Genomic DNA, 72089 nt, shown 5'->3' on the forward strand with positions numbered 1-72089 from the left:
AGAAAGTTCTTTTCTGTTTGAATTTCTTTCCAGTCTGACCACAGTGCTCTCTGCTGACACCTCTGTCCATGTCAGGAATTGTCCAGAGCAGGAGAGGTTTGCTATGGGGATTTGCTCCTGCTCTGGACAGTTCCTAAAAGGGACAGAGGTGTCAGCAGAGATCACTGTGGTCAGACTGGAAAGAAATACACAACATCCTCTGTAGTATACAGCAACTGATAAGTACTGGAAGGATTAAGATTTTTATATAGAAGTAATTTACAAATCTATATAACTTTGCGGCACCAGTTGATTTAAAAAAAAAAAAAAATTGCCCATAGACTTGCATTGAGGGGGCGGAGTGTGATGTCATGAGGGGGCGGGGCTTTGACGTCACCAGCACCCGACACCAGCTCCAGCGTTCAGAACAGTTTGTTCCAAACGCTAAGCAGTGGAGTACCCCTTTAAGGGGTTAAGACCTCATAGCAGCCTATTGATAGTTTATGCAACGGCCTAGCATTGATCATTGCTTCTACAGATGGCACGGAGGAAGGCAATACAACCGTTTTAAACTTATCCACAAGTAAATCTATACCACATCATATGGTATGTAACTAATACCCTTATATGTGATAAATATATACATATACATGTGTATACCATTTTGTGGGGTACAGAAATTTTTTTACACCATCATGTAGGGGGCAAAGCGTAGTCAGAAGTGACATACATACATAGTGAGATACTTTTGACTATGTTGACATAATGGAAGTCTTCGGATAGACCACATCACACTGTATGTTTAGGCACAATTTAAAGGGGTACTCCGGTGAAAAACTTTTTTTTTTTTTTTTTTATCAACTGGTGCCAGAAAGTTAAACAGATTTGTAAATTACTTCTATTAAAAAATCTTAATCCTTCCTGTACTTATTAGCTGCTGAATACTACAGTGGAAATTCTTTTCTGTTTGAAACACAGAGCTGTCTGCTGACATCATGAGCACAGTGCTCTCTGCTGACATCTCTGTCCATTTTAGGAACTGTCCAGAGTAAAAGGAAATCCCCATAGCAAACATATGCTGCTCTGGACAGTTTCTAAAATAGACAGAGATGTCAGCAGAGAGCACTGTGCTCATGATGTCAGCAGAGAGCTCTGTGTTTCAAAAAGAAAATAATTTCCGCTGTAGTATTCAGCAGCTAATAAGTACAGGAAGGATTAAGATTTTTTAATAGACGTCATTTACAAATCTGTTTAACTTTCTGGCACCAGTTGATTTAAAAAATAAATAAATAAAAGTTTTTCACCGGAGTACCTCTTTAACCCCTTAAGGTTTTTTCCTCCTTACCTTTTAAAAATCATAACCCTTTCAATTTTCCACCTAAAAATCCATATTATGGCTTATTTTTTGCGTCGCCAATTCTACTTTGCAGTGACATTAGTCATTTTACCCAAAAATGCACGGCGAAACGGAAAAAAAATTATTGTGCGACAAAATCGAAGAAAAAACACGATTTTGTAATTTTGGGGGCTTCCGTTTCTACGCAGTGCATATTTTGGTAAAAATGACACCTTATCATAATTCTGTAGGTCTATACGGTTAAAATGATACCCTACATATATAGGTTTAATTTTGTCGCACTTCTGGAAAAAATCATAACTACATGCAGGAAAATTTATACGTTTAAAAATGTCATTTTTGACCCCTATAACTTTTTTATTTTTCCATATACAGGGCGGTATGAGGGCTCATTTTTTGCACCGTAATCTGAAGTTTTTATTGGTATGATTTTTGTTTTGATCGGACTTTTTGATCACTTTTTATTCATTTTTTAATGGTATAAAAAGTGACCAAAAATGCGCTTTTTTTGACTTTGGAATTTTTTTGCGCGTACGCAATTGACCGTGCGGTTTAATTAATTATATATTTTTGTAGTTCGGACATTTACGCACGCGGCGATACCACATATGTTTATTTATTTTTTTTTTACACTTTTATTTTTTTTATGGGAAAAAAGGGGGGTGATTCAAACTTTTATTAGGGAAGGGGTTAAATTACCTTTATTGACTATTTTTTTTTTAAAATTTTTTTGCAGTGTTATAGGTCCCATAGGGACCTATAACACTGCACACACTGATCTTTTACACAGATCACAGGCGTGTATTAACACGCCTGTGATCAGTGTTATCGGCGCTTGACTGCCCCTGCCTGGATCTCAGTCATTCGCCGATCGGACACTGAGGAGGCAGGTAAGGTCCCTCCCGGTGTCCTGTAAGCTGTTCGGGACGCCGCGATTTCACCGCGGTGGTCCCGAACAGCCCGACTGAGCAGCCGAGTCACTTTCACTTTCACTTTAGAAGCGGCGGTCAGCTTTGACCGCCGCTTCTAAAGGGTTAATACCGCACATCGCCGCGATCGGCGATGTGTGGTATTAGCCGCGGGTCCCGGCCGTTGATGAGCGCTGGGACCGACGCGATATGATGCGGGATCGCGGCGCGATCCCGCTTCATATCGCGGGAGCCGGCGCAGGACGTAAATATACGTCCTGCGTCGTTAAGGGGTTAAACTCATCTCCCAGCATATTGCTATGTATAGATGTGAAGGAGCCCGCTCACGTTTGTCGCATGTATGTACATGTGATGTACAAAATATGTATACATATGTGTGTAACTGTCACAGCGAGCGCTCCAGCCTCCACCTCCGGACCGGAGTGCCCGCTGCCTGTGTTTCCCCTTCTGGGGTCCCGGCGTCTCCCGGTCAAACACACTGACCGGGAGCGCGGGTCTCAGCCTGGCAGGGACGCGGCTAGCGTGGCGGCTGGTCCCCGCTCACGCGCCGCGTCCCCGTTAAGCTTACCTGCTCCCCGTGCGGCGTCCCTGGTTCCTGGTTCCCGGCACGCTCGGCCCCGCTTTCTAGGGCGCGCGCGCGCCGGCTTCAGTAGATTTAAAGGGCCAGCACACCAGTAATTGGTGCGCTGGTTCCACACCTCCCTTGTCAATTCCCAATAAAAGACACCTGCCCCTTCCTGCCCTTGCCGGATCTTTGTGCCTTGTGCCTCTGAGAAAGCATTCCCTACAGTGTTATTGCCTAACCAGTTGCCGAACCCTTGCTACCGTATACTCGCCTGTGAACCCTTGCCGCCTGCCCTGACCTCTGCTACGTCCTACTACGCTCTTGCCTGCTCCCTGTGTACCACGCCATATCAGCCACCAGAGAGGTCGAGTTGCTATTGGAGGATACGACCTGGTGGTTACCGCCGCAGCAAGTCCATCCCGCCTTGCGGCGGGCTCTGGTGAAAACCAGTAACCACTTAGAACCGGTCCTCTGGTACAACCCGCAATCCACTTCCAGTCCTGCCGGTATGTGACAGTAACGCTAATGCATATTTGTAATATGTTTGTAGAAGTACACCAAAGAGAAATAATACTAGCCCAGAATAAGAGTCACCATATATAGGCGAATCAGACAAATCTTTATTGAGAAAATTTCATACATAAAAACATATATTTAAAAGAAGATGGCACAAGAAGATAACGCCATGGAAGGCATATAAGTGGGAAGGAAGTAACTAGTACTCTAAATCAATAACAGAGCAGGTCACTCATGCTGGAGTATACCAGAGAGGTGATGGCGTGGGCCGTAACAGGGGAACGGAGTCTAAGGGGTTACTGGTATTCACCAGAGCCCGCCGCAAAGCGGGATGGACTTGCTGCGGCAGGTAACCCCCAGGTCGTTCCTCCCAGTAGCGACTCAACCTCTCTGGCGGCTGAGATGGCGCGGTACAAAAGGACAAGGCAAGGCAAGGTCAGACGTAGCAGAAAGGTCAGGGCAGGCGGCAAGGTTCGTAGTCAGGGGCAACAGCAGAGATTCTGGAAACACAGGCAAGGACACACTGGAATGCTTTCACTAGGCACTAGGCAACAAGATCCGGCAGGATGTTTTAAAGGGAAACAGTGATTGGACTAGATTGGGCCAGGCACCAATTAGTGGTGCACTGGCCCTTTAAATTTCAGAGAGCCGGCGCGCGCGCGCCCTAGAGAGCGGGACCGCGCGCGCCGGGCAGGGACAGAGGAAGGACGGAGCGGGTGAGAAGGGACATGGGATGCGATCCGTGAACGGGCACGTCCCGTCCCACGGGTCGCATCCCCTCCGGTGACAGGGTAGCAGCGCTCTCGGTCAGCAGCGCCGATCGGAGCGCTGCAAGCAGAGTAATGCCGCGAGCGCTCCGGGGGAGCAGCGGGACTCGGAGCGCTCGGCGTTACAGTACCCCCCCCCCTTGGGTCTCCCCTTCTTTTTGGAACCCAGAAATCTACGAATGAGTTCCTTGTCAAGGATATTGACCTCGGGTTCCCAGGACCTCTCTTCGGGGCCACAATTCGCCCAATCAACGAGAAAAAATCTTTTACCTCGGATAACCCTGGAGGCGAGGATCTCTTTCACAGAGAAGATATCAGAGGATCCAGAGACAGGAGCAGGAAGAATGACTTTGGGAGAATAGCGGTTAAGAACAACAGGTTTGAGTAGAGAGACATGGAAGGAGTTAGGAATACGGAGAGAGGGGGGCAGATGAAGTTGGTAAGAGACAGGGTTGATTTGTTTTTTGACTTTGAAAGGCCCTAAAAATCGGGGGCCCAACTTGTAACTGGGTACACGGAATTGAATATACTTAGCAGAAAGCCATACCTTGTCACCAGGGGAAAATACCGGAGGAACCCTTCTCTTTTTATCAGCATGCGCCTTCATTCGAGATGAGGCCAGTAGAAGCGACTTTTGAGTCTCACGCCAAATGGAAGAAAAGTCTTGCGTCAATTCATCAACGGCAGGAACCCCAGAGGAAGTGGGGATAGGGAGGGGGGGAAGCGGGTGACGGCCGTACACCACAAAAAATGGGGATTTGGAAGAAGACTCAGAGTTTTTAAAATTGTACGAAAATTCAGCCCAGGGCAAGAGGTCCACCCAATCGTCTTGGCGAGAGGAGACAAAATGTCGCAGGTGGTCACCAAGTATCTGATTTACTCTTTCCACTTGACCGTTGGATTGAGGGTGGTAAGCAGAAGAAAAATTTAGTTTGATTTTTAATTGACTGCAGAGTGCCCTCCAAAATTTAGAAACAAACTGGACGCCTCTGTCTGAGACGATGTGCGTGGGAAGCCCTTGGAAACAAAAAATATGAAGAAAAAATTGTTTCGCCAATTGAGGCGCAGAAGGAAGACCCGGCAGAGGAACAAAATGAGCCATTTTAGAAAAACGATCAACGACCACCCAGATGACTGTATTATTGCGGGAAGGTAGCAGATCGGTGATGAAGTCCATACCAATATGGGACCATGGCTGTTCAGGTGCAGGTAAAGGAAGGAGGAGACCTGCCGGCTTCTGGCGTGGAGTCTTGTCACGGGCACAGGTAGTACAAGCCCGAACCAAATCAGTCACATCCTTCTGCAAGGTGGGCCACCAATAGTGTTTGGAAATCAACTGCTCCAACTTCTTGACACCAGCATGTCCGGCCAAAAGAGAAGAATGACCCCATTTAAGAATTTTGTGGCGAAGGCGTGGAGGTACAAAGGTCTTCCCTGGAGCAACTTGCACAAGAGTGGTAGGAGCGGAGGAGATGAGACACTCAGGAGGTATGATGTGCTGTGGAGGGGCTTCAGATTCGGAAACATCGGTGGAACGTGATAGTGCGTCAGCTCTAACGTTCTTGTCAGCTGGACGAAAATGAATTTCAAAATTGAAGCGGGCAAAAAACAATGTCCATCTAGCTTGGCGAGGATTTCATCGCTGGGCAGTCTGGAGATACGATAAATTTTTATGGTCCGAGTAAATGATGATGGGATGCAGGGACCCTTCTAAAAGATGTCTCCACTCTTCGAGTGCCAATTTAATAGCTAAAAGCTCACGATCTCCAATCGAATAATTTTTTTTCTGCAGGAGAAAAGGTCTTGGAGAAAAAGCCACACGTGCGATTTTTCCCAGTAGTGGTCTTTTGAGTTAAAATGGCACCGGCACCAACAGAAGAAGCATCTACTTCAAGGATAAAAGGCTTTGAGGGGTCAGGCCTGGACAGGACAGGTGCAGAATCGAAGGCAGCCTTGAGCAGATTAAAGGACTCCTCCGCCATAGATGGCCAGGACCTCGGGTTCGCGTCTTTTTTGGTCAATGCTACAATAGGTGCAACGATGGTGGAGAAGTGGGGAATAAATTGACGATAGTAATTAGCGAACCCGAGGAAGCGTTTGATAGCTCGCAATCCAGAGGGGCGTGGCCAATCCAGAACCGCAGAGAGTTTGACAGGATCCATTTGAAGGCCTTGGCTGGACACAATGTAACCCAAGAATGGTAGACTACTGTGTTCAAATAGACACTTTTCAATCTTAGCGTAAAGGTGATTTTTGCGTAGGCGCTGTAACACCTGACGGACATGGAAGCGATGTTCCTCAGGGTTAGAAGAAAAAATAAGAATGTCATCCAGGTAGACCACTACACAAGTATATAGCAAGTCATGAAAAATCTCATTGACATAGTCCTGGAAAACTGCTGGGGCGTTGCAAAGGCCGAAAGGCATGACAAGATACTCAAAATGTCCGTCACGGGTGTTGAATGCAGTTTTCCACTCGTCTCCTTCACGTATACGGATAAGATTATAAGCCCCTCTTAGATCGAGTTTGGTAAAAATTTTCGCTCCCCGCAGACGGTCAAACAATTCAGAGATAAGGGGGAGTGGGTAATGGTTCTTAACGGTAATTTTATTTAAACCGCGGTAATCGATGCATGGGCGTAAGGTTCCATCTTTCTTAGCAACGAAGAAGAATCCTGCTCCAGCAGGAGACGAAGATTTTCTGATAAATCCTTTTTTTAGATTTTCTTGAATATACTCGGACATGGCTTGGGTCTCTGGGGCAGAGAGCGGATAAATCCTGCCACGCGGTGGAGAAGTACCAGGAAGCAAGTCAATAGGGCAGTCAAAGGGTCTGTGTGGGGGTAAGACCTCTGCTTGCTTTTTACAAAAAACATCGGAAAAGTCCTGGTAGGCCTTAGGCAGGCCTGGCAGAGAAGAAGCGATGGTTACTTGACTGATGGGTAAGGTCTTAAGGTATCGCTGGTGACAGGTAGGACCCCAACTTCTAATGTCCCCAGAAGACCAGTCGAGAGAAGGAGAGTGGAGCTGGAGCCAAGGCAAGCCTAGTAAAACTTGAGAAGTACAGTTGGGAAGCACAAAAAATTCAATCTCCTCATGATGGAGGACACCTACGTTCATGCGCAAGGGCACTGTGCGATAGCACACGGTACAGTCCAGATTCTGTCCGCTGACAGAAGAAATGAAGAGAGGCTTGTCGAGACGGGTCACAGGGATGTTGAATCTGTTGACTAATGAGGCCTCAATGAAGTTACCTGTTGAACCTGAGTCCAGAAAGGCCACGGCAGAAAAGACAGATTTAACAGGCAAAGAAATCCGTACAGGAATAGTGAGCGTGGAGAGGTAGAATCCACACCCAGTAACGCCTGTCCCACGTTCACTAGGTGCGTGCGTCTTCCCAGACGCGGAGGACGAATAGGACAGTCCTTCAGGAAATGCTCGGAGCTCACACAGTAAAGGCAAAGGTTCTCATTCCTGCGGCGAGTCCTCTCAAATTGGGTCAGGCGAGACCGATCCACTTGCATAGCCTCCTCGGCGGAAGGCACAATCACAGGTTGCAGCGGATGCTGGAAGAGAGGTGTTGGGCGGGGAAACCGCCTGGTGTGAACGAGATCCTTTTCTTGGCGTAGCTCCTGTCGCCTTTCTGAAAAACGCATATCAATGCGGGTGGCCAAATGGATTAGTTCAGACAGGGTTGAGGGTATCTCTCGTGCGGCCAGAACATCTTTGATGTGGCTGGATAAACCCATCTTGAAGGTCGCGCAGAAAGCCTCATTATTCCAGGCTAATTGTGAGGCAAGAGTCCGGAACTCAATGGCGTAATCGCCCACTGTAGAGTTTCCTTGAACAAGATTCAACAAGGCCGTCTCGGCAGAAGAAACCCGGGCTGGTTCCTCAAAAACAGAGCGTATTTCTGAGAAGAAGGTTTGGACTGAAGCGGTGGCAGGATTGTTGCGGTCCCAAAGCGGAGTGGCCCAAGACAACGCCTTTCCAGAGAATAAGCTGACCACGAATGCCACCTTAGACCGTTCCGTGGGAAACTGGTCAGCCAATAGCTCCAAGTGCAGAGAACATTGGGTCAGGAAGCCACGGCACAACTTAGAGTCCCCATCAAACTTATCCGGAAGAGAAAGACGGACTCTGGTGCTGGAAGCGGCAGCTTGCAGTTGAGGAACTGGCGGAGAAGATGGCTGTAGAGGCAGAAGTTGCTGAACCATTGCAGTCAGTTGTGACAACTGATGTCCTTGTTGGACTACTTGTTGAGACTGTTGGGCCACAACGGAGGAAAGGTCTCCAAGGCTAGGTAGCGGCACCTCAGCGGAATCCATGGCCGGATCTACTGTCAGGATCCGGGTTGGCGGAGGGTGAGGACACTGGAAGTGGATCCTCTGTACCAGAGAGGTGACGGCGTGGGCTGTACCAGGGGAACGGAGTCTAAGGGGTTACTGGTATTCACCAGAGCCCGCTGCAAAGCGGGATGGACTTGCTGCGGCAGGTAACCCCCAGGTCGTTCATCCCAGTAGCGACTCAACCTCTCTGGCGGCTGAGGTGGCGCGGTACAAAAGGACAAGGCAAGGCAAGGTCAGATGTAGCAGAAAGGTCAGGGCAGGCGGCAAGGTTCGTAGTCAGGGGCAACAGCAGAGATTCTGGAAACACAGGCAAGGACACACTGGAACGCTTTCACTAGGCACTAGGTAACAAGATCCAGCAGGGACAGGAAGGGGAAGTGATGTTTTCTATTGGCTAAACAGTGATTGGACTAGATTGGGCCAGGCACCAATTAGTGGTGCACTGGCCCTTTAAATTTCAGAGAGCCGGCGCGCGCGCGCCCTAGAGAGCGGGGCCGCGCGCGCCGGGCAGGGACAGAGGAAGGACGGAGCGGGTGAGAAGGGACATGGGATGCGATCCGTGAACGGGCACGTCCCGTCCCGCGGATCGCATCCCCTCCGGTGACAGGGTAGCAGCGCTCTCGGTCAGCAGCGCCGACCGGAGCGCTGCAAGCAGAGTAACGCCGCGAGCGCTCCGGGGAAGCAGCGGGACCCGGAGCGCTCGGCGTTACAACAAGGTAAACAGTATAGTAAGCCAGTATCAAGTAGTATGATGAACCTTACCCAAGTATATGCCGAACCCCTACATATGTTTTGCTCCTTTGAGCTTCCTCAGGGGGCGTCGACGCCCCCTGAGGAAGCTCAACTGAGCGAAACATATGTAATGGTTCCACATATACTTAGGTAAGGTAAGGCTCATCATACTACTTGATACTGGCTTACTTGGCATGGTGTTATCTTCTTTTAAATATATTTTTTTATGTATGTAATTCTCTCAATAAAGATTTGTCTGATTTGCCTATATTTGGTGACTCTTATTCTGGGCTAGTATTATTTGTATATTTGGTGTACTATCTTTTATTATAATATTAGTCGATTTACTTACCTTCTAGTAGCTAGTGCCTACAGGATGCATTTGGGAGTATGTTTGTAGAAGTATATAGATAAATAAATACATTCACTGTACACATAAATAACACCGATCCACATTCTTTTTCTGCTGAATGTCTTCTGCATTCTTTATATATTCCATACCAGGTCACCGCACAGTTCTGGTATAAGAACTGTGACCAGTGTATGTATGTATATCTTTTTTTTCTAGCTCATTACATTCTGCTCTCATTTAGCAATTTTGTGGAATCGCTGATTTATTCAACATGAGTAGTATAGAAGATAAGCTGCGCTTCAGGGATCAATGAGAACTACGTTTGGTCGATGATAATTTAAAGGGGTACTTCGGAGGAAATAACATGTTTTCAAATCAAATGGCACCAAAAAGTTATACAAATTTGTAAATTACTTCTATTGAAATATCTTAATCCTTCCAATAATTATCAGCTGCTGAAGTTGAGTTGTTCTTTTCTGTCTGGCAACAGTGCTCTGCGCTGGCATCTCTGCTTGTCTCGGGAACTGCACAGAGTAGAAGAGGTTTGCTATGGGGATTTGCTTCTACCCTGGACAGTTCCTGAGACAGGTGTCATCAGAGAGTGTGGTGGATTAAACTCATCGTTCTTGTAACTATCTCACTCCCGGCCAAATCCGTATACAGAATGTATATACCGAAGCATAGAGAAATAAATCAGACAGAGCCATTGTGCTTTAGCGTTCCCTGTGTGCTGTCCACTGGCTTTATTTCAAATCGTTCAAGCTTATATCACCTTTGTCATTAACATAAGTTCCCACCCCCTGCTAGGGGATATTCTAGCATTTAGGGAGTGAGCAAATATGAGGAATGTGCCTTGTCCTCATGGCACTCCACTTCCTGTAACTGTTTCACAAGTCTCTTTTGTTCAGTCTTCACACGATGGAGGGGGCCAAGATGGTGGGGGCCAAGAAACCAGAAGGAGCAGAGGGGCAAAACAGATGGGGAAGGGGCCTCCTAAATGAATCATTTTTTTTACATGGAAGGAAACCATAGAAACATCTATTACAAGCCCCCCTAAAAAATTATCATTCTACCTTTCCCTAATTTCCATCATCCTAACTCATCTGCCCCAATGTGTTTTCTCGAACGTTTCACTGTACTTTAGACGACCCATGGCTTATCCATGGACCCCCTTAGCCTCAGACTTTACACAGATGGAGTCAGATGCTGTCCCTATGGGTCACTGGTGTTATAGATGGCATTGAAGCTCTGTAAGGGGGTATAGGCTTCATCTGTAATCTCAAAGTCCCCATTTGTCATCACTGGCGTGGCATTCTGGTCGGTCGTCTCACACTTCTTCTTTAGGCAAGGCAAAATACAACACACAACAAAGCAAGATTATTAGAATTATAAGTATGGTTATGTTACTAGTCCTATATTGGCTGAGATATATGCGCAACAAGTCTCCCAAACATCTTGTATACCCCCCTTTTTCCTTTTACACCATACATCATATCTAATGTCGTACCATTTTGGAATATTATAGCGGATGTGACTGTTAGTTGCTCGGTCTTACCTTAAAGAGCATTTACAAAGAAATTTATTAATCTTAGTTGGTTATAATAGATATAATTAATTTTACTCATGGAAATCTGGGATATTATTGACTCAACCAAGGCTTATTACTTGACCTATAGCTATAAAACTCATCTGGGCCCCCCTTGGGACTCCTTTAACATCAATATACACAAAGGGATCAAAACTCCCAGCAGGGGCTGCACGTTTACCTCTAAAGTGTGGTTTAGATTTCTTTGTAGGTTCGGTAATGGAAGTGTGTATGGACAGACGTGTCTTGACTAATGTGTATTCCCCAGTTTAATTCCTTTCTAATTTAACTCTAAACTTCATATCCCCAAGTATACCATACTTTACGATAGTTACCATTTACTCATCCCGCTAGCTAGGTCTATCCTTTCTATAATCTTACTCCAGGTATTCCTTTCCTTTATAAAATTATTACTCACTGAAATACTTGTTGCACACCGCTATTTGTACATGTTCACCTACTGATTCTCCTCATATAACGTCACCTCCTAACAATCCGTTGTTATTATCTTTACCTTTGGAACAACCATGGTTGTGCACAGACATAGATTTAACAATTATCAGAGATACATCTACACGGGATCATCATATGTAATCTTCTCTTTCCTCACTTATTTCCTGCATAGGTTTTGAAGAAATGGGTGACAATTACAGAATCTGAACTAGTAAAAATTTTACAAAAGGTTCTTAATTGTATACTTTACTGTATATATGGTTAGGGATCAGTACAATTAGACTAGGAGATACTGATATTGACCTACCCCAGGCAGTTAGATGAAGTCTACTCATAGTCTCTGAAACAGGTAAGACGTTTATGGAGCGTGTTGGTCAGGTACCTTTATGTCAGATGTAAATGATGACGTCTGTACAAACCTTCTTTCTGCATTGTTGAATCCTGAGGCAACCCAATGTACTGACATTACTATGCACATAGCTCCCCTCTGCTTAGTGTATGGGGTCATATATGTTACCATGGGGTACAAGACTGCTGGCACATACATTTTCTTACCAACTCTTTCCAGATGCCGTCTTTGCCCTGTACCACCTCTTTCTTCTTCCGTTGGTCTCTCTCAGCATGCATTGCTGGTTCCTGCAAGAGACCTAACCAGAAAATTCCACATTGCCCATCCACCTGTACACTTTGTACCATCATTGTGGGGGAACAGGAGCGCTGCAGCCTTGGCAGCCTCCTTCACCATTCAGTCCCCTTGACTTCTGGGGCTGTTTCCTTCATGTGTCTCTGATCTTTATGATGGCCACTCTCTCTGGCAGCTCTCGGACTTTGAATACTTGAATTACAAACTACAGATTGGTTCCCTCAGGGATTCAAGAACACTCTTACGTCAATAGGCCCATACATGTGGGCGATAATTAAAGTGTACCCGTACTCATTGTGTCATACCTTTAGATATCTTACACATCTCAGTGAATACCATCAACTCTACTTCTCTAACCACCAGCTCAGATCGAGTGGTTTATTGCAGTAGAACTTCATTCTGCGTGTGGTCACCATATATCCTGTCTTATGTATTACATCTTTACATTACTTAGAACAAACTTACATTTATGACTCAGCATTAACCATGGATTCTCCGATATCCTATCATGGCTCTTGAATTTTATTTTATTTTTATTTTTTTAAATGTTATAAGTTCAAGACCATCAGCATCTTCATATTACACTAAATATTATTATAAAGTTATCCACTTAAAATTGATGTTATTCAAATAAATATAATGTAGAATGTATAGGTATATCACATTGTGTATGCAGGTACTATAACACATTCAAATTTAAACAGTAGATTTGTAGTTCCTTCAATTTAGTTTGACTGTGTTTCATTAGACCAAGGCTGTTCTGTCAATCTTCCTATAAGCCCGCCTTTCTCCTCCCACTCCTCTATGTCACTGGTCACCACCCCTTTGAGTCTAGCTTTTTGTCTTTCTTTCAGTTTGTTCATTCCTCAAAAATTCTTGAGCAATCAGTGCCTACATGGAGACATACCATATACATGTAACATGTAACAATACCAACATTTACAAATACTCAACATACAACACACACAGACAGGGCCCACATTCTCACCAAAAATAAAATGTAAAAGAATAAAAATATATACAGAGCTCTTTCAAAAATTGGGGGGAAAAATCATCTTCAATGCGCATTATTTATAATCAATAAACCATTAGCTGATTTTAAATGCTTAAAGTAATATTCATTAATTAAACAGTGATCACTTTTTCATTTATTTTATGTTTTATTTTATTCTCCTTGGCCAAACTTCTCTCGATACATACTATAATATAATCAGACAGTTAATTGCATTTCCTTATAAATTATTTGTTTTTTCTTTCTTTTTTTTTTTTTTATCCCTCTTGCACTCCTGCGAAAACAAACTTATTAAGAGATTAATAAAATATCATCAAATAGGTTCATTATGACATAAACATGTACATACACAGTTTCACCTAAATCCATTCACTGGTCATACTCCGTGTATTCCTAATTTATCATATATGTTTCACTTGACTAGGTGTGTTAAAATGGCTACAGGGGAGTGGAGGTGAGAACTAATTGTATGAACTAAAATGGCTGCTGGGGGAGGAACTTCACTTCTGGGAGTGGTAACATGGCTGCCCCCATAGGAGTAAGCATGTGGCAGAGACTAGTAGCCTAGAAGGAGAGAGAGAGGAAAAGGGAGAAAGAGAAAGAAACATGGAATAAAGAAAGGTAAAATCTGGGTTATGATCTTAAGGTGTCACTCCATAAGGGATTCTTAGCTCCATAATATTATACACACAGTTCCATTTTCACACTCCCTCCCCCCCTGCTTAATACAAAGACTCTCTTAATTGAAAATATGATAATTCTCACCATCCTATCACCAGTTTATAAACAAATTTATGTCTGTATATCGGTGTTAACTTCAATACCTAAGTATTTGCATCATACTTTCAGCCAACACCTTATGCCTATCTATTCACCTCACATTCTTTTGCCTATCTATATTCATTCAGAGAACTACAACATAACTAAGTCAAATCACAATTGTTCTCAAGAATCACACTGTTATATAAAACTGTATATTACACTGACATATATACTAAACCTTCTTGGTTCCTATCAACCATCAATATATTTCAAACTTGCAACTGCCTTAATATCTATAATTTATCAATTCCATTTTGAACTCACCACATGCTGTCAATCAAAACTCCATTATCTTTCTATACAACTCTGTGTAATTCCCTTCCCCCACTTCCACTCCATATGCAATTATATCAATGAGATCAGATTACTTCTGCACATTCCAAAACCCTGCAGTTCTCTTCAGCCCCCTCTGTCTCCTCCAAACAGCCCACAAACCCTAGGGTGCCCCCAGCTGTTGCCAACTAAAACCCTCTCAAAAACCTTGTTGTATTTTTAGGAGATATCTTTAAAACACTAATACATTAGATCTAGTATTAGAAGGGAAGTTATTTCCCCCTCTTCGTCTGAATTAGCTAATTTAACAATAATCCATGGACACAGTAAGACAAGACAAGACACATATCACATATTAAATCAGTTATAATGGAACAAGTTCCAGAAGTCTGCTATTGCCGGGAAAATCCCTTGTACCCCCAGTCCTAGATAAGCTCTAATTATGACGTTATACCAGGCAACCAGCACCATATCCGTCCTAGATCACTTATTTATTTATGACTCTGTCCTAAACATTCTGATGATGCCTTAACATCCCAATGCTTATTTATGACAACGTACTCCGCAACTCAACTCCCCAATGAACAGTCCCAATTCCACTTATTCACTCACACACACTTCATACACACTCGGGCAGTAAGATAGATACATTATGATATCTTATACATGGGTAATTGGCTGGACGAGAATGTATCTGTCTTTTTCTGTTAGGTCACATGTAAGTCAGCTAGATCAGCATGACAAAACAAAGGGGAGACATGGGTGTTTTTGGCTAGGTACAAGTATGTCCTACCGTACACCAGGAGTTGATCAAATCCAATCTGCGTCCATCTTTCAACCGTCTGGTCTGGGTATTGCGACCTGCACATGAAGCCTATAGTCCAGGCCCCACGCTAAATGGGCGCAATCTGTGGTGGATTAAACTCATCGCTTTTGTAACTATCTCACTCACGGACAAATCCGTATACAGAATGTATATACCGAAGCATAGAGAAATAATTCAGACAGAGCCATTGTGGGAGATTTATCAAAACCTGTGCAAAGGAAAAGTTGCCCAGTTGCCCATAGCAACCAATCAGCTCGCTTCTTTCATTTTTAACAAGGCCTCTGCAAAAGGAAAGAAGCAATTGGATTGGTTGCTATGGGCAACTGGGCAACTATTCCTCTGCACAGGTTTTGATAAATATCCCCCATTGTGCTTTTTGTCATTAACATAAGTTCCCACCCCCTGCTAGGGGATGTTCTAGCATTTGGGGAGTGTGCAAATATCATGAGGGATATGCCTTGTCCTCATGGCACTCCACTTCCTGTAACTCTTCACACGATGGTGGGGGCCAAGATGGTGGGGGCTAAGATACCGGAAGGAGCAGAGGGGGAGAACAGATGGGGAAGGGGACTCCTAAATGAATCATTTTTTTACATGGAAGGAAACTATAGAAACATCTATTACAAGAGCACTTAGATAGAAAAAGAACAACTCAACTTCAGCGGCTCATAAGTACTGAAAGGATTTAATAGACATAATTTACAAATCTGTTTAACTTTCTGGAGCTAGTTGATATATATATATAAGTTTTTCCCTGGATAACCTCTTTAAGATTTTTTAATTAAAGTTGTTTACAAATCTTCAATACAATTCTGGTACCAATTGATTTGAAAACATTTTTTTTTCATCTGAAATACCCCTTGGTGAACAAAAAACATGTATACATTTCAGCATTAGCTTCCTTACCATGATGACACTGGGCAGGTGAAACAAGTTGGGGAGATTACTGTGTTAATATTAAATGGAAGGCACAAGTGCTGCCTATATACAGTAATATAATAATATCTGGGTGGACGGCAGCCATCTAATCATCAAACTAAAATGACTGTTTGCCCAAAGTTTTCGACTATAATAATATACAGTACAGACCAAAGTTTGGACAAACCTTCTCATTCAGAGTTTTCTTTATTTTCATGACTATGAAAATTGTAGATTCACACTGAAGGCATCAAAACTATGAATTAACACATGTGGAATTATAGACATAACAAAAAAGTGTGAAACAACTGAAAATATGTCATATTCTAGGTTCTTCAAAATAGCCACCTTTTGCTTTGATTACTGCTTTGCACACTCTTGGCATTCTCTTGCTGAGATTCAAGAGGTAGCCGTGTAAGGGCTATTTGACCAAGAAGGAGAGTGATGGGGTGCTGCGCCAGATGACCTGGCCATCACAGTCACCTGACCTGAACCCAATCGAGATGGTTTGGAGTGAGCTGGACCGCAGAGTGAAGGTAAAAAGGGCCAACAAGTGCTAAGCATCTCTGAGAACTCCTTCAAGACTGTTGGAAGACCATTTCAGGTGACTACCTCTTGAAGCTCAACAAGAGAATGCCAAGAGTGTGCAAAGCAGTAATCAAAGCAAAAGGTGGCTAGAACCTAGAATATGACAGATTTTCAGTTGTTTCACACTTTTTAGTTATGTCTATAATTCCACATGTGTTAATTCATAGTTTTGATGCCTTCAGTGTGAATCTACAATTTTCATAGTCATGAAAATAAAGAAAACTCTGAATGAGAAGGTGTCCAAACTTCGGTCTGTACTGTACGTTAATGTCTTTCTCTTCAAAAATACGTATTGTGCTGGTTAGTACTGTGGAGCTGCAGTGTGCTGTATTGCCATCTGCACAGATTTACACTGTCTATGTGGTATGGTTGTTTTTTGCTGTGTGCAGCTGCTGCCCCTAGATGCCCCTGTTACATTAGCCGTATAAAAGGAACAGGAAGAGGAGGGCAGATTGTGGTAGAAACCACATGAATTGTTTGGAGATTTTACTGTTCTAGGAAAATAAAGATAGTGATGTGCTCATCTGTAGTAGATATTATTTTTAGTCCTGAATATGAAGTATACCATGTAAAATATCTCCTAAAATAAAGTGTTTTATAAAAACTGCTTTGATAAGAAAAACACAAGACACAAAAAATAACAAAAAATAAAGCAATTGACAGGAGAAAGCATATAAAATGAAAAACACTGTTAGGATATGTATACTGGGCTCTGTGTTCAGTATGAAACCAAGGACAAAATCTGATCAAACTGTGAGGAATTACATATAGGACTTACCTGTCTTTACCGTATCTATGGTCAAATGACGTTTATCAGATAAAAATAGTGTCTTTGAGTCCCCCGTCTGAGCAGTCTAAGGGGCGCAATACTTTCCCTAAAGAACTTGGCATCCCAGCTTCAACAGTCTGAAATGGTATCAAGAAAGTTTACTACTCAAGGAACAGAAGAGAACTTTCCTGTAAGCCATGGAAAGTTGGTTTAAATGAGGAAACCTCATAGAACATCCAGAGAACTTCAGGCTGAGCTCGAGCGATCCAGAGCAATGGACCTGTACCAAATGACTGCAGGTATGTAACAGTTCGAAGAGGGTATTACCAATATGATCTGCACCTCTCAGAAATCAAAGTTACAGTCATGGCCGTAAATTTTGCTATACACATGTTTATTCCCTTTGTGTGTATTGGAACTAAACCAAAAAAGGGAAGAACAAAAGCCTTTGTCCACAGTGTGTAACATTATCAAGAAGTATTCAACCCATGGAACTGTAGCTAATCTCCTTGGGCGTGGACGAAAGAGAAAAATTGATGAAAGGTGTCAATGCAGGATAGTCCGTATGATGGATAAGCAGCCCCAAACAAGTTCCACAAAGGGAATCCCGCAATCCTTTTCTGTGAGAAATACTTCATGACTGTATGTATAAAAATTTCAAGCCTTGTGGATTACTGCTGCATCCAACCTCTGACGGGGTATACCCCAAATATACCAACTCCGGTTCGATCACATTACACAACACATTCGAAATAAAACATATTTCAGCCACAACCTAGACCATGGGCCACACAACAAACCACAGCAGATACCAGGGCTCACTGGGAATAAAAGACCTGATGATGGGGGATGCGTGTGTGTTTGGGGGGGATGTGGTGGGGGGGGAGTCCGGTATGGAAACATGGGAGTTATGCTAATGGGGCCTGTTATGGAAAGAGGGGGGACATGTTGATGGGGAGGATGGATAGGGGTGAATGTAGAAAGATGGGGATGAGCACAAAGGGGGCTTATGACTGGGTGGCACAAGGGGACCTGTGTGGGGGGGGGGGCACAAAGAGGGCTTATGACTGGGAGGCACAAGAGGACATAGAAAGTACTATTAAAGGGGTACGCCACTGGTCAGCATTCGGAACATTTAGTTCAGAATACTGTGTGCGCGCTGCAGGGGTCAGCCATGACCCCTCATGATGTCACGCCACGCCCCCTCAATGCAAGTCTATGGGAGTGGCCCCCTCCCATAGACTTGCATTGAGGAAGCGTGGCGTGACATCACGAGGGGGCATGGTCAACCCTCCGCGGCACGCACACACCATTCGGAAGTAAATGTTCCAAATGCTGGCCAATGGAGTGCCCCTTTAACCTGTGGGGCTTTATTACCATTTGGCTAATTGGGCATTATAAGTGGCAAACATCTAAGACTGGTGCTGGAAATGTGCGGAGCCTAAGGTGTTTATTTAGCATGTTCTGTGGAGACAAGTCATGGTTGGAAGAATTCATCATGGTTGTCTGGGCTGGATGAATAGTCTAATGACTAGTGAAGTCTTTGCTTGTGAGTCACTGGATTTCACTAAAATCACAGTCATGGGGGGTGGGAGAGAGAAGACTTGCCCTGGGGACCGTGGGACTGTAGTTGCACCCTTGGCCTAACATGACTTGTGGCTCACTAGGTTGGGGTGCAGAATTTATGGAGTATCCCTTTTAGGGTGTAGATATTTTACATTAGAGGCATATATGCCTAATACCCCCTAACTATATAATACGACTTCCATTATTAAAATTAGGTTCACACCCATCTGACAATTCCTTGAATTTTCAGGCAAATTATATCTCAGGAACAGAAGGGCTTATCAAGAAACCGTAAAAAGGTGTGTAATCAGGGCTCGCTAAGAAGTTTAATTTAACTGTAGAAATATTTATCTGGAATACCACTTTAAATACTCTCCATCCAGTCGGGCTTTGGGCATGAAGTGTCTTGGAAATCATACATTTAAAAAAATTTTTATTAAATACAATTAAAGTTACATTTAAATCTATTAATTCAGTGTATAAAAAGTTTTTAAAAAAAATATTATCCTAATTTACTAAAATAGGAAATTAGAAAATGTTTTAGATAATACTGAGTAATTGCATTTGTTGTGTTAATAACATAGAAAACAGACAAACCTTTTGCTAGGATATTTGTCATTATGCCGCTTATAAAAACGTATATCCCCCACAGACCCCGGATATAGCCGGCAATTAATCATAAGACTTTTCAGAAACAACCTGTAATGTGAACACGTCTGACCTAACAACAGAAGGGAAAAGAGGTGATCGCCATCCAGCTCCGTCCAAATCGATATAAAGCCAATCTCCTAATTGTCTACGGGGTCTTAAGGAACTGACTGAACTCTTACTACTAGTCGCCCTAAAACAATAATATCTCAGGCAAAAACCAATTAGGTCCCAGTATGTTTCCTAATATTGGAGCTGTCACTGTAAAGGTGATCGATAGCTCCCGCTCCTCCAGACACAGCGTCTCATAGGTTCTCATCTACCTGATATTTCTGGAGCCGGAGAATTTGATGACCCTACAACACCTCCAGACCAGTCTATTATGTGCAGTATTTAGGAGGTTTAAAGGAGTTCTCTGTGACTTCATAAATACAGTTATGATTTATTTTGTATTTTTTATTTATTAAAATCACTTTATCCAATTCTTGGTATTTTTCGAATTATAGAAAAATCATAGCTTTATGCCTGTGCTTAAAGGGGTACTCCGGTGGGAAACTTTTTTTTTTTTAAATCAACTGGTGCCAGAAATGTAAACAGATTTGTAAATTACTTCTATTAAAAAATCTTAATCCTTCCAATACTTATTAGCTGCTGAATACTACAGAGGAAATTAATTCCCTTTTGGAACACAGAGCTCTCTGCCGACAACACAAGCACAGTGCTCTCTGCTGACACCTCTGTCCATTTTAAGAACTGTCCAGAGTAGGAGAAAATCCCCATAGCCAACATATGCTGCTCTGGACAGTTCCTAAAATGAGAAACAAAAAACCTTGGGGGTGCACCTCAGACTCTTGAAAAAGCCGGGTCCCACCGGCGAAACGTTGATTTAGAGGAGAACAGATTTTAGCTCAATCCCGGCAGCAATATATGGATGGACCACGGAGCTCTGAGATGCTAAGTCAGTAGACGACATTGAAGCAGAGCACTGCATACAGAGCCCCCTGGTCAGATACATCCAAGCATAAATATGCCATAAAACTAAAATAAATGAACACGGGATTGTAATTTTAATCTCACACTGCCACCTAGTGGGCAATTTTGAGCACGTTAATACAGATTATTATTTGAACAATTAAAAGTTAAGTTTTAGACTAGAGAGGGTCTTTATTCAGGGTTTATCCTGAGGGGAGTTGCATCCCCAAGGTTTTTTGTTTCTGAATTAAGTGCCCGTAGACCCTTTAGGAGGTATTTTGGTTATACAGTTCCTAAAATGGACAGAGATGTCAGCAGAGAGCACTGTGCGCGTGATGTCAGCAAAGAGCACTGTGTTCCAGAAAGAAAATAATTTCCTCTGTAGTATTCAACAGCTAATAAGTACTGGAAGGATTAAGATTTTTTTTATAGAAGTCATTTACAAATCTGGGTCTTACAAATGACTAAGGGCCTTATGGCCTGAAACACGTCGGCGTTTGAGGTGTTCCATCTATGCTGTATTGCACTTTTGTCCTTGTGCTCTATTTTTGCCTGCCTTCCATGGAATTTTTACTTGGATTTCAATAAAAGAAGTATTTTTTACTCTGGCTCCACCCTTCTTCAAATTTAGCTTTGCTCCAGAGGCTGGCCGTGCACGTGTAGGATCAGGTGAGCTGAATGTTTTCCACTTCTACCCCAATTACTCTGTATGTGCCTCCATATTTTGTGCTCCCTGTATCCATACTCTTTTTAACCATGGCTGAAGGCAGTAATGAGGAGAATGCTATGTCCACACAAGCATTGAGAGATATGGATGATTGCACAGAACGTGCTCATGCTGCCAAAGACAGTTGTTTTGTGGTGAAAGCTTCTCCGAGGACTTTAACATTACTTATCTAATGCATAGTTTGGAAAAGTTGCAAATAAAGGAAACCAAATTGTGGTGGGATGTTACCACCCTTAAAGCTTATATCGAGAAATGCATAGTTCCAAGGGGCTTACGCTTGCAAAAAATTCCAACACTGGTTTTTAATGATGAGTTCCAACAACGGTGGAATAAAATTCTTACTAAAAGCTCTATTCTACTCATTGAATTGATAGTAGAGTTTGAAGAAACGCTCCTGCAGGGAGTAACCACTGATATTAAAACAACTCAAGATAAATTAAGAACGTTTATTTCCACTCAAGAATTTTTGGACTTTGACAAAAATCTAAAAGAAAAAATAACTAGATTGGAGGACATTATTGAACAGACGAAAAAGTCTAAATTCCAACGTGACACCCATGATTTTGGCACTAAAACAGAGTATAACTGGAGTCAGTGGGAGAATATTTTTTCTAACCTTAAGTCTATACTAAAGAAGGGTCAAAACAGATATTATAAAAAAAAGAAGAAATAACCCCATCAGCTTTACATCTACAGACCAGAGCTCCTCTGACAATACTACTGATATGTCAAAGTTTTCGGACACCGGCACTGAGTCGGAACCCAATGTGAACACCTCCCAAAGAATTGACCGTAAGAAGTGGTCAAAAAAAGAATCAGGAGGGCAGGAAGAAAGCACAAAAACCAGAGCATCAGAATGCAATAAAACCAAAAATAAAACATAAAAGAGCCAGATCATCATGTTGTTAACATTTCATCTTACATTATCTCTAGTCATGAAATGAAATTATTGTCTAAAGGTTTGGGGTTCTCACCTACTATTCAATTCGATGTATACAAGACCATCTTGGATGTAAATAAATTTGAAAAAACATTTTCTACTTGGAGATGATCTAAATGTGCAGGCTGCTACTGCGGATCAATCAGAGCAACATTCACATGGTGCGGTTGCACCAGATCCTATTTTGAGATCCATAGAAGAGCAAGTTGCATATCGAGATCTTCATATACTTGAAACGGATGGCATGACAAATATTATCAGTAGATCTCAACATCAAATTAGGACTTTTACCCTGTCCATGCACGTCCACCCATTTTGGACCGGTTTCAGAATTTAGTTATGAAAGATTTAGTTGTTTTGAAAAGTAAAGATGTGTCTCACATTAAACATAATCTTTCTAAGGGTGAAAGACAAGCTTTACTCAATCTTCGTAACAATCCAGATCTTAGCATTCGATCTGCCGATAAGGGCGGATCAGTTGTTTGTATGGATACAGGGCTGTACATTAGCTTTGCGAAGAATCATTGTCTGACCGTGATACACACCAACCTCTTTCAGCTAATCCAACCAGTATCTTTCAGAAATCTCTTTCAGAATTGTTGAAAGGTGTTTCTGGTTCTATTTTGAGTCAGAAAGAAACTGACTACATGTTTGTAGAGTTATTCCTATTTTCCATGCATTGCCGAAGTTGCACAAGGACCAATTCCCGCCACAGATGCGACCCATCGTTGCAGGAATCGGTTCCCTTAACTAACGTATATGTCAATGGCTAGATTCTGTTCTGCAACCTTTGGTTAATAAATGTCCTAGTTTCATAAAAGATATGAAACACCTTTTAAAAATTCTTGACTCTTTTCAATGGTGTGAACAGTTTTCCTGGCTAACATACGACATTGAATCTCTTTATTCATGCATTCCCCATCCCCTAGCATTGACAGCACTCACTGACATTTTGAATACGTTTCAAATTATGATCTTGAGTTAAAACAATTTATTTTAGATGTCACTGCTTATATTCTTAAACACAATTATTTTTTATTTAATGGTGCTTTTTATTTACAGAAGACTGGAGCATCAATGGGTGCAAAATCTTCACCTGCTCTTGCAAATTTATATGTGTTTTGGTGGGAGATTATTATATTTTTTCATAGAGACAATGTCGCACGGTTTGGAAGATTCGTCGATGACGTAATCATTATGTGGAAAAGCAGTGAAACACTGGCAAACACATTTATGCAATACTTAAATAACAACCATTGCAACTTACAGTTCACACGTAATTGGTCCAAGACTGGCACACCCTTTTTAGATGTGCTTTTGGTTGCTAACGGCAATAGTATCAAAATACGTCCATTCCACAAATCCATTGCCGGTAACACTATTCTTAGACCTGATTCTTGCCATTCGAAGCATCAAGGGTGTTCCGGTTGGTGAACTGATCCATGTTAAAGGGAACAGTTCTGTTGAGTCCACTTATCAGGAGGAAGCCAATTCAGTATGCACACGATTCAAACAGCGCGGCTATCCGAATTGGATTCTAGATAAAGCTGGTGGACTCTTTACACAGATCTGATCTTTTGAAAAATAAAAACGCAATCAGGTTAGTGATCCTATCACTTTTGTAAACAACGTATAGCCCCCAATTTAACAGAATTAGGAATATTATATCTAAACATCTTTCCATATTACACTCAGATCCCGGTTTAAGTACAGTATTACAAAACCGCCATTAGCTTTATCTCCAAGTACAGTTGCTGACTGAGATAATAACAACACATGGTTGAAAACAAAAGGTTTTTTTTAAATGTTCTGAGGCGAGATGTGTTATTTGTAAATATGCTACTAGGTGTACCACTATCGAGGGCACAGTCGACAACAAGAAACATAAAATCCGTAGTTTTATTTATTGTAATTCTAAACTAGTAATATATAAAATTGTATGAATTCAGGTAGAAAAAACAGACATGGTGCACATCTACAATCTTGTATAATGATCTAATTGCTTCTCAGCATAATATCAAAAACTAACAGGTAGTTAGTATACACTTTTGATCAAAAAGTACAAGCCCACTCGCCACGTCAAGGCCACCTATTTAGAGTGGGTCCCTAACGTCCCCAGCATAAAATGGCGTAGCACTGGGCAGCGACCACCACCGTGGCACCAGTGCCCACGGGGGGGGGGGGGGGGGTTAAACGACCCACTGGCAGAGCGGCCCCAATGCCACTCAAACCAGTCTATGGGCCGCAACCCCCCACAGACACGGCGCCACGGCGGCAACGGACGCCGCACAGCACCACACCAGTGTGAACAAGGTGTTATAGCACACTTACCATGCTCTCCCAGTCAGACTGGGAGGCTGCTAGGAAAGAAATGGCCTTTGTGTAGCTAACTACTACTTATATAGGGTTGGGCTGAGGGGGTGGGGAACAGTGCAGACACATGTTAAAACAAAAACAAAAAAAGAGGGGATAGAAAACACAATGTGAATTCAGGTAGAAAAAACAGGCATGGTCGCACATCTACAATCTTGTATAATGATCTAATTCCTTCTCAGCATAATATCAAAAACTAACAGGTTGTTAGTATACAGTTTTGATCAAAAAGTACAAGCCCACTCACCACGTCAAGGCCACCTATTTAGAGTGGGCCCCTAACGTCCCCAGCATAAAATGGCGTAGCACCGGGCGGCAACCACCACCGCCGCGGCACCAGTGCCCACGGGGGGGGGAAACGACCCACAGGCAGAGCGGCCCCAATGCCACTCAAACCAGTCTATGGGCCGCACCCCCCCCCACACAGACACGGTGTCACAGCGGCAACGGACACCGCACAGCACCACACCAGTGTGAACAAGGTGTAATAGCTCACTTACCATGCTCTCCCAGTCAGACTGAGAGGCTGCTAGGAAAGAAATGGCCCTTGTGTAGCTAACTACTACTTATATAGGGGATAGAAAGCACAATGTGAATTCAGGTAGAAATTCACAAGGGCCATTTCTTTCCTAGCAGCCTCCCAGTCTGACTGAGAGAGCATGGTAAGTGAGCTATTACACCTTGTTCACACTGGTGTGGTGCTGTGCGGCGTCCGTTGCTGCCGTGGCGCCGTGTCTGCGGGGAGGTGCGACCCATAGACTGTTTTGAGTGGCATTGGGGCCGCTCTGCCAGTGGATCGTTCCCCCCCCCCCCGTGGGCACTGGTGTCGCGCCGCCCAGTGCTACGCAATTTTATGCTAGGGACGTTAGGGACCCACTCTAAATAGGTGGCCTTGATGTGGCGAGTGGGCTTGTACTTTTTGATCAAAAATGTATACTAACAACCTGTTAGTTTTTGATATTATGCTGAGAAGCAATCAGATCATTATACAAGATTGTAGATGTGCACCATGTCTGTTTTCTACCTGAATTCACACTGTGTTTTCTATCCCCTTCTTTTTTTTGTTTGAACATGTGCTGCACTCTTCCCCACCCCCTCAGTCCAACCCTATATAAGTAGTAGTTAGCTACACAAGGGCCATTTCTTTCCTAGCAGCCTCCCAGACTGACTGGGAGAGCATGGTAAGTGAGCCATTACACCCTGTTCACACTGGTGTGGTGCTGTGCGGCGTCCGTTGCTGCTGTGGCGCCGTGTCTGCGGGGAGGTGCGACCCATAGACTGTTTTGAGTGGCATTGGGGCCGCTCTGCCAGTGGGTCGTTCCCCCCCCCCCCCCCCCCGTGGGCACTGGTGTCGTGGCGGTGGTGGTTGCGGCGGGAAAAAACGCATACAGGAACATATCCGTCATTCGACTGGTCTCCTCACTAGTGGTATGTCTAATGTATGGAAACATTTTTTACAATTCATAATGGTGATGTGTAAAGTCTGAAATGTTGTGCTCTTGAAAAAATAACTCCCAGCAAAAGAAGAGGATGACCCGTCTTAAATCTCCCCTTTATCTCCAAACTCCTGGAACGCTTGGTCTACTCCCGCCTTATCCGCTATCTCTCCGAGAACTCTCTCCTTGACCCCTTACAGTCTGGTTTCCGCTCCTTTCCACTCCCTTCACTCCCTAACCAAAGTCGCTAATGATCTTCTGACGGCCAAATCAAATGGCAATTTCTCTTTACTGATTCTCTTGGACCTGTCTGCGGCTTTTGACACTGTGGATCACCAACTCCTCCTCAGTAGTCTCCGCTCCATCGGTCTCAAGGACTCTGCTCTCGCCTGGTTTTCCTCCTATCTCTCTGGCCGCTCCTTTAGCGTCTCGTTTTCTGGCTCTACTTCTTCTCCTCTTCCCCTTGCTGTTGGGGTTCCCCAGGGATCGGTCCTGGGTCCTCTACTCTTTTCACTCTACACATCCCCCATTGGAGAAACAATCAGTAGATTTGGTTTCCAGTACCACCTCTATGCTGATGACACCCAACTCTATACCTCTTCCTCCAACATCACCCCTGCACTCCTACAGAATACCAGTGACTGTCTCTCTGCTGTCTCAGACATCATGTCCTCTTTATATCTGAAACTAAATCTTTCTAAAACAGAACTTCTTGTCTTTTCTCCATCAACTGATACTGTACCTAACCCTGACATTTCCATCTCGGTATGTGGTACTACCATAACTCCCAGGCAGCAGGCTCGCTGTCTTGGAGTTATACTTGACTCTGATCTGTCTTTCACTCCCCATATTCAGTCTCTTTCACATTCTTGTCACCTGCATCTCAAAAACATTTCCAGAATCCGCCCGTTTCTCACTACTGAATCTGCTAAAACTCTCATTATTGCTTTGATTCACTCCCGCCTCGACTACTGTAACTCTTTACTAATAGGCCTTCCTTTCTCCAAACTCTCTCCTCTCCAGTCCATCCTTAATGCAGCAGCCAGACTCATCTTCCTCTCCAGCCGCTACACCGACGCCTCCTCCCTGTGCCAGTCACTACACTGGTTACCAATTCAGTCCAGAATACAGTACAAAATCCTCAGTCTCACACACAAAGCTCTCCACAATGCTGCACCTCCCTACATCTCCTCTCTCATCTCCGTCTACCATCCTGCACGTTCTCTCCAATCTGCTAATGATCTCACACTAACATCTTCTATAATCCGAACTTCTCACTCCCGTCTCCAAGACTTCACTCGTGCTGCACCGGTTCTCTGGAATGCTATCCCTCAGTCCCTCAGACTCAATAACAACATCCATAGTTTCAAACGTGGCCTAAAAACACATCTCTTCAGACAGGCCTATAACATTCTTTAATTGGCCTCAACATATCCCCAACATATCCCCAACATATCCCCAACATATCCTCAACATATCCTCAACATATCCTCAACATATTCCCAACATATCCTCAACATATTCCCAACATATTCCCAACATATTCCCAACATATCCTCAATATATCCCCAACATATCCTCAATATATCCCCAACATATCCCCAACATATCCTCAACATATCCCCAACATATCCTCAACATATCCCCAACATATCCTCAACATATCCCCTACATATCCCCAACATATCCTCAACATATACCCAACATATCCTCAACCTATCCCCAACATATCCTCAACATATCCTCAACATATTCCCAACATATCCCCAACATATCCTCAACATATCCCCAACATATCCTCAACATATCCCCAACATATCCTCAACATATCCCCAACATATCCTCAACATATCCCCAACATATCCTCAACATATCCTCAACATATTCCCAACATATCCCCAACATATCCTCAACATATCCCCAACATATCCTCAACATATCCCCAACATATCCCCAACATATCCCCAACATATCCCCAACATATCCCCAACATATCCTCAACATATCCTCAACATATCCCCAACATATCCCCAATATATACCCAACATATCCTCAACCTATCCCCAACATATCCTCAACATATCCTCAACATATTCCCAACATATCCCCAACATATCCTCAACATATCCCCAACATATCCTCAACATATCCCCAACATATCCCCAACATATCCCCAACATATCCCCAACATATCCTCAACATATCCTCAACATATCCCCAACATATCCCCAATATATACCCAACATATCCTCAACCTATCCCCAACATATCCTCAACCTATCCTCAACATATCCCCAACATATCCTCAACATATACCCAACATATCCTCAACCTATCCCCAACATATCCTCAACATATCCTCAACATATTCCCAACATATCCCCAACATATCCTCAACATATCCCCAACATATCCCCAACATATCCCCAACATATCCTCAACATATCCCCAACATATCCCCAACATATCCCCAACATATCCCCAACATATCCCCAACATATCCCCAACATATCCTCAACATATCCCCAACATATTCCCAACATATCCCCAACATATCCCCAACATATCCTCAACATATCCCCACACCTCTTGTTTGAATAGTTAATGTGTAATATTATGTCTGATACTTGCCTTTGTTAGTACCCCATAATTGTAAGCGCTGCGGAATCTGTAGGCGCTATATAAATAAAATTATTATTATTAAGGCATCTACACAATAGGGAGGCTATGTGGATCTATTTGTTTAATAGCATTCATCCTTGTGGTTTGAATAACAAGACAGATTTAATTCTTCATTATTAAGTAATTAATTTTTGTTATTTTTTTTTTGCATGTTTTGAATTAATTAACATTTCTTTTTGTTTTTTTCTTATTTTGTGTAATTTCTATTGGAATTTTAGCATTGATATTATTGTGCAAATTCTGTTATTTTGGATTTGTCTTCCTGCTTTTTGCAAATGTCTCCTCCTTTAATATGTTTGTTTTATTGCACGTTGGACAATAAAGTTGGCTGTCCTAATGGGTTTGTTACTGTGTTCTCTCCCCTTGTGGGAGGTGAACTCCTGAGCCATCTCAGTATAAAAGAACGTGTTGAAGAGACAACATGTATGCCATGACTAAGGGCCTTATGGCCTGAAACGCGTCGGCATTTGAGGTGTTCCATCTATGCTGTATTGCACTTTTGTCCTTGTGCTCTCTTTTTGCCTGCCTTCCATGGAATTTTAACTTGGATTTCAATAAAAGAAGTATTTTTTACTTAGTGCTGGCTCCACCCTTCTTCAAATTTTGCTAATTTACAAATCTGTTTAACTTTCTGGCACCAGTTGATTTAAAAAAAAAAAAGTTTTCCACCAGAGTACCCCTTTAAGAAGCAGTATTATTAAAAGTATACTATTGTACATAGGAAGCAGTATTATAGTAGTTATATTCTTGTATATAGGAGCAGTATTATAGTAGTTATATTCTTGTATATAGGGAGCAGTATTATAGTAGTTATATTCTTGTACATAGGAGCAGTATTATAGTAGTTATATTCTTGTATATAGGAGCAGTATTATAGTAGTTATATTGTTGTATATAGGAGCAGTATTATAGTAGTTATATTCTTGTATATAGGAGCAGTATTATAGTAGTTATATTCTTGTATATAGGAAGCAGTATTATAGTAGTTCTATTCATGTACATAGCAGGCAGTATTATAGTAGTTATATTCTTGTGCATAGGAGGCAGTATTATAGTAGTTATATTCTTGTATATAGGAGCAGTATTATAGTAGTTATATTCATGTACATAGGAGCAGTATTATAGTAGTTATATTCTTGTATATAGGAGACAGTATTATAGTAGTTATATTCTTGTATATAGGAGGCAGTATTACAGTAGTTATATTCTTGTATATAGGAGCAGTATTACAGTAGTTATATTCTTGTATATAGGAGGCAGTATTATAGTAGTTATATTCATGTATATAGGAGCAGCATTATAGTAGTTATATTCTTTTATATAGGGAGCAGTATTATAAAAGTTATATTCTTGTATATAGGAGCAGTATTATAGTAGTTATATTCTTGTATATAGGAGCAATATTATAGTAGTTATATTCTTCTATATAGGAGCAGTATTATAGTAGTTATATTCTTGTATATAGGGGCAGTATTATAGTAGTTATATTCTTGTATATTGGAGGCAATATTACAGTAGTTATATTCTTGTATACAGGAGCAGTATTATAGTAGTTATATTCTTGTATATAGGAAGCAGTATTATAGTAGTTATATTCATGTACATAGCAGGCAGTATTATAGTAGTTATATTCTTGTGCATAGGAGGCAGTATTATAGTAGTTATATTCTTGTATATAGGAGCATTATTATAGTAGTTATATTCTTGTACATAGGAGCAGTATTATAGTAGTTATATTCTTGTATATAGGAGACAGTATTATAGTAGTTATATTCTTGTATATAGGAGGCAGTATTACAGTAGTTATATTCTTCTATATAGGAGCAGTATTCTAGTAGTTATATTCTTGTACATAGGAGCAGTATTATAGTAGTTATATTCTTGTATATAGGAGGCAGAATTATAGTAGTTATATTCTGTATATAGGAGGCAGTATTATAGTAGTTATATTCTTGTATATAGGAGCAGTATTATAGTAGTTATATTCTTGTATATAGGAGCAGTATTACAGTAGTTATATTCTTGTATATAGGAGCAGTATTATAGTAGTTATATTCTTGTATATAGGAGCAGTATTATAGTAGTTATATTCTTGTATATAGGAGGCAGAATTATAGTAGTTATATTCTGTATATAGGAGGCATTATTATAGTGGTTATATTCTTGTATATAGGAGCAGTATTATAGTAGTTATATTCTTGTACATAGGAGCAGTATTATAGTAGTGATACTATTGTACATAGAGACAGTATTATAAGAATTATAGTCTTGTACCTGGGTGCAGGTTGTTTTTTTTAATTATAATCCATAATTATCCCCCAACACCCTTAAAACATTTAATATAATTTAGGTGTTATTTATAGGTAATAAAAATTCATAGAATATTTTTTTTCCTGTAAAAAAAATAATCATTTTGGAGCACTAATCAGACTAATAAATGTACATTTCTTCCTTAAATATAATCATATAACGCAATGTAATAGTTCATTATGTACCTACCACCTTAATGATATGCGCTGAGGCAGCTCGGATACAGCATCGCTGACATTATGAAAGCCTGGGGACACACAATGTGCAAATTGCTTTAAATTCCAAATCACAGCCTCGCCAGCCACAAACTCACCACTGAATAATTAGCTCGTGGTGATGAGTGAAAATTAATCATTTTTCTCATTAGCTTAAAATTTTTATGGTGGAATTTTTTTTTTATTGAAAATTAGTAAATGCAAATGATCCCATCCCTGCATATATCAAGTGGTGCCGGCAGTGAGTAGGACATTGGGTGGGGTGCAGGGGTCACACATATGTTCCCTTACATCAGCCCATTATCAGATCCACATCTGAAATTCATCATTTCTATATTGGGTCCTGATCAAAATGCGAACAGACATCTAATGTATTGATTGGTGCTAAGGACCATAAGGGCCCTGTATAGAGCACCTTAAAGGGGTACTTCATTGGAAAAAAAATTCAAATCAACTGGTTATTTAAAAATGTCAATCCTTCCAGTATTTATCAGCTGCTGTATGCTCCACAGGAAGTTCTTTTTCGTTTTGAATTTCCTTTCTGTCTGACCACAGTGCTCTCTGCTGACACCTCTGTCCATGTCAGGAACTCTATGGGATCAGGATATATAGTAGTGTGGTTGCCCCTTACGGGAGTTGTTACCCAGTACCCTTGCTGCCCTGTCAGGCAACCTCCCTTCAGTGTCCCCTGGGCCCCCTTACACCTGTCCCCTTATTGTTTACCATGTGTTGTGCTGTATAATGCCTAAAGAAAGTGTTGTTACTTTAAGGATGGTTGTCACGATGCCGGCTGGCAGGTAGTGGATCCGCTGTGCCAGAGAGGGATTGGCGTGGACCGTGCTAGTGGATCGGTTCTAAGTCACTACTTATTTTCACCAGAGCCCGCCGCAAAGCGGGATGGTCTTGCTGCGGCGGTAGTGACCAGGTCGTATCCACTAGCAACGGCTCAACCTCTCTGACTGCTGAAGATAGGCGCGGTACAAGGGAGTAGACAGAAGCAAGGTCGGACGTAGCAGAAGGTCAGGGCAGGCAGCAAGGATCGTAGTCGGGGGCAACGGCAGGAGGTCTGGAACACAGGCTAGGAACACACAAGGAAACGCTTTCACTGGCACAATGGCAACAAGATCCGGCGAGGGAGTGAAGGGGAAGTGAGGTATAAATAGGGAGTGCACAGGTGAACACACTAATTGGAACCACTGCGCCAATCAGCGGCGCAGTGGCCCTTTAAATCGCAGAGACCCGGCGCGCGTGCGCCCTAAGGAGCGGGGCCGCGCGCGCCGGGACAGGACAGACGGAGAGCGAGTCAGGTACGGGAGCCGGGATGCGCATCGCGAGCGGGCGCTACTCGCATCGCGAATCGCATCCCGGCTGGAGACGGTATCGCAGCGCACCGGGTCAGTGGAGCTGCCCGGAGCGCTGCGGTAGCGAGAGAGAAGCGAGCGCTCCGGGGAGGAGCGGGGACCCGGAGCGCTCGGCGTAACAGTACCCCCCCCCCCTTGGGTCTCCCCCTCTTCTTAGAGCCTGAGAACCTGAGGAGCAGACTTTTGTCTAGGATGTTGTCCTCAGGTTCCCAGGATCTCTCTTCAGGTCCACAGCCCTCCCAATCCACCAAAAAGAACCTTTTTCCTCTGACCGTCTTGGAGGCCAGTATCTCTTTCACTGAGAAGACGTCAGAAGAATCGGAGACAGGAGTGGGAGAAACTAATTTGGGAGAGAAACGGTTGATGATGAGTGGTTTAAGAAGAGAGACATGAAAGGCATTAGGAATACGGAGAGAAGGAGGAAGAAGAAGTTTGTAAGAGACAGGATTAATTTGGCACAAGACTTTGAAAGGACCAAGATAGCGTGGACCCAGTTTGTAACTGGGGACACGAAAGCGGACATATTTAGCGGAGAGCCATACCTTGTCTCCTGGAGCAAAAATGGGGGGAGCTCTTCTTTTCTTATCGGCAAACTTTTTCATGCGAGATGAAGCCTGTAAAAGAGAATCTTGGGTCTCTTTCCATATGGTGGAAAGATCACGAGTCACTTCATCTACAGCGGGCAAACCAGAGGGCAAGGGAGTAGGGAGGGGGGGAAGAGGGTGACGGCCGTACACCACGAAAAATGGGGATTTGGAGGAAGATTCAGAGACTCTAAAGTTATACGAGAATTCGGCCCATGGTAGAAGATCTGCCCAATCATCCTGGCGGGAGGAAACAAAATGTCGTAAATAATCACCCAAGACCTGGTTAATTCTTTCTACTTGTCCATTGGATTGAGGATGATATGCAGAAGAAAAGTTTAATTTAATCTTGAGTTGTTTACAGAGAGCCCTCCAGAATTTTGACACGAATTGGACGCCTCTATCCGAGACTATCTGTGTGGGCAACCCATGAAGACGAAAAATGTGTACAAAAAATTGTTTAGCCAACTGAGGCGCTGAAGGAAGACCAGGAAGAGGGATGAAATGTGCCATCTTGGAGAATCGATCAACGACCACCCAAACAACAGTGTTGCCACGGGATGGGGGTAGGTCTGTAATAAAATCCATACCAATCAGAGACCAAGGCTGTTCGGGGACAGGCAGAGGATGAAGAAAACCAGCGGGCTTCTGGCGAGGAGTCTTATCCCGGGCACAGACAGTGCAGGCTCGCACAAAGTCCACGACATCCGTCTCCAGAGTCGGCCACCAATAGAAGCGAGAGATGAGTTGCACAGATTTCTTGATGCCTGCATGACCTGCGAGATGGGAGGAGTGACCCCATTTGAGGATTCCGAGGCGTTGGCGTGGAGAGACGAAGGTCTTTCCTGGAGGAGTTTGCCTGATGGAGGCTGGAGAAGTGGAAATCAGGCAGTCAGGAGGAATGATGTGTTGCGGAGAGAGTTCAACTTCCGAGGCATCCGAGGAACGAGAGAGAGCATCGGCCCTAATGTTCTTATCGGCAGGCCGAAAGTGAATTTCAAAATTAAATCGGGCAAAGAACAGAGACCACCTGGCCTGGCGAGGATTCAGCCGTTGGGCAGACTGGAGATAGGAGAGATTCTTGTGATCGGTGTAAATAATAACTGGAAATCTTGATCCCTCCAGCAGATGCCTCCATTCCTCAAGTGCTAATTTAATGGCTAGAAGCTCTCGATCCCCGATGGAGTAGTTCCTCTCCGCCGGAGAGAAGGTCCTAGAAAAAAAACCACAAGTAACAGCATGCCCGGAAGAATTTTTTTGTAGAAGGACCGCTCCAGCTCCTACAGAGGAGGCATCAACCTCCAATAGGAAGGGTTTAGATGGGTCAGGTCTGGAGAGCACGGGAGCCGAAGAAAAGGCAGACTTGAGCCGTTTAAAGGCGTCTTCCGCTTGAGGAGGCCAAGACTTGGGATTGGCATTTTTTTTGGTTAAAGCCACGATAGGGGCCACAACGGTAGAAAAATGTGGAATAAATTGCCTGTAATAATTGGCGAACCCCAAAAAACGTTGGATAGCACGGAGTCCGGAGGGGCGTGGCCAATCTAAGACGGCAGAGAGTTTGTCTGGATCCATTTGTAGTCCCTGGCCAGAGACCAAGTATCCTAGGAAAGGAAGAGATTGGCATTCAAACAGACATTTCTCTATCTTGGCATAAAGTTGATTGTCACGAAGTCTCTGAAGAACCATACGGACATGCTGGCGGTGTTCTTCTAGATTGGCAGAAAAAATCAGGATATCGTCCAGATATACAACAACACAGGAGTATAAGAGATCACGAAAAATTTCATTAACAAAGTCTTTGAAGACGGCAGGGGCGTTGCACAGGCCAAAGGGCATGACCAGATACTCAAAGTGTCCATCTCTAGTGTTAAATGCCGTTTTCCATTCATCCCCCTCTCTGATGCGGATGAGATTATAAGCACCTCTTAAGTCCAGTTTGGTAAAGATGTGGGCACCTTGGAGGCGATCAAAGAGTTCAGAGATAAGAGGTAGGGGGTAGCGGTTCTTTACCGTGATTTTATTAAGACCGCGGTAGTCAATGCAAGGACGTAGAGAGCCATCTTTTTTGGACACAAAGAAAAATCCGGCTCCGGCAGGAGAGGAGGATTTACGGATAAAGCCTTTTTTTAAATTTTCCTGGATGTACTCCGACATAGCAAGAGTCTCTGGGGCGGACAGAGGATAGATTCTGCCCCGGGGTGGAGTAGTGCCCGGGAGGAGGTCAATAGGACAATCATAAGGCCTGTGAGGAGGTAGAGTCTCAGCTTGTTTTTTGCAAAAAACATCCGCAAAGTCCATATAGGCCTTAGGGAGACCGGTTACAGGGGGAACCACAGAGTCACGGCAAGGGGTACTGGGAACCGGTTTTAGGCAGTCCTTGAAACAAGAGGGCCCCCAACTCTTGATCTCCCCAGTGGACCAATCCAGGGTTGGGGAATGGAGTTGAAGCCAGGGTAGTCCAAGGAGGATTTCGGAAGTGCAATTGGGGAGGACCAAAAATTCAATCTTCTCGTGATGAGGTCCGATGCACATTAGAAGGGGCTCCGTGCGGAAACGTATGGTACAGTCCAATCTTTCATTGTTTACACAATTGATGTAGAGGGGTCTGGCGAGACTGGTCACTGGGATGTTGAACCTGTTGACGAGAGAGGCCAAAATAAAATTTCCTGCAGATCCGGAATCCAAGAAGGCCATAGTAGAGAAGGAGAAGGCAGAGGCAGATATCCGCACAGGCACAGTAAGACGTGGAGAAGCAGAGTAGACATCAAGGACTGTCTCACCTTTGTGCGGAGTCAGCGTACGTCTTTCCAGGCGGGGAGGACGGATAGGACAATCCTTCAGGAAGTGTTCGGTACTGGAACAGTACAGGCAGAGATTCTCCATGCGGCGTCGTGTCCTCTCTTGAGGTGTCAGGCGAGACCGGTCGACCTGCATAGCCTCCACGGCGGGAGGCACAGGAACGGATTGCAGGGGACCAGAGGAGAGAGGAGCCGGGGAGAAAAAACGCCTTGTGCGAACAAAGTCCATATCCTGGCGGAGCTCCTGACGCCTTTCGGAAAAACGCATGTCAATGCGAGTGGCAAGATGGATGAGTTCATGTAGGTTAGCAGGGATTTCTCGTGCGGCCAGAACATCTTTAATGTTGCTGGATAGGCCTTTTTTAAAGGTCGCGCAGAGGGCCTCATTATTCCAGGATAATTCTGAAGCAAGAGTACGGAATTGTACGGCGTACTCGCCAACGGAAGAATTACCCTGGACCAGGTTCAACAGGGCAGTCTCAGCAGAAGAGGCTCGGGCAGGTTCCTCAAAGACACTTCGAATTTCCGAGAAGAAGGAGTGTATAGAGGCAGTGACGGGGTCATTGCGGTCCCAGAGCGGTGTGGCCCATGACAGAGCTTTTCCAGACAGAAGGCTGACTACGAAAGCCACCTTAGACCTTTCAGTAGGGAACTGGTCCGACATCATCTCCAAGTGCAGGGAACATTGGGAAAGAAAGCCACGGCAGAATTTAGAGTCCCCATCAAATTTATCCGGCAAGGATAGTCGTAGACCAGAAGCGGCCACTCGCTGCGGAGGAGGTGCAGGAGCTGGCGGAGGAGATGATTGCTGAAGCTGTGGTAGTAGCTGCTGTAGCATCACGGTCAGTTGAGACAGCTGTTGGCCTTGTTGCGCTATCTGTTGTGACTGCTGGGCGACCACCGTGGTGAGGTCGGCGACAACTGGCAGAGGAACTTCAGCGGGATCCATGGCCGGATCTACTGTCACGATGCCGGCTGGCAGGTAGTGGATCCTCTGTGCCAGAGAGGGATTGGCGTGGACCGTGCTAGTGGATCGGTTCTAAGTCACTACTGGTTTTCACCAGAGCCCGCCGCAAAGCGGGATGGTCTTGCTGCGGCGGTAGTGACCAGGTCGTATCCACTAGCAACGGCTCAACCTCTCTGACTGCTGAAGATAGGCGCGGTACAAGGGAGTAGACAGAAGCAAGGTCGGACGTAGCAGAAGGTCAGGGCAGGCAGCAAGGATCGTAGTCGGGGGCAACGGCAGGAGGTCTGGAACACAGGCTAGGAACACACAAGGAAACGCTTTCACTGGCACAATGGCAACAAGATCCGGCGAGGGAGTGAAGGGGAAGTGAGGTATAAATAGGGAGTGTACAGGTGAACACACTAATTGGAACCACTGCGCCAATCAGCGGCGCAGTGGCCCTTTAAATCGCAGAGACCCGGCGCGAGCGCGCCCTAAGGAGCGGGGCCGCGCGCGCCGGGACAGGACAGACGGAGAGCGAGTCAGGTACGGGAGCCGGGATGCGCATCGCGAGCGGGCGCTACCCGCATCGCGAATCGCATCCCGGCTGGAGACGGTATCGCAGCGCACCGGGTCAGTGGAGCTGCCCGGAGCGCTGCGGTAGCGAGAGAGAAGCGAGCGCTCCGGGGAGGAGCGGGGACCCGGAGCGCTCGGCGTAACAATGGTAACATGTGATCATCAGTTGTCATGTGATTGTTACCCAGGAGGTATCAGTGACCATGTGACCTAAGGGTGACCAATGGGACCGCACCAGAGTCTCCTCTATAAAAGCCCTGGGAGGAGTCTCTTCTCTCTCTTTCTGCTGAATTGCAGTGCAGTCGAGTCTAGGAGTGTGCCTGGAGTCATAGGAGCCTCAAGTCAGTCCAGAAGCCACAAGTCTACAAGTAAGCGAAAGGCACAGCTTAGTCAGTCTCCAGTCAAGTCAAGTCAGTCACAGTCATCTATTGTCAAGTCAGAGTGGCCTGCACTACAATTGTCCAAATCCAAGCAAGCCCTTAAGGCCTCTGAAGTCACTGGTCACCTCAGTGGGCCTGGTTGAACTGTATAGACTGTTCCATCTGTTACTCAGTAAAGCTACCGTTGTCCGTAACTTGGCATTGGAGTCATTTTTGCCCCCCGTACCTAGCCCCGGATCCGGCGGTATACCTTCAGGTGGTATTGAGGATAAGCCATGCCCTGGCGTCATGAATACAAGTGGTTAAAGTCATCTGCCCCTAGGGTAATTCCTTCTGCCCTGCATCCTTTGGATAGGGGATAAGATGTCTAGGGGCAGAGTACTCCTTTAAAACTGCTCAAAATGACTTTAATGAGCTCACTGGGGTGATGCCCTGCACCAGCAGCCTAATAAGATGAAGAGGTGCTGTGATCAAACGCTAAACCCTCAGCCACAGGAGCAACGAGAAATGTAGACAGCATAACAGTTTTCCTAACTGTGGCCATTGTGTGAGTTATTAAAAAAAATAAAAATAAAAACCTCTACTCATATTCAGTGCCCCCGCTCTGCTTCCGGTATCCTGTTCAATCCACCAATGTGATCATCTTCCTGAGCTGCAGTGTAACCTGTCAACAATAGAGGTACTTGGGCCCAATGTCTCATACTATCCAATCACTGGCCGCGGGGATGTCCCACCTCAGCCACATCTGTGGTGACCCACGGGTGTATGGCGGGATCACAGGTGTAGCGGTGTGAGTGGTGGGATCAGATGGTATTAACCCTGGGGACTGGATGGTATTAGCCCCTAGTGTTCGTGACTCCAGTGTGGTTTTCGGGTTCCGGAAAACCACACGCCCAGATTCTCCCCTATCCCAGTTGCTAGTAGGGAAATGAGAGTCCACAACCAGTTATGGTCAAACGGAGGCTTTACTGAGTATAAGACAGATGGAATTATCTTCACAGCTAAGGCCAGAATTCCCAGAGAGGTGGCCAGGACCCAGAAGGACCTCGCAGCTTTCTGGACCAATATACTTGTATTTAAAGGGGTATTCCAGGAATTTTTTTTATTTGACTATGCTACAGGGGCTGTAAAGTTAGTGTAGTCCATAATATAGTGTCTGTACCTGTATGTGACGGTTTTCTCACAATTCTTATGTGATTTTCATCCCAATATTTATTTTTAACAGCATACAAAATGACTGCTGTCTCAGATTTTTCCCAGCTTGCAATGCAGTCGAGACCTGACTCACTAGTCAGCTGATGACAGGGAGCCTGTCTGCTTCAATGGGTGTAGAGAGCAATCTGCAAGTAATGCAACAGCTGGAGGCACGCTGATTGAAAACCACAGGTCTGCAGCTCATTTATGTTTCAATGGGTGGGGTGGCTGATGTGTGGGAAGGAGGAAAATTGTATCATGGGATTTGTAGGCAAACAAGAAAACTGAAAACAGGAAATACCAGTTTACAAAAAGCTATCCACAGTGTTATGGTAATCTCACAACATAGCCATTTAGCCCAAGACAAGCGCAGATCCTTCTTAAGCATGTCCATTACTGTCTGCCAGGTATGTACTAAAATCTACTTATGCTGGAGAACCCCTTTAACTTGCCTCAAAACTGGGCTTGACTTGACTATGTGCAAAACATAACATGTGACAACAGTCCCCTGGTCCCGAGGAAAAAGGAGTGTTTCTATAGGCGCTCACCTCCGTCACAGGTGTACTGATGTTTCCAAGAACTTAATAAAATAAAACCGCTTGGACACGGATGTATTGGAAAATAAAAAGAAGGTTTATTCCTTCAGCATGCAATGCAGCGACGCGTTTCGAGGGGCGGGGACCCCTTCTTCGTCAGGCTATCTGATTGGGCAGTGAGGATGTCCTTTATTTATACCTCATTTGCCCGCGAAAATCACATGTGTATGTTACGTAACATGAGTTTAAAATACATAAAATACATAAAAAAGACATTTTCATTATCATTGGAAGTGAGCATTCTTTAAAATAACCTACAGATTATCTTTTGGCTAACCCTTATACTGGCACATTATATTATATTACGTATGTAGTGATTCTGCAGACGTCGGGCCATTGTAAGCGCACTCCCTTCTGAGATCTGCAATGGCTGGGTGAGAGGTTTAAAACCCCAATCACTGGTCTGCTCATACATTTGTCTCCCTGACTGCACACTGGATGGGAGACTGACACTGCCAGTGTCACATAGCCAAAAATGAGACACCGGTGTGATCAAGACCAGACCTCCGTGGCAGGCTGGATAGGAATGTAGAGCAGCTCGCAGGCGACGGAGACATTGAAGGCGGGACTTGGCTCATTTAATCTAAGTGAAATGGCCTAATTATGACATAATTATTGACATACAAATGTGCTGCCCTTCGGCAGGAGAATTCTCATAATAAAACCATAAATATGTACATTTTTTGGGGGGCGCATTTAGATACATATACACATACCCCCCACATGCACATATATCATGCATCCCCTCAAATATTTGCTTGGACACAAAAAAACATATCTTTTGGATGTGATTATATTGTATCCATTTTCGTCCTAAATTTTTAAGCATGCTATTCAAAGCATGTTATGATAAGATATTAGTATGTGTCAGTCCCGAGTGTTTTTTTACATTTTTTGTATATCACAGGATAAAAACATGGATCTGTGTATGAAAGATATTTTCATTTATTTTTATATGCATGGCAGATGTATATGAATGTGTATTTTTTCGGTTATTTATTTCGTTTTGATTTCGTTTTTTTTTGTTAAAGTTGTTGTATTGGTATGTTATCTATCTCATGTTTTTAAGATATTAATTCCACCGCTTCATTCAGCCCATGGGGTTGTAACGTCTGGAGGCTGTAAATCCAGAACATTTCAAACCTATTTTTATTTCCAGGTGGAATGTGCTCAATTGGGGTTATAGATATGGCTGCTATGTTCCTCTCATGCATCAGGCTCAGGTGTCTTGACAGGCTATGGTGCATGAACTTCTTCTTTATGTTGGAACGATGCTGATTTAATCTCAAATGTAAGTTTTGTGTTGTTCTTCCAACATATTGTTTGCCACATTGGCATTCTATGAGATAGATGACATATTCTGTTTGGCATGTCATCAGATGTTTAATGGGAAAGCTTTCACCCAAATGGATACTGGAAAAACATTTTCGGTTATGGCGTATGGTAAGGCAACATAGGCTTCTCGGTTTTCTGCATTTGTGTGTTCCCACATTTCCAGTTCTCTCGTTTTTCGGGGAGGATTTGTTATGACACTTGAGATTGCTTGGGGCTATCACACCCTTTATGGTTGGTGCCCGCCTGAAAGTCAATCCAGGATTTTTTGGGAGAATTTTTCCTAGATGTGGATCACTTAGAAGTATTCCCCAATGTTTCTTCAGGATGTTTCTGATTTTTGTTTGACCCGCTGAATATGTGGTAACAAAATTACATCTGGTCTTCTCTTCATTTTCCTTTTCTTTTTCTTTCTTTTGTAGGTGAAAGACTCCTGGATCTGTTGTTTCGAGACATTCTTCTTGGGTGAGTGCACAGGTTTTCTCATATGCATTTTCAATTAATTCTTTCGGATATCCTTTTGCTACAAATCTAGATCTTAGGATTTTGGACCGTTCAGAAAAGGTGATAATATCCGTACAATTTTTTCTCACTCTCTTGAATTGTCCAAAAGGAATGTTTTGTTTCCACTTCTTGTAGTGGCCACTGTTATAGGATATATAATTATTAGAATCAACTTTCTTGAAAAAGGTAGATGTAATGAATCTATCCCCTTTATGGGTGATGCAGAGGTCTAAAAATTCTAAAACTAAATTGTATCCTATTGAGAGTCAGGGAAATTTTATAAAAACATTCCACGAAATGGTGGCAGATGAATTCAAAAGCCTACCAGAAGCTTTCCCAAAAAAAACAAAGCGAAGGAAGATTAAGCAAAGGCGAGCAGAAGGACCTCCGTACACCCCATGGATATCTTCCGGCTTATGCTACCCCGACTCTGAAGGCGATACGTCGGTGGGGTCTGGGAGTGTGGGAGATCAGGACCCAGTCAAGGCAGTTCCTTGACAAACGGGTTCTGTTGACCCACTTCCAGAAGCCTCTGGCGCTCAGGGCCTGCCAGGGTCAGGATCTGAGGGTGGGGTTGTACCTTTTAAACATGAAAAGGATCCCCCAGAAGTGTTGGGACTTGGCCTGGCGCTGCTTTCAGGGGAAGCTATATGTAAGGGACAACCTGAAGTGCAGGAACTCTGATGACCGGGGATGTCCCCGAGAAGAGTGTGGGGACATGCTAGAAAGCATGGACCACTTCCTGCTTCATTGTCCCTTTAATATAGGGGTTTACAACAGGGTAGGTGCTTCCATTGGCTGGAGTCAACTTGCCGGCCTAACCTATCCGGAGTGGGCTTATGGGGCATTCAGGACCCTGGGTGGTCGAGATCGGGGCACTTTATTCTTAGTTAGTTTAGTGGTTAGGTACTACACGTGGAATGAAAGTCGACCCAACAGAAAATCCTCTCCGAGGTGGAGGTCTGTAGGAACATCACCGGTGACCTCGGGAAGATCAGGTCTTTGGAGTATGGCTGTCTTGGTACCAGTAGGGCTTCTCTCCTATGGAGAGGGTTTTCTTTTGAGTACCTTTATTTTGGTTAGGGGCAGTGTTATAGGGATAGTGATAGGGTGAGAGCAGGGTCAGTTTTAATGGAGGGATAGAATTAGGGAAAATTGTAGGGGGGAGTTAGGGAAAGAGTTTAAAATTATTTGGATGTATCAAGTCTGCCATCCTTCTTCTTGGTGGTGGGCAAATGCATGTGCACGCTAGCTTTTTGTTTTATTTAAGCTGATATGGTATGAAGGGCTTACAGGTGACCAAACTTGGGCCTAAGGTAGCTTTGGTTCAGTGTGTATATGTTAGTATGTATAAGTTTGTGTGTAAGTTGGTTGGGAGGAGTGCTAGGTGGGGAGGGTGTATTTGTGGGTGGTTGTGTTTTGCTTTTCGTTTTGGGGACCTGACATGGGTCAGTTAGGGACAGGACTTTGTGTAAGAACGGTATGGACTCTGACCCATGTGCAGGAGGGGTGGTGTGGGAGAGGGTACAGTTTTAGTGTAGGGATTTTGGTAGGGTTTTCTATTGTTTTTGTAGGTTTTCTGTAGTGTATATATATTTATTTTTAGTTAAATACTACATTATTATGTTCATGTGATTTTATATGTCTATTGTTTATATATAGTTTATTTTATTTTTTTATATTACAGTAGTTATGGCAGTCGGACCAGTTATTATCATACGTGGTTTATTTGAGTTTATGTTGTTACATGGTTTATTTGAGTTTATGTTGTTACATGGTTTATTTGAGTTTATTTGGTCTAGTGTTTTTTGGGGTTTTTTTGTAGCCAGGTAGTGCTAAATTTTATGTTTATGTTAATATTTTGCTAAGCCAAGTTGTGCTTTTTTTTTTTTTTTTTTTTTTCTCGTTGTGTTTCCCGAGTATGGATGGTTTTGAGTTGTAGCCAGGTAGTGCTAAATTTTATTTTCATATTTTGATAAGCCAAGTGCTATTTTTATTTTCATTTGTGGTATGCGTGTGAGTGTGTTGTTTGGTTCGGTTAGGTGGGTTGGCATATTTTAGGTTTATTGTAAAGCTGGCCTGGCCGGTTAGGCAGGGTTTTGTTTTTGTTCTTTGGTACCAGTGTATTTCTTATTTATGTTATAGCTGGTTAAGCTTGTTTTGTGTTTCTGTATATGTTTTGTACTTTTATAATAAACAAGAGTGTCAGCAGAGAGCACTGGGCCAGACTGGAAAGAACTACACAACTTCCTCTGGGGCATACAGCAGCTTATAAGTCCTGGCAGGATTAAAGGGGTACTCCGCCCCTAGACATCTTATAAGATGTCAGATCGCTGCGGTGCCGCTGCTGGGGAACCCAGGGATCCCCGCTGTGGCACCCCGCTATCATTACAGCACAGAGCGAGTTCGCTCTGTGCGTAATGACGGGCGATACAGGGGACGGAGCCGCGTGACATCATGGCTCCACCCCTCGTGACATCACGGCCCGTCCCCTTAATGCAAGTCTATGGCAGGGGGCGTGACGACCGCCGCGCCCCTCCCATAGACTTGTATTGAAAGGGGCGGGCCGTGACATCACGAGGGGCGGAGGCGTGATGTAACGATGCTCCGGCCCCTGTATTGCGCGTCATTACGTGCAGAGCGAACTCGCTCTGTGCTGTAATGATAGCGCGGTGCTGCAGCGGCGATCCCCGGGGTCCCCAGCAGCAGGACCGCGGCGATCTGACATCTTATCCCCTATCCTTTGGATAGGGAATAAGATGTCTAGGGGCGGAGTACCCCTTTAACCTCCTGAGCGGTATTCCCGAGCGTGACTCGGGGTTAATTTTCCCTGCTAGGATCGGTAACCCTGAGTCACGCTCGGGGTAGAATTGAAGAGTTCCCGGCCGGGCTGCACGATATATCGCAAAAGCAATGCGATATAGCGATGCGGCCCCCCGGAAAACATGCGATTATCTGCTCGGGTCGACTCCCGTTGCGGGGGCCGGCCAGAGCAGGTAAAGAAAAATACTAAAAGTCAGTGTTTCCCTACCAGGGGGCCTCCAGCTGTTGCAAAACTACAACTCTCAGCATGCCCGAACAGCCAAAGGCTGTCCGGGCATGCTGGGAGTAGTAGTTTCACAACAGCTGGAGGCCCCCTGTTAGAAAAACACTGAGCTAAATGTAAAAGGAAAAAGTTGTAAAATAAAAAAACCTTTTGCTCACCTAGTCCCGGTCCCTGAAGATGTCGTTCCCCTCCGTGCGCTCTGGTCCCTGCTCTCTTCATCTTACAGGACCTTTCACTTTTCAGCCAATCACAGGCCGCAGTGGTGTAAAGCCTGTGATTGGCTGAAGGGGAAAGGGCTTGTTCTGCAGCAAATACACTAGGTTTGAAATCTGCCGGCAAACCCAGTGTATCCTGCTGCAGGACAAGACAAGGTGACAAGGCGGGGGGGGGGGGGGGGGGGGGATGTGACACAAGGGGGGAATGTGACAGAGGGGGGGATGTGACAGGGGAGGGGGAATGTGACATGAAGGGGGGGGGGAATGTGACAAGGGGGGGGGGGGAATGTGACAAGAGGGGGGAATGTGACAGGGGAGGGGGAATGTGACATGAAGGGGGGGATGTGACAAGGGGGGGATGTGACAAGGGGGGGATGTGACAGGGGGAGGGGAATGTAACATGAAGGGGGAGAATGTGACAAGGGGGGGAATGTGACAAGGGGGGGATGTGACAAGGGGGGGATGTGACAGGGGGAGGGGAATGTAACATGAAGGGGGAGAATGTAACAAGGGGGGGAATGTGACAAGGGGGGGATGTGACAAGGGAGAGGGGGAATGTGACAAGGGAGGGGGAATGTGATGGGGGAGATGTGACAAGGGAGGGGTAATGTGATGGGGGAGATGTGACAAGGGAGGGGTAATGTGATGGGGGAGATGTGAAATGGGCGGGGGGGGGGGGGAGATGTGAAATTCAGTGCAAAAAATTGTACCGCTTTTGGTACAAATTTCCAGAAAGAATCATACCGCCAGGGAGGTTAAGATTTTTATATAGATTTAATTTACAAATATGTATAACTTTCTGGCACGAGTTGATTTGAAAAAAATTGCTTTCTACCAGAGTACCCCTTTAATAACTCCAAATGAAATGTGCAAGAATAATGATATATTTTCTTTGGATGTGCCTGGATGTGTTCGCCAACAGTATCTGAGAAATGTTCCCTTCCCCTGGACACCAGTCGGGCTTCTTTTGTATTGTTCTGCGTAAACAAATCTCCTGTATGTCGATCTATTCGCTAGTACATCTGCTTTTATAAAAATGTATTTAGATGCAGAAAATGACTCTAGAATCTCACTGCGGAGATTCTTGCAAAATACTTTGGGACATTATGTACTTGGCGAACAAAAAAAGGAGTAGGAATTGCGACGCTTTGAAGGAAATCGGGGACGTATGACTTTGACAAGAAGTTGAAGGTGCTCCTCATCCAGTTCTGTAGGGATCGCAAAGCGTTCTGTAGCCTCCTCCGCCTCCATAAACGTCTCTCGCCCAGATATCACGTCTGACCTTAAAAAATAAAAGCCCTAGCAAACATATTTCCACATTTTTTTTTTATCAAAACTTGTGCAGAAGAAAAGTTGCTGAGTTGCCCATAGCAACCAATCAGATCACTTTCCTTTTTTACAGGCCCTTTTCAAAAGTGAAAGAAGTGATCTGATTGGTTGATATGGGAAACTGGTCGACTTTTCCTCTGCACAGGTTTTAATAAATCTCCTCCAAAGACTTTTCCAGAAAACTGTATAAAGATAGGGTCACACACAGCGCATCTGCAGTGTACTTGACGCTGCGGATGCGCTACTGACCGTCCCTAGAGTAAGCCTCCTGCATTGCCCATGTGTCCTGCATTGTCTGCTCGTAGCAGCAATCCGCCACTACGAGCAGACACACAGTAATCTGCAAGTCGCGCGCATGCGCAGTTTATTGACAGACATTGAGGTTGCTTCCCCTGCTCTCGGAGCAAGGCTGACAGCGGCCGAGATATCTGCGAGTATACGGCGCATGCACGCTACGTGCGACTCACAGATCCCTGTGTGTCTGCTCGTAGTGGCGGATTGCTGCTACGAGCAGACAACGCAGGGCACACGGGCAAAGCAGAAGGCTCACTCTAGGCATGGTCAGTGGTGCATCCGCAGCGTCAAATACGTGGCGAATAGCGCTGCGTGTGACCCTACCCTTAAGAAAGGGCACTGAAACATAGTGAACAGATATAAACAAAAGGCAGACCGCTGTAAATGCGTCAAGAAAGGAATGACATAAAGCCGCAGAGAACAGGAGACGTCACAGTGAATTTGGCGCAATCAGGGCTAAATTACCGAAAAACATCTCCAAAACAATGTTTAACTTAAAATTTTTATCCAAACTGTAGTTAATTTTCTGATCATACATTCCCTTAAACCCATAGAGCAGCCAACGGCTGTCCGGGCATGCTGGAAGTTGCAGTTTTGCAACAGCTGGAGACACATTCTTTGGAAAACACTGCCCTAAAGGACAAAGGGTATAATAAATGTACACCCTGCAACCAGTCCCTAAAGTGCACTCGGTTCCTTCATACCCAGTTGGCTAATGCCGGACATCACCGATTGGGGTAGTTTCTGGCATTAACCCATTAGATGCCGCGATCAAAGTTGATTGTGGCGGTTAAAGTGCTGAAAATCAGTTGCCTAAAAATCAGTTGCCGGTTAGCCCAGTGGTTAGCCCAATCCCAATGCAGTTCTCTGCACACTTCATGGGATAACACCTTTTAATAATGTTATTAAAAAACTGAATTTGACAGTAATATCACCGAGCAGCTTATACATTCTCTTATCTCAACAAGTAAATTGCAGAATTTCCCATCATTCTGAAAGATTTCACAGCTTATTACCCTGGATTTAAAAGGTGTCAGGTTGGATTCCTGGTGTAATGTACTCACTTTGATGTAGGTTAAGATGATTTATCTGGATATATCCGTGTGTATAACTGCGTTATGTAAGCATATATATATATATATATATATATATATATATATATATATATATAGTTGATGTAGCTGTTGAAGAGTTAAAGGGTTTATCCAACATAAGGTGACTTTACTAATTACCTGTCACACAGTAATGTACATGCTTACCAAGGATCTGTGCTTGTGTTGGTGATAAATGGCCGTGTCCTGTGCCCCCCATCACGCTTCTGGCTTGTTTGTGTGAACCTGCTATTTCCTGTTTCTGGGCCCGTCCCCTAACTACAATCCCCAGAATCCCTTGTTTGTCGGTGGGAAACATCACCCACATCACCCACCCCAGCCATTGCAGCACAGTTAGGCTCCCTTTCATGCGTGCTAAGTTTGAAACTACAATTCCCTGCAGCCCTGTGGAGAATAATGTCCCTCCCACCCAGCGGTTGCTCCACCCATTGAAGCACAGACAGGCTCCCTTTCAACACCTGACTAGTGATGTTCTGTCTCAGGCAGCACTACAACCTGGAAAAGGCCGGAGACAGCATTCATTTTGGATGTTGCTAAAAATGAACATCCAGGGCAGTGATTCTTAACCTGGGGTTCGATCGAACCCCAGGAGTTCGGTGAGTCAGTCCCGGGGGTTCAGCGGGGGAGGCCGCAACAGGACAGGCAAACCAAGCAATTGCTTGGGGCCCCGAGCTGGCCCGGGGCCTCAAGCAGAGCCGGTGTTTGCCCATGCTGTAGCGACGGGGCAATTCTCCCCATCACTATTAACTCCCTGCGGCCCTGCAGGGCCGCCGGGGCATAGCGCATGCTGGGACGTCACTGACGTCCCGTGCGTGCGCCCATGGAAACGAAGGCGACGAGGACCGGAGGATGGAGAAGGAGTAAGACGCGCGCTGGCCAGCTTGGTAAGTGACCAGCGGCACGTCATCTTCGGTGCTCCGACCACTGGTCCTGAGACCTACTGCTATAGCCAGAGCGGTGGTCGGAGCACTGAAGTGGGCAGTACACAGGCATACACTTTATATGGCTGGAGGCTGTATGTCTGTGGGGGAACACTGCCTTCATCAGTGGTCTTCAACCTGTGGACCTCCAGATGTTGAAAAACTACAACTCCCAGCATTATGGGAGTTGTAGTTTTGCAACATCTGGAGGTTCGCAGATTGAAGACCACTGGCCTACATAATGTGGGGGAACACTCCCTGCCTAATGTGGAGGAACACTGCCTGCCTAATGTGGGAGGAACTCTGTCTGCCTAATGTGGGGGAACTCTGCCTGCCTAATGTGGGGGAACACTGCCTGCCTAATGTGGGGGAACTCTGCCTAATGTGGGGGAACACTGCCTGCCTAATGTGGGGGAACTCAGTCTGCCTAATGTTGGGGAACTCTGTCTGCCTAATGTGGGGGAACACTGCCTGCCTAATGTGGGGAACACTGCCATTGTTGCAAAAAATAACATGAGAGTGGCACATTCATATTCATTATGTTTTTGTGTGAAAATCATGTTTTCATGGTTTTGTTCTTTGTTCTTAATGGTTTTGTTCATTTTTTGCACCTATGTATAAATATATACCTCCTATGTTTTGAATTTGAAAAAATCATATTTCATTTTTCCAATTAAGAGGGGTTCGGTGAATGTGCATATGAAACTGGTGGGGTTCAGTACCTCCAACAAGGTTAAGAACCACTGATCCAGGGGAAAGATCACATAACAATTGAAAGACCATCCATCAAACACAGGTACAGACACTATATAATGAACTATGACAAAGAAGAGGCCAAAACGAGGTTGCACTCACCATCCACTGGCTTTATTCAGCACGGTACAGGCATAGATGAGCGGAGGCAGGGGCAAACCGGGACAAGTGGACAAGTTGTTTTGCGCTGGTTTGCGCTTCTTCCGGACAGAATAAGCGCAAACCAGCGCAAAACAACTTGTCCAGGTGTGCCCCTGCCTCCGCTCATCTATGCCTGTACCGTGTTGAATAAAGCAAGTGGATGGTGAGTGCAACCTCGTTTTGGCCTCTTCTTTGTCATATCACATTTGCTTATGCTGAGGTGCACTGCCGTGGTCCACATTTTGCCTTATCTGCATTTACATCTGTCCTCGCTTACACATACTACCCTAGTCCTGCAAGTGCCGGACCACCACTTTTTCTTTTTTCATTCTATATAATGAACTACACTAACTTTACAGCCCCTGTAGCATAGTCAAATAAAAAAAATCCTGGAATACCCTTTTAAGCTGTTGAATGGCTTAGTATTGTGGCCCGTTTAACTCAGTATTGTGAGCTGTAAATATATATATTTCTATTATATTTTATATATATTTTATATATTGTCTCTGCCTACACTAAAGTTTTATGGGTGTGTAGGAGTTAATATTTTGATTCTTTACTGCCGCCACTGGTAGGTCATGTTGGTACAGGTTGAGTGGATAACATGACTTTCCCCAGTCAGTTTCTACATACAGTTTCTACAGTTTCTCCTATTCCTGCTATTGATCGTCAAGAAGCGATGACCAATAGCAGATCGGGGGTGGGGGGTTAACTTTCAGTTTCCCTGTTCTGCCCACCCCCCAATAGGCGGGGCAGAACGGGGAAACTGACAGGGGCAGGTGCTGATGTCCATCGGCGGCGGCAGCAGGCGGTGATCGGCGGCAGAAGAGGACGGCGATGCGGCTTCCTGGATCCTACAGAAGCCAGTGAGTTAGAGACCACTGCACAGTGATCTCTTAACTGTGGCCCTCTAGATCTTGCAAATCTATAACTCCCAGCATGCCCACACAGCTGTTTGCTGTCTGGGCATGCTGGGATTTGTAATTTTGCAACATCTGGAGTGCCACAGTTTGGAGATCACTGTGCAGTGGTCTTTAAACTGTAGCCCTCCAGATGTTGCAAAACTGCAAATCTTAGCATGCCCAAACAGCAAACAGCTGTCTCCCCATGCTGGGAGTTGTAGTTGCGTACCTCTAGCTGTTGCATAACTACATCTCCCAGCAGCCCTTCGGCGATCATTACATGCTGGGAGTTGTAGCTTTGCAACAGCTTGAGGCACACAGGTTGGAAAATACTGAGTTAGGTAACAGAACCTAACTGAAGGTTTTCCAACCAGTGTGCCTCCAGCTGTTGCAAATGTACAACTCCCAGCATGCACGGTCTGACAGTGCATGCTGGGAGTTGTAGTTTTGAAACAGCTGGTTTGCCCCCCATGTGAATGTACACGGTACATTCACACGGGCGGGTTTACAATGAGTTTTCTGCTTCAAGTTTGAGCAGCAGCAATTTTTTGCTGCAGCGCAAAACAAAAACTCCCAGCATTTCCGGACAGCGCATGACTCTTTATCACTTCGGAGCCCTGTCGTATTTCAAGGAAACAGTTTAGGGCCACATATGGGATATTTCCGCACTCGGGAGAAATTGTACTACAAATTTTGGGGGTCTTTTTCTCCTTTTACCCCTTATGAAAAGGAAAAGTTGGGGTCTACACCAGCCTGTTAGTGTAAAAAAATATTTAAAAAAATAACACTAACATGCTGTGTTGCCCCATTCTTTTTATTTTCACAAGCAGTAAAAGGAAAAAAAGACCCCCAAACTTTGTAACACAATTTCTCCTGAGTACAAAAATACCCCATATGTGGGCGTAAAATGCTCTGTAGCTGCACAACAAGGCTCAGGAGTGAGAGCGCACTATGTACATTTGAGGCCTAAATTGGTGATTTGCACAGGGGGGGCTGATTTTACCTCGGTTCTGACATAAACGCAAAAAAATAAATACCCACATGTGACCCCCATTTTGGAAATTACACCCCTCACGGAATGTAACAAGGGGTATAGTGAGCCTCAACACCCCACAGATGTTTGGCAAATTTTTATTAAAGTTGGATGGGAAAATGAAGAAAAAACATTTTTTCACTAAAATGCTGGTGTTACCCTAAATTTTTCATTTTCACAAGGGAAAATAGGAAAAAAGCCCCCCAAAATTTGTAACCCCATTTCTAAGTAAGTAAGAACACACCCTATATGTGGATGTAAAGTGCTCTGCGGGTGCACTACAATGCTCAGAAGAGAAGGAGCGCCATTGGGATTTTGAAGAGAAATTTTGTCTGGAATTGAAGGCCACGTGTGTTTACAAAGCCCCCATAGTGCCAGAACAATGGACCCCCCCCATGTGACCCCATTTTGGAACCTACACCCCTCACGTAATATAATAAGGGGTACAGTGAGCATTTATGCCCCACAGGTGTCTGACAGTTTTTGGAACAGGGGTCCGTGATAATGAAAAATTAAATTTTTCATTTGCACAGCCCACTGTTCCAAGGATCTGTCAAACGCCAGTGGGGTGTAAATACTCACTGCACCCCTTATTAAATTCCGTGAGGGGTGTAGTTTCCAAAATGCGGTCACATGTGGGGGGGTCCATTGTTCTGGTACTATAGGGGCTTTGTAAACACACGTGGCCTTCAATTCCAGACAAAATTTATCTTCAAAATCCCAATGGCGCTCCTTCTCTTCTGAGCATTGTAGTTCACCCACTGTTCTGGCACCACGGGGGGCTTTGTAAACGCACATGGCCCCTGACTTCCATTCCAACAAATTCTCTCTCCAAAAGCTCAATGGCGCTCCTCCTCTTCTGAGCATTGTAGTGCGCCAGCAGAGCACTTGACATCGACACATGGGGTATTTCCATACTCAGAAGAAATGGGGTAACAAATTTTGGGGGTAAATTTTCTCCTATTACCCCTTGTAAAAATGTAAAATTTGGGGAATTTTTGGGGCATTTTAGTGAAAAAAATTTTTTTTTTCATTTACAAATCAGACTTTAACAAAAAGTCGTCAAACACCTGTGAGGTGTTAAGGCTCACTGTACCCCTTGTTACGTTCCTTAAATGTGTAGTTTCCAAAATAGTATGCCATGTGTTTTTTTTTTTTTGCTGTCCTGGCACGATAGGGGCTTCCTAAATGCGACATGCCCCCCAAAAACCATTTCAGCAAAATTTGCTTTCCAAAAGCCAAATGTGACTTCTCTTCTGAGCATGTTAGTTCGCCCGCAGAGCATTTTATGTCCTAACATGGGGTATTTCCATACTCAGAAGAGATGGGGTTACAAATTTTGGGGGGCATTGTTTCCCATTACCCTTTTTAAAAATGGTAAATTTGAGGGGGAAAAATGCACTTTAGTGAAAAAAATTTTTTTTTCATTTACACATCCGAATTTAACGAAAAGTCGTCAAACACCTGTGGGGTGTTAAGGCTCACTGGACCCCTTGTTACATGCCTTGAGGGGTTTAGTTTCCAAAATGGTATACCATGTGGGGGTTTTCTGCTGTTCTGGCACCACAGGGGCTTCCTAAATGCGACATGCCCCCCAAAAACCATTTCAGCAAAATTCCCTCTCCAAAATCCCATTGTCGCTCCTTCCCTTCTGAGCCCTCTACTGGGCCCGCCGAACACTTGACATACACCTATGAGGTATTTCCTTACTCGAGAGAAATTGGGCTACACATTTTGTGGGGATTTTTCTCCTATTACCCCTTGTAAAAATTCAAAAACTGGGTCTACTAGAACATGCGAGTGTAAAAAATTAAGATTTTGAATTTTCTCCTTCACTTTCCTGCTATTCCTGTGAAACACCTAAAGGGTTAACACACTTACTGGATGTAATTTTGAATACTTTGAGGGGTGCAGTTTTTATAATAGGGTAATTTGTGGGGTATTTCTAATATGAAGGCCCTTCAAATCCACTTCAAATCTGAACTGGTCCTTGAAAAATTCCGATTTTGAAAATTTTGTGAAAAATTTGAAAATTGCTGCTGACTTTGAAGTCCTCTGAGGTCTTCCAAAAGTAAAAACATGTCAACTTTATGACGCCAACATAAAGTAGACGTATTGTATATGTGAATCAATATATAATTTATTTGGAATGTCTGTTTTCCTTACAAGCAGAGAGCTTCAAAGTTAGAAAAATGCTAAATTTAAAATTTTTCATCAAATTTTTACATTTTTCACCAAGAAATTATGCAAGTATCGACAAAAATTTACCACTAACATGAAGGATATGTCACGAGTTATTAATGCTTGAAGTGACAGTGGTCAGATGTGCAAAAAATGGCCGGGACCTTAACGGGGTACTCCAGTGAAAACCTTTTTTCTTTTAAATCAACTGGTGGCAGAAAGTGAAACATATTTGTAAATTTCTTCTATTAAAAAATCTTAATCCTTCCTGTACTTATTAGCTGCTGAATATTACAGAGGAAATTCTTTTCTTTTTGGAATGCTCTCTGATGACATTACTAGCACAATGCTCTCTGCTGATGTTATTATAATAATAATAACGCTTTATTTATTGTTGTCCTTGGTGGGATTTGAACCCAAGTCCCCAGCACTGCAAGGCAGCAGTACTAACCACTGAGCCACCATGCTACCCTTAGCATACATCTGCTCTGCATTGTTGCTAAAATGGACAGAGATGTCAGCAGAGAGCACTGTGGTCGTGATGTCATCAGTGTTCCAAAAAGAAAGGAATTTCCTCTGTAGCATTCAGCAGCTAATAAATACTGGAAGGATTAAGATTTTTTAATAGAAGTCATTTACAAATATGTTTAACTTTCTGCCACCAGTTGATTTAAAAGAAAAAAGGTTTTCACCGGAGTACCCCTTTAATGTGAAAATGGGCTGGGTCCTTAAGGGGTTAAAATAAATTGTTTTCCACCGGAGTACTCCTTTAAGAACTGACTGAGCACTTGCTACCTGTTATATACCACCCATTCTATCAAGATTCCATCAGTCAGTGGTTCTAATGTTATGGCCAATAAAAACATACAGTATATCACATATTTGCACTTTATAGGATAGAAAACGCCATCCATTAAGTCATTGCAGAATCACCGTCACTTAGAGGTAATCCGCTTTTACATAAACTTACTTAACCTGCAGATAATGAGTCCGGCTAAGACGCCTCGCTCCACTAATGGATACGTGATCTGATTTACCTTCTTAAGCTCACCCAATGGGACTTCATCATTTTCACAGAATTTCGGTGAGATCCTATGGCAGACACATTTAGGACATTGGATTTGTAAGCGAAACACAATTTGCTGCTTAATTTTGTTCCGTAATCCAGTTAGTACAAATATGGGGGCCACATAATGTGATGATGAAGACAGAAAGAAAGAAGACAAGGTTGTTTAATGTAGGTGGAGGGACATTGAGCTGGTGATTTATCGTAGTTGCTGTGAATCATGGAAAAAATTTATGAAAATACATGTACAGATGGAGCAGATCTATAATGCTTAGGCTGTTAAAGGGGTATCCTAGCTATAAAAACGTGTCCACTATCCACAGGGTAGAAGATAAGTGTCTGGTCGTGGGGCATCCGGCCTCTAGATCCTAGTCCATACTCTCTGTACGCTGCACGGAGTGGTAGACGGCATGCGCCAAATTCATATGGGAATGCCAGATATACCTGAGTTTAAGGGGTACTCTGCCCCAAGACCTGGGCCGGCCCAATATATTGTGCTGCCTGGGTCCAGGAGTGAAGTGCTGCACTCCCCCCCCCCCCCCCCAAAAAAAAGGTTCTATGCCATTGCATATCAGAAATCAGAAGGACACTAGCCCACCAGGGATGGTTCAAAGCTCCCTTTAGACGGCGCCACAGCTTTGACAGCAGCGATCTAAAGGGCTAATAGCTGGCACGGCGATCACTGCATGACGGCTATTAACGGCAGTCCCCAGCTACTGAAAACACCAGGTATGGCACAGTCATGGGTAGTGAAGGGGTCAAAATGCTCAGGGCGGCGTGAAGGGGCCACCTGGGTCCCATGGACCCAGCGGGAACCATTGTAGGGCCGGCCCTGCCCTAGACATCTTATCCCCTATGCAAAGGATAAGGGATTAGATGTCTGATTGCAGGGGTTACAGATTAGATTGTCACGGATACAAATTATGCAGCTTCTTCATGTTCACAGCTGGGATTTTGACGATAGCAAGTTAAGGTCCACCCTAAGCCAAAAATTGGCCATAGACAGGCTCTATTAATAGCAGAGTCTCGGCAGCTACGTAGGCCTAACAAAGGCCGTGGGCTACCGTGGCAATGGATGGAGCTGATCTGGACTTCTGCACCACCAGTGACACTTGTGACGGCCGTTTGACAGCAGTACCCCTATGGTTCATACCCGACAGTGAAGATTGCTCTGCAACGACTATTAGCAGTGGTCTAAGACTTCTTTCAGTTATGAGCCCTCTCCATACTTCCTTATTGGGCACATGATGAAAACAAACGTTATGGGTCGTGAAAGAGGTTTTATCCAGTGAAAACTATCTTATCCACTATCCACAGGATAGGGGATAAGTAACTGATCGCGAGGGGCCCAATAGATGAGATCGCGTTCCATCTGCAGTACGAAATCCCGTTCTGGAGATGGCAGAGGGCCCAAGCAGTCTGACCTACGCAATCAGATACTTATTCCCTATCCTGTTGATAGGGGATAAGGTTGTTTTCACTGGACAACCCCTTTTTTGTCCACCCACAATTACAGTGCATGTGTGCAGGCAGGCAGACAAACTAATTGACTGACCAACTAAGGCTTCTTTCACACTACCGTCATGTTTTTTTTGCTGAAAGAGGTCTTTAAAAAGCAGACAAAGTAACGGAACATAACAGATGCTAAAGGACGACCAATGTCCATTATTTTAACGGGCATTCTGTCAAAATAACCGACATGTTCCATACATTATCCTGCATTATTTCATCCATCATACAACGTTATCGTCCGTTATTTAATGTCCGTTATTTTATTTCCTGGTTGTGATGCTGTACTGAGCATGTGCAGTACAAATAATGGGTCATAACGGACGTTAAAATAACAGGCACTAACGGATGTCAATTGTGAACATCCGTCACCCATAGACATCAATGTTAAAATTTTAATGTCCGTTATTCCATCGTTATTTTTGACGGGACAAAAATTAGTGCATGCATCGTCTTTTGTGCTGACAAAAAAAAATGACTGTTAGTCATAACGGGACATAACTGGTGCTGAAGGATGGTCAAAAAATCCCATTGACATGAATGGAATATTTTGACGGCCATTTAAGGGACTTTAGGCGGGAGTTCATGATGGGAGTTTTTACAGGTGACCAATGGTAGTGTGAATGGGGCCTAATTGTTAATGAAAAATCATTGACAATATTTTTGTGGTAACCCTTGGGGGTGTATGGTAGGGATGGTATGATGTTGGCATATGAGGGGTTAATATTAACCCAGTCACTCGTGTCACATGACCCGCAGGTCCTGCAACGCTAATAGAAACAGGTAATTAACCATTTATATACAGAAATAATACTATATACATTATTCTATGGACAAATTAGAAATCTATATACTATAATAGAGGCGACTAGGGGCGGACTGACTAACAGAGATTACTAAGTCCTAGGGACTCTGGCTACGGGGACCCATAGATAAATAAGTACCGTAGGAAATGCGGTACTGGGACACCACAATCCCCCTTACTAAACATAAGTCGGCCTCGACGTCTGTCCCCTGAGACAGAGGGACTAGGACGAGAATTAGAACAGGATGCTATAGAACAGGATGATTTACATTGAAGCTAGACATCCTACTTAGACATTTGAATACTATCTAGACATTTGAATGCTATCTAGACACTTGAATGCTATCTAGACACTTAAAGGAGCTATCCATACTTTAGTTTCTAGCTTCCTATATAACTTTATAAAACTTATTATACATTTTTTAAGCTTACTAGACATTAGTTCAGCTCTCTATACTGTTAGCTTCAAGCTGACTATACATTTTATCTCACACATTTTATGCCAACAATAAGTTACCTTTTAGTTAGTACATGAAAGGTATACTGAATAGCCCTAAGCTAGGTCACAGTAAGGGTGGCTGCTAGGGTCTTTCGACTACACGCTACTTACCCCTAGAGCACTTCTCAAACAACCTAATAGGTTATTCTGAAAATTAGGTGTTTACTTTTGTACTAGCAAGAGCATCTACTGGCCAGGCAGAGCATATCACTCACGCAATGAAAGGAGAAAAGAAGAAGTGTACCTAACAGTGGCAGGAATTGGGTATCACTATGCTACAATTCCTTAAGTGTTACTTAAGTGAGATATTTATTTGTTTTTGTGTATGTGCTAGAGAGATTTTGAGATAGTACATTAAGTGAATAATCTAGGGTACTATGTGCAAGTACTATTTGAAAGGGAATCCTTCTTATTATTTTTGTTCCGGGATAGGTGCTAGCGATAGGCGACAGCAATAATACTACCCTCGGAGGAGCCGAGGTGTCCCCTGTTGAGTTACTACTAAACACTAGTGTTGCTCGCGAATATTCGCAATGCAAATTTTATTCGTGAATATCGCATATTCGCGAATATTCGCGAATATAGCTCTATATATTCGTAATTACGAATATTAGTTTTTTTTTTTTTTTAGTTTTTTTTTTCACAGTAAACATCACAGTGATTATCCCTCTCTGCTTCCAGCTTGTGTGGTGTAAAGAAGGCTCGAATACTACTGTGTGAGACTGGCGTGCAAATTTTCGCATATGCTAATTTTCGCATTTGCGAATTTTTGCTTAAGCTAATTTTGGTTTATGCTAATTTCGCATATGCTAATTTTCATATATGCTAATTTTCGCACATGCGAAAATAAACCGCGAATATTACAAATGTGCGAATTTTGCGAATATTCGTCCATATATTCACGAAATATCGCGAATTCCAATATGGCCTATGCCGCTCAACACTACTAAACACCTTTGATTTATGATACATTTGTATGTACAAAAATGTATACATATTTTTAGTGTTGAGTGTACACGTGCTGTACGTCGATATTTTCCATGTACAACTCTAAGCCATTTTTATGTACATAGACATTTGACTATATTTTCTATGTACAAACCTTACCTACTATTTATGTACACAGACACAAGGACATCTTTCTGTGTACGGCACCATATACAAATTTACTATACATTTATCAACACTCCAACATATTTCAGGTGCATTCACCCGATAAGTGCAACATTTTTCATAAGAGTTCTTATGAGGATGGTGGTATATACATGAAGCAGGCGTGTAAGGATCAACAGTCCACCTACACTAGGAGTCCAAGACAATATACATATGGGCGTGAAGGGATCAGCAGTCCACCTACACTAGGAGTTCAATAGAAAGTGAACACGGCCTTAACTACAGGCTAGGAGTCTCTTGACTTATTAGTCAGGCACAAGCTTGGTGGTTACGTTGCTGAACTTTCAACTGAAACAAACTTAGCACAGTCCTGCTAGGCACTTTTCTTGAACTTGGTTCCTGTAAGACAAAATGGTTAGACAGAGAAAAAACAATAAGACATTACTTTAGAGCCTCTTTAGAAGATGTTCTTCTTCCCTCTTGTAGTGCCTCTCTTGGTTCCCCTATATCTGCCAACATCAGGGGCAGGATCAGACTTGACATAGCTTTGCCACACCACATTGGTGAGAATGGAGTTGTGGAAGGCAGCTTGAGAAGGGGTTATAGGCTTACTAGCCGGGATCACAGTGGGACAATAGGGCTTGAGCACCATCTCTTAATTAGGAGCAACCCATGACCCTTTTGTTGGTACCTGAGGAATTGGCAAACTCTCACTGCTCCGAGAGGGCCTTGGTATATCTGTGAGTACCCCGGGGTTAGACAAACTCTCATTGCTCCGAGAGGGTCTAGGTACCGACTTGGGTGGCCGCAACTTTGGCCTGTTTTCTTCACCCTGTGTAGAACTTGACTCTCGACGGTATGAAGAAGATGAAGAACTTGGTTCTTTGCTGTACATAGAAGATGATGCACTTGACTCTTTGCTGTACACAGAAAATGATGAGCTTGACTCTTTAGGCTCCTCCTCCTTGGGTACGCTGGTGGAGGCATTAGGAGCAGACCTTGTCGGCCTCAAGTTGAAGGGATCATACTTCCAATCCGTTGACGGGAAATATTTAAAGGGAAGCTGTGTTGGGGCTGTTGGTCTGGTGACCGCTGCAGCCCATTCTCCACGAAGGCTCTGGACGGGGGTGTACTCCACAATTTCACCCACCTCCAAGGTGTTGAACTTCTTATGGAGATATGGCCTTTGCACTGCTCGCCGGTTTACGAGGATGGTCTGCCCAATGTGGCAGTCAAGGAGTGTCCCATAACCTCTGACCTTGTCGAACTTGGCCACAGTTGCTCTTCTCATTTCTAATGGCTCCTCCCCTTCTCGGGGGTGATACCATTTACGGATGTACAATGCCTCCATTTCTTTGGTATTTTCTTGATACCGCACTCTTTCTTCAAAAGGCAAATGTACGTGCTTTGGAGCATAGAGTTCCTTGTATCAGGCCTTTAACTTTTCCATCAATTCGGCCAGCTTGGCTTCTTGATGGGCCCTTTCCCTTTCTGCAGTTGGGATTGGTGGGAGTGTCTTCCCAGGTAACGGTTGAAGTACTCTGTGCATGTACTCGATCAGCTCCGGCTCATCTCCGAACACCCATTGCGGTCATTTTGGTGAGCACGGTCGTGCACTTGGCAAGCTTGATCGAGGAATGACCTCAGGGCTGGAGGAGGAAGAATAGGCCGCCTCTGGCGGGGTGCTCACAGCAGACTCCTACGACGGGCTCTCGGCCCACGAGCCACAGATCCTGTGGTGAGGGGACAATCTCACCGGTGACGCACCTCCAGGTGTCCCTGCACTGTTCACTGGAGGTGTCTCTGGCCAATCATCATCATCAGGCAGTGAGGGAAGATTGCAGGCCTCCTCTTCGTCTAATGACAACCGCTGCAGACGGTCAGCAAGCTCTTGAAAAAGTTGGGCTGCGACTGCCACAACTTTCCGCCATTTTGCCAACTTGACCATGTGGAACGCTGCTCTCCGCCATGTCTGTATTCTCCGGCTCTCTCTGCAGACTGGAGAGGTTGCTCTGTGTGGCGTCCTTTATAGTGGGCTTCTCCAAAATGGCGCTGGGCAGGAAGGACACTGTCGGTGCAGCCCCGACTTCCGGTCCCTCCACAAACGACTTCTGTATCTCTGAGTTCCCTTTTGGCTGGGATACAGCAACTTGGCGTCCACACCCAGGGGCGGGGCGTGGCGCAGCGCGGGCTTTCTTTGCGTGCTTTTCCGGCAGCAGTTCGGCTCCGCATGTGCCGACCGGACCAGAGGATCGCAGCATGAGCTCATTACGCAGTTTACACATTTTAACTGTAGACAGATCTTCGCCTCCCCCCTTACTTTTCTCTTGGCCCCCTTGTATGATGCACCACAAGCACCGTTCCTGTACACAGCAACACATGAATAAAGTTATTTTCTTAGGGGGGAGTACACTTTCACTAGTGGCAATAGTAGGCACACACCCGAATCCTGTTCGTGACGCCAAAAAGGCTTTGTGGTAGCCCTTGGGGGGTGTATGGTAGGGATGGTATGATGTTGGTATATGAGGGGTTAATATTAACCCATTAACTCGTGAGGCCAGGGTGAGGGCTGGTATGCTGAATCTATGTTCCGGCCTATCGCCGCCCTTCCCAGAAGCGATAGGTGCAATGAAATGACTGAAGGTCCACAAGCAGATTTAACTTGAACTTGAATAACTTTACTGCAGTGCTTGCAATATCCAATGTGTAGTAACAGTCTCATATAACAATTCTTAGGTTGCTTAACGACTGGCAGAAGTTGCAGACCTTGCATTAAACTTGTAGTCTCTGAATTTAGGGAGTGATGTGCAGATTTAGGGGAAATATTAGGTCCGGTGATACTGCAGAGTGCTTAGGAGATGACACACTCTATAATTTAGATCATTCAGCCGTTGCCGCAAGGCTCAGGCCTAACTCACTGCGATTACTGCGATACAGGTCTCCTCTCATCAAGAGCCAGGAGAAAGAGAGTGAGAAGATGGCCGCCGCTCCCTTATATGGGCAGGGGCGTGGCGATTCTGCTTGGTCCGAACGTCTGCCATTCACCAGTACATGGTGTGATGGGATTACTGACGTAAGAGGGCCTCCAAAGGTCCTTAAGCTAAAACCATAGAGTTCACCTTGTCACATGACCCGCAGGTCCTGCAATGCTAATAGAAACAGGTAATTAACCATTTATATACAGAAATAATACTATATACATTATTCTATGGACAAATTAGAAATCTATATACTATAATAGAGGCGACTAGGGGCGGACTGACTAACATAGATTACTAAATCCTAGGGACTCTGGCTACGGGGACCCATAGATAAATAACTACCGTATGAAATGCGGTACTGGGACACCACATTTTTACTACTGATTATTATAGATTTTATTAATTAGTTATTTCAGCCCCAGTTTCCTCTATATGTAATAAATGTCTACTGTTCCTCTGAAAAGTTCTCGGATATTTGTAAATCTCTTTTGCTTTTGCTGCTGCTGCCTGACATTGAATGACGTTGTCAATATTGGGCCTCAGAATTGTAAGTAATGAAATAGCCCCCTCTAATGGTCAGTGATAATAGCAGCATCTGTCGCTATAATGTGGTAGCCAAGGAGTGTTAGGAGAAAACCTTATCACTTCGTGATGCCAGGGCAATGTTATCCTATACACGGTCTGAGGTTGGAAACAGCTTCTCCTGGGCCAGACACAGGGAGTAAAGGAACTCACCGACCGTGTTTACTAAGATGGGTGCAGATGATATTACACAGACAATCTGTTTCAGAGTGAGAGGATGCAGCGAACCCCTTGGGAGCCCTTTTGCCTTGCTGGGAATTGTGGTGATTTTACCAAATGAACTGATACTGACTTGAAAGACAGGTAGATTAGTCCTGGTAGGTAGGGTTCTGTCAAGGTCTTGTAGCCTTCTCCGCCAGGGCAAGAACTTCCACAGTGTGGGTGATCCTTGCAGAGTGACCCGATTGAATAAAATTGATCTGGGCCTTCCCCTGAGGCTTATCCACATATTATCCCCTATCCAAAGGATAGGGGATAAGATGTCTGATTGTGGGGATCCCGCCCCTGAGGACCTCCACAAACTCTGGGCCGGCAGCAGCGGCGTCCGGAACACGGAAGCTTGGAGTGTCTGTGTTTGGGACGTCACGCCATGCCCCCCCCCCCATTCATGTCTATGGGAGGGGGCCTGACGTCACGCCTCTTTCCATAGACATGAATGGAGGGGGCGTGTCGGCTGTAGTCCCCACGCATTAGGCACGGAGCAGAGTTTGCTCTATGCACGGATGACCAGGGTGCCGCGCCGGAGATCACGGGGGTCCCCAGTGGCGGGACCCCCCGTGATCAGACATCTTATCCCCTATCCTTTGGATAGGGAATAAGATGTTTTTCGCCCGAGTACCCCTTTAAGGTGTGTTGTGATAGGGGATATGATGTTTCTTACCGGCGTACCCCTTTCACCACACTGTTGTTCAGGAACTACTGGAGATGAATTGAACTGGGCAACTCCTCCCCCACTACACTATACGAGGAAGAATTTAGGGGTTCCCTTTGGCAGGCAGGGTCACATGGGGTTTACACAGCTTCTCTCTTAAGAGTACAGTAACACATTTAACATACATCTGAATAACAATAAAATAGTTATAAAATATATTAATTTCTCAGTAGAGTGCAAAACATAATCAATATAATCAGAAGTCTTCCAGTGGGCCCAACACCGGTGCTGCAAGTCTGCCCGAAGCAGTCCAAAGCCACAGGACAGCCATTGGAGCTAGGACACCACAATTACTGTGGTGCGCCACAAAGTGTGAAGGTGAGGTGTATGGGACAGATGTTGTAGCCCAGGGGCATATGGTATAACCCCTAAATGTTCGTGACGCCAGGGCGTAGTTTGAACCGAGAACCACTCGAACAGTAGCACCGCTAGTCATAGTTAGGCAGGGCAAATAAGAGTCCAAGGCCAGGTCAGGGTTAACTGTAGCTTTACTGAGGTAGACAGATGGAAATAGTCTTTACAGCTAGGCCAGGATCCCAGAGAGATGACAGTAACACAGGGGACCTCGCAGCTTGCTGGGACTTGCAGTGACTTTGACAGACTTAGGACAGCCACGCTGACTATAATAGACTTGACTTGACTTGACTGAAGATGATGACAGCAGACAGAGATGACTTGACTTACTGACTTGTGGCTGTAATTTAGGCTTGAAGCCTCTAGATGTGCTGGACACTGGCTCTGAGACGTCTGGAGCCCATAGGTTAAGCTGCAGGTCACCTGGTTAGCTGGTGCTCTCTGGCTAACAAACATGTGAATTTAACATGTGACCACATTATCATGTGACTAACTCAAAGGTCCTCTAAGGTCCTTTATACATAACACATATAACACTATGGGGGAGACGCTGCAGGAGAGGCCTTAGGACACAGAGGGACTCAACATGACAGGGCCTAAGTGCTGTACGGAACTATATCCCATACTGGGACATCACATTACGATACTATGGACAGGAGTTATTTACTTTGGGCAACCCCTATTTGTTAGATTCTTTGATCACAAAGTGTCCTCCAGCTTGGACCCCCAGCGATCAGCTGAAATCTGGTGGGAAACCTGGCAGTAAAGGTCTACTCTCTCTACAGCGCCACCACTGGAGAAATAAAGCAATACTCAGTGTCAATTCACATCAATGGTTTGTGTGTGTGATGTAGGACAGGTCAGGTCCTCCAAAGCCAGAGATGCTCTCTCTGAACACTCTTTATTACTGCTCTCCAAGAGATGACGATCCAAACTGTGGACCTCCAGATGTTTCAAAACTTTAACTCCCATCATGCCCGGACCTCCTTAACCCCTTAAGGACTCAGCGTTTTTCCATTTTTGCATTTTAGTTTTTTCCTCCTTACCTTTAAAAAATCATAACTCTTTAAATTTTGCACCAAAAAATCCATATGATGGCTTATTTTTTGCGCCACCAATTCTACTTTGTAATTACATCAGTCATTTTACCCAAAAATCTACGGCGAAACGAAAAAAAATAATAATTGTGAGACAAAATTGAAAAAAAAAAACGTTTAAAATTGTCATCTTCTGACCCCTATAACTTTTTTCTTTTTCTGGGGCGGTATGAGGGCTCATTTTTTGTGCCGTGATCGGAAGTTTTTAGTAGTACCATTTTTGCATTGATAGGACTTGCACACACGCCATTGACAGTGCGGTTTAATTAACAATATATTTTTATAATTCAGACATTTCCGCACGCGGCGATACCACATATGTTTATTTTTATTTACACCATTTTTTTTCAAATGATCTTTATTAATTTTTTTTCACTTTTTTTTTTGCAGTGTTATAGGTCCCATAGGGACCTATAACACTTCACACACTGATCATTGTTATCCCATAGGGACCTATAACACTGCACACACTGATCATTGTTATCCCATAGGGACCTATAACACTGCACACACTCATCATTGTTATCCCATAGTTACCTATAACACTGCACACACTCATCATTGTTATCCCATAGGGACCTATAACACTGCACACACTGATCATTGTTATCCCATAGGGACCTATAACACTGCACACACTGATCATTGTTATCCCATAGGGACCTATAACACTACACACACTGATCATTGTTATCCCATAGGGACCTATAACACTGCACACACTCATCATTGTTATCCCATAGTTACCTATAACACTGCACACACTCATCATTGTTATCCCATAGGGACCTATAACACTGCACACACTGATCATTGTTATCCCATAGGGACCTATAACACTGCACACACTGATCATTGTTATCCCATAGGGACCTATAACACTACACACACTGATCATTGTTATCCCATAGGGACCTATAACACTGCACACACTCATCATTGTTATCCCATAGGGACCTATAACACTGCACACACTGATCATTGTTATCCCATAGGGACCTATAACACTGCACACACTGATCATTGTTATCCCATAGGGACCTATAACACTGCACACACTGATCATTGTTATCCCATAGGGACCTATAACACTTCACACACTGATCATTGTTATCCCATAGGGACCTATAACACTGCACACACTGATCATTGTTATCCCATAGGGACCTATAACACTGCACACACTCATCATTGTTATCCCATAGTTACCTATAACACTGCACACACTCATCATTGTTATCCCATAGGGACCTATAACACTGCACACACTGATCATTGTTATCCCATAGGGACCTATAACACTGCACACACTGATCATTGTTATCCCATAGGGACCTATAACACTACACACACTGATCATTGTTATCCCATAGGGACCTATAACACTGCACACACTCATCATTGTTATCCCATAGTTACCTATAACACTGCACACACTCATCATTGTTATCCCATAGGGACCTATAACACTGCACACACTGATCATTGTTATCCCATAGGGACCTATAACACTGCACACACTGATCATTGTTATCCCATAGGGACCTATAACACTACACACACTGATCATTGTTATCCCATAGGGACCTATAACACTGCACACACTCATCATTGTTATCCCATAGGGACCTATAACACTGCACACACTGATCATTGTTATCCCATAGGGACCTATAACACAGCACACACTGATCATTGTTATCCCATAGGGACCTATAACACTGCACACACTCATCATTGTTATCCCATAGGGACCTATAACACTGCACACACTGATCTATTACATTGATCACTGGTTTCTCATAGGAAACCAGTGATCGATGATTCTGCCGCTTGACTGCTCCTGCCTGGATCTCAGGCACTGAGTAGTCATTCGGCGATCAGACAGCGAGGAGGCAGGTAGGGACCCTCTGGCTGTCTTGTAAGCTGTTCGGGATGCTGCGATTTCACTGCGGCTATCCCGAACAGCTCCCTGAGCTAACCTGCATGCTTTCACTTTCACTTTAGTTGAACACCGCGTCTAATGGGGTTAATAGCGCGCGGCAGCGCGATCAATGCCGCACACTATTAGCCACAGGTCCCGGGACGTTGTTAGAGGCCGGGCCTGACCCGCTATGCAGGGAGCGAACTCATGACATAGCGGTACGTCATGAGTCCTTAAGGGGTTAAACATGGTCTAATGCAGTTGTATTCAAACAGTGGACCACCAGATTTTGCTAAACTACAACTCCCAGCATGCCCGGACAGCTTTGGATATGATCTAATGAAGTGGTCTCTAAATAGTGGACCTCCAGATGTTGCAAAACTACAAGTCCCAACATGCCCGGACAGCCTTGGGCATGGTCTAATACAGTGGTCTCTAAACTGTGGACCTCCAGATGTTGCAAAACTACAAGTCCCTGCATGCCTGGACAGCCAACGTCTGTCCGGGCATGCTGGTCCTTGTAGTTTTGCAACAAGCAGAGTTCCACAGATTGGGGACCACTGCTCTACACCAATGAGAGAGACTTTTCAAAACCTGTGCATTGGAAAAGTTACCCTGTTGCCCATAGCAACCAATCAGATTCCTTCTTTCATTTTGCAGAGGCCTTTTAGAAATGAAAGAATTGATCTGATTGGTTGCTATGGGCAACTGGGTAACTTTTCCTCTGCACAGGCTTTGATAAATCTCCCCCCTTGTGAATAAAAAATAAAATGGCTTCCCAGAAATCCAAGCACTGCAGACATGTATAGCCTGCGCCTCCTGCTAGAGACGTAACTACGCCTAGAAGGATAAGGGTATATCTCTGCCAAAGAATGCGCCATAGTGAGAATTCCTCTCATGTCTTTGCAGTTACAGTTATTTCCCATTACAAATAGAAATCTTATTTATAATGAGACGCGATACCGGGAGGACGAATGTTAACAAGCGTCATCTGACATTTATCCGTGCGGCGGCCGATCGCCTGATGAAGAGCAGATAGCGAAGACTTTATCATCCGTCCCCGGTAAATTGTCACTTGTGACACCAAATGCCATCCCCGGCACATTGTCATTTCTCGTGAGTTTACTAAGAGAAATCAAAAGGATCCCTCACAGAGCTTGTTCATCCTAATGCCCATAAGAATGGCGGCCAGATCTGACGCTATGGATGTGTGTCAAGCTGCACGAAACTCATAAAATCCTACACCTAACTAAGGTTTGTAATACACTAGCTGAGTACTTGGCGTTGCCTGGTCTTACTATCCTAATGTTGAGTGAGTGGAAGCACAACAATCCCGTCCGTCATATCCCGACCTCATATCCCGTCCTCAGTCATATCCAGACCTCATATACCGTCCTCATATCCCGACCTAATATCTCGTCCTCATATCCTGTCCTTATATCCCGTCCTCATATCCCGACCTCATATACTGACCCCATATCCTGACCTCATATACTGTCCTCATATTCCATCCTCATATACTGACCCCATATCCTGACCCCATATCCGTCCTCATATCCCAAACTCATATTTCGTCATCATCTCCCGTCCTTATATTCTAACATCATATCCCTTCCTTATATTCTGACCTCATATCCCATCCTTATATTCCGACTTCATATCCAGACCTCATATCTCGTCCTCATATCCTGACCTCATTTCACTTCTTCCTATCCCAGCCTCATATCCGTCCTCCTTTCCCATCCTCATATCCAGACCCCATATAACCCCCCCATATCTTGTTCTTATATCCCATCCTCATGTCCCGACCTTATATCCCAACCTCATATCTCGTCCTCATATCACGACCTCATATTTCGTCATCATCTCTCGTCTTCGTATCCCAACATCATATCCCGTCCTCATATCTCGACCTCATATCCCGTCCTCATATCCCATCCTCATATCCCGTCCTCATATCCCATCCTCATATCTCGACCTCAGATCCCAGACTCATATCCCATCATATTTCGACCTCATTATAATCCCCTCACTCCCCCCCCCCCCCCGATAGAAATTCAAATCACTCCCTTTTCCTCTTTTCCATATTTAAAAAAAAAAAACATATTTGTCTAAATTGTAAAAAAACACTTCACAACGTCATGAACGTAAAAAAAAAATTTCTATACAACAAAATTGCTTTTTTTTCATCACATCCCAGAAAAAACAATAAAAAATTATGAAAAAGTCAATACTACTGCAAAGTGATAAAAAAAAAAAAAAAATCTTCAGCTCACGGGAAACAAAATCCTGCTGCTTGTTTATAATAAATCCTGACTGCTAACTTTTTTGCTTGCTCCCAGATTCACAGCAGATTTGTCAAACCTCGTCTTACTTCATTCATTATACTGTATATCTGAATGGATTGAGGTCTATTGTTCACCCAACTACTAGTTTACTACTATTTGGGGACATTTATCATCGTTGCTTTGGTAAGAAAGTTCTGTAGGCATTTTTTTCTTGCTTTTGGTTTTGCTTATGTGTGACACATTTATTATACTATCATGGTGGGTTGATAAATTTGGCTTACATAAGCAAAAATCAATAAATCACTTTTGAATACCATATTTTTTGCACACATAAGCAAAAACCAATAAATGACTTCAGAACACAAATTTGGAGCTTTGAAAAAAATGTGTGATATATATATATAGATGCAAATCAAAAAATGTGGCAGTATCTTGTAATACCTTTTTTATTGAACTAACAGAATTTTGTAGAGCAGCTTTCGGGATTCCTCCCTTTATCAAGTCAAAAGCAAATCTAAGCTCACAAGCAGAAGACACAGGTTACATCTCACAAATATGAAAGGGTTTCTTAAAGGGGTACTCTGGTGAAAAACTTTTTTCTTTTAAATCAACTGGTGGCAGAAAGTTAAACATATTTGTAAATTACTTCTATTAAAAAATCTTACTATTTACTATATATATATATATATATATATATGGTTGTTTTTTTATTTTTAAATACCACTTTTTTTCCCCTAAATGTACTAACTCATATTTTTTTCTTCTCATTTCAGATCTGTGTATCTTGTGGATTACTTTAGATTCAGGGGAGTAAAGTGATCAGCATTTTTTTTAGTTTAATGTTAATAAAATGGTTAATGAGGACTTTTGGGAGCGTGTTTTTTTTAATACATTTTTTTTAATGTGTTGTTTTTTTATTTACTTGACAGGCTTAGTAGTGGAAGCTGTATTATAGACAGAGTCCATTACTAAGCTGAGGCTTAGCACTAACCCACAATTATTACCCCGGTACCCACCGCCACAGGGGTGCCGGGAGGAGTCGGCACCAACAGGCCTGGAGCGTCAAATATGGCGCCTATTTAGGCCTATTTAGGCTGGGGAGGGCCAGTAACAATGGTCCTCGGCCTCGCCCACCCTGGTAACATCAGGCTGTTGCTGCTTGGTTGGTATTTGGCTAAAAATAAAAATAGGGGGAATCTTATCTTTGTTTTACATAAATAATTATTAAAAAAAAAAAAGGCATAGGGTTCCCCCTATTTTTATTTTCAGCCAAATACCAACCAAGCAGCAACAGCCTGTCGTTACCAGGGTGGGCGAGGACCATTGTTACTGGCCCTCCCCAGCCTAAATAACGCCAGTCTGTTACCGCCTAGGCCCAGGAGCACCCTATTTGACGCTCCGGGCCTGTTTGTACCGGCTCTTCCCAGCACCCCTGTGGCGGTGGGTACCGGGGTAATAATTGGAGGTTAGCACTAGCTGTGTTGGGGGCTAACACTAAGCCCAGGCTTAATAATGGATTCCGTCTATTAGACAGCTTCCACTACTAAGCCTGTCAAGTAAATAAAAAAAACAACACGTTTCAAAAAAATGTATTTTAAAAAACACTCCCCCACAAGCTCTCGTTAACCATTTTATTAACATTAAACAGATTTTTTTTAAAAAGGGTCATCGAAGCAGTCCACCGAATCCGAAGTAGTCCACAGGATACACGGTTCTGAAATGAGAAAAAAAGAAAAATAGGTTAATACATTTATTGTCACCCGTCCGCGCATGACTACAACTCCCAGCATGCCCTTACAGTAAGGATATGCTGGGAGTTGTAGGGGAGGGGGGGGTAGCAATCTCCCGCACCACATGACTACAACTCCCAGCATATCCTTACTGTAAGGACATGCTGGGAGTTGTAGGGGGGGCGGGCGACAAGCCTGTCACCTGCCCACTGCCGCACAACTACAACTCCCAGCATGTCCTTACTGTAAGGGCATGCTGGGAGATGTAGTCATGTGGTACGGGAGATTGTCACCCCCCCCACCACCACAACTCCCAGCATGTCCTTATGCTGGGAGTTGTAGGGGGGGGTGACAATCTCCCACACCACATGACTACAACTCCCAGCATTCCCTTACAGTAAGGACATGCTGTGAGTTGTAGGGGGGGGGGGGGGGTGACAGTCTCCCACACCACATGACTACAACTCCCAGCATGTCCTTACTGTGAGGGCATGTTGGGAGTTGTAGTTGTGCGGCAGGGGGCAGGTGATAAGCTTGTCACCCATCCCCACCCCCCCTACAACTCTCCCAGCATGCCCTTACTGTAAGGGCATGCTGGGAGTTGTAGTCGTGCCAGCCAGGGAAGCAGGTGGTAATCCGCTCCGCTCCCTGGCTGCAGTGATCAGAGAATCACTGTCATTTCATATTTCCTGCCGGGTCAGGTGACATGGGACCCAGCGGGAAATTTGAAATTACACTAAACTCCGCGGCGCTGTGGTAAGGAGCCCGGGCTGACATAACTCTGCAGCCGCCCAGGACTCCCGCAGCCGGGCAGGGAGATGTGCAGAAGCCGTCCATGCCATCTCTCGGCAGTACTGAAGGATGACAGGGACGGCACCTACACATCTCCCTGCCCGGCTGTGGGAGTCCCGGGCGGCTGCAGAGTTATGTCAGGCTGAAGTGAGGCTAGCCCGGGCTCCTTACCAAGGCGCCGCAGGATATATGACAAGCCCATGCGGCTGAAGACTGATGCCAGCCCGGGCTCCTTTTAACATCTAGCGGAGCCACGGAGCTTTTAATCCCTAATGTAATATCAAATTCATTGGCTGCTCGGTCCTGTCCAATCACGGGACCCAGCGGGAAATATGAAATTACATTAGGGGAAATAGAAACTCAGCGGCGCAGAGGTATGTTAAAAGGAGCCCGGAATGGCATCAGTCTTCAGCCGCCCGAGTTCCTCCGATTCTATCCCCGCTACCCTAATCTAATGATGGGGATGGGGACACTGCTTTATATAACCCCCACCCCCCTTGTCTTCCACCCGCCCGCGCCGCACATTGTCAGCCCGCTACAATACTACAACTCCCAGCATGCCCTCACTGTATGGACATGCTGGGAGTTGCAGTCTTGCAACAGGTAGCAGACAGATGGGAGATGTGCGGCGCAGGAGACAAGGAGGGGATGTCATTAAGTTAGGGTAGCGGGGATAGAATCAGATGGAGCCCGGGCTCCTTTGTACAGTTGTAATATGTTTCCCGCTGGAGCCGTGATCTCAGCTGCCAGCGGGAAATATAACATTTGCTCTCAAAAGTAGGGATCGACCGATTATCTGTATGGCCGATATTATCGGCCGATAATCACGATTTTGGGCATTATCAGTATCGGCAATTACCTTGCCGATAAGCCGATAATGCCCCAACACCGCCCCCACCGCACTGCGACCGCCCCCGC

The 72089-nt window shown here is 44.2% G+C and overlaps 1 long non-coding RNA gene across 2 annotated transcripts; it reads right to left on the minus strand.

The window, feature by feature from the left end:
* Window positions 1-23785: 23785 nt before the first annotated feature.
* On the minus strand, window positions 23786-44854 carry LOC130272772 (uncharacterized). 2 transcript variants are annotated; one of them, XR_008843735.1, is made up of 3 exons: window positions 44779-44854; window positions 31278-31335; window positions 23786-23861 (listed from the first exon to the last, which is right to left on the minus strand). It is a non-coding gene; the product is annotated as an uncharacterized LOC130272772 (long non-coding RNA). The 2 variants fall into 2 exon arrangements; XR_008843736.1 differs by having other exon boundaries at window positions 23786-23856; window positions 44779-44810.
* Window positions 44855-72089: the final 27235 nt, after the last annotated feature.

Source organism: Hyla sarda, chromosome 5 (genome assembly GCF_029499605.1).
Source record: "Hyla sarda isolate aHylSar1 chromosome 5, aHylSar1.hap1, whole genome shotgun sequence".
In the NCBI taxonomy this organism is placed as follows: domain Eukaryota; kingdom Metazoa; phylum Chordata; class Amphibia; order Anura; family Hylidae; genus Hyla; species Hyla sarda.